The sequence below is a fragment of the Arachis ipaensis genome, chromosome B9 (assembly GCF_059453495.1).
Source record: "Arachis ipaensis isolate K30076 ecotype BB chromosome B9, ASM5945349v1, whole genome shotgun sequence".
NCBI classification, from domain to species: Eukaryota; Viridiplantae; Streptophyta; class Magnoliopsida; order Fabales; family Fabaceae; genus Arachis; species Arachis ipaensis.
In genome coordinates, this window is record NC_142444.1 from 132,346,941 (window position 1) to 132,419,029 (window position 72,089).

General features: G+C 34.3%; 2 protein-coding genes across 3 annotated transcripts; both read left to right on the top strand.

The window, feature by feature from the left end:
- Positions 1 to 43,128: 43,128 nt before the first annotated feature.
- Positions 43,129 to 54,415, top strand: LOC107617513 (TNF receptor-associated factor homolog 1b). Of its 2 annotated transcripts, none has more exons than XM_016319283.3 (13): positions 43,129 to 43,313; positions 44,069 to 44,249; positions 44,699 to 44,810; positions 46,307 to 46,395; positions 46,568 to 46,636; positions 46,719 to 46,851; positions 47,815 to 47,973; positions 48,577 to 48,925; positions 49,360 to 49,472; positions 50,573 to 50,723; positions 50,989 to 51,461; positions 51,547 to 51,748; positions 52,785 to 54,415. In XM_016319283.3, exons 2-13 carry the CDS (start codon positions 44,072 to 44,074, stop codon positions 54,171 to 54,173), a joined length of 3,417 nt encoding a protein of 1,138 aa, XP_016174769.1. In that variant the 5' UTR covers positions 43,129 to 43,313; positions 44,069 to 44,071; the 3' UTR covers positions 54,174 to 54,415. The 2 variants fall into 2 exon arrangements, with proteins under 2 accessions (XP_016174769.1, XP_016174768.1); XM_016319282.3 differs by having other exon boundaries at positions 43,138 to 43,313; positions 44,026 to 44,249.
- A 4,352-nt stretch (positions 54,416 to 58,767) lies between these two features.
- On the top strand, positions 58,768 to 59,571 carry LOC148546367 (protein FAR1-RELATED SEQUENCE 5-like). The gene is made up of 3 exons (XM_088499193.1): positions 58,768 to 59,141; positions 59,223 to 59,239; positions 59,357 to 59,571. The coding sequence occupies exons 1-3, from the start codon at positions 58,768 to 58,770 to the stop codon at positions 59,569 to 59,571; spliced, it is 606 nt and encodes a 201-aa protein (XP_088355319.1).
- The last annotated feature ends 12,518 nt before the right edge of the window (positions 59,572 to 72,089 follow it).

Consider the following 72,089-nt stretch of genomic DNA (forward strand, 5'->3'; position numbering starts at 1 on the left):
GTGGCAACCCCATATCATCCACAGACAAATGGGCAAGCTGAGGTCTCAAATAGAAAACTGAAGAGAATCCTGGAAAGGACAGTGAATGCCTCTAGAAAAGATTGTGCAAGAAAGCTTGATGATGCTCTCTGGGCATACAGAACAGCTTTCAAGACCCCTATGGGAACGTCACCATATCAATTGGTGTATGGGAAGGCGTGTCACCTGCCAGTGGAGCTTGAACACAAGGCTTACTGGGCAACCAAACTCCTAAACCTTGATGCAAAGGCAGGCGGAGAGAGAAGGCTGCTCCAGCTAAATGAGTTGGATGAATTCCGACTAGCTGCATTTAAAAATACAAAAATTTATAAAGAAAGGGCCAAGAAGTGGCATGACAAAAAGATATCTTCCAGAGTCTTTAAACCTGGACAGAAAGTTCTACTCTTCAATTATAAACTAAAGCTCTTCCCAGGAAAGGTTAAGTCACGTTAGACAGGACCTTTCCTGATCACTAATGTATCACCCTATGGTCATATAGAACTCCAGAATAATTACTCTGATAAAAGATTTACTGTTAATGGCCAGAGAGTGAAACATTATTTGGGTGGTGAAGTTGAGTAAGAGAAATCCACCCTATTGTTGACATAAGCACAGTAAAGTCCAGCTAAACGACAGTAAAGAAGCGCTTGTTGGGAGGCAACCCAACCATAATTAAAGCTATTTCTGTTTTTCATTAAGTCTATTTCAATTATATCAGTTTAATTTTCATAATTGTTTCTTTAGGTTTGTGATCATGTGCAGTAGTTAAAACAGAAGCAGAGACAGTCAGAGCGAAAATCTGAGCACCCTGGGGAAAGCCCCTTGCTGGTGTTGAACGCCAGACAAGAGAGAAGGATGGGCATTGAACGCCCTCAAGAAGCAGCAAGACTGGCATTGAACGCCAACCAGGGGACACTGGTTGGGCGTTCAATGCCCCCAAGGAGCAACAAGTTTGGCGTTGAACGCCAGCCAGGGAGCACTGGCTAGGCGTTCAACGCCCTGAAATGAGTAGCTAGCTGGCCAGGATAGGGGCATTCTGGGCGTTCAACTCCCAACAAAGGTTACGGAGGTTTTTCACTTCTTCAAAACATATATTTTTCAAATCTTATCTTTTTAACTAGATCTTTTAAACAAAATTCTTTTAACCATCATCTTTCAATTTCAAATTCCTTTCAAATTTAAAATCTTTTCAAATCTTTCTCAATTCTTTTTCAAATATTTTTCAAATTTAAAATCTTTTCATATCTTTTGCAATTCTTTCTCAAATCCTTCATTAAACTTTCAAATATTTTTCATATCTTTAATAACTTATATCTTATCTTTTCTTTATCTTTTTCATATCTTTAATACTCCAACAATTTTAAAAGTTATCTTTTTCTATCTTTTACCAAAGTGTGAATCATATCTTCCTTATCTTTTATCTAATTAATTTCGAAAACCCACCCTCCCCTCCCTATATATATCATTCGCCCCACACACTTCTTTATCCACATCCCATTCAAATCCTTTTCCTCTTCTTCGTCTTCTTTCTTTTCTTTTTTGCTCAGGGACGAGCAAACCTTTTAAGTTTGGTGTAGAAAGAGCCTTGCTTTCTCACTCTATTCGAACTCCATGGCTCCAAAAAGTGGAAAATTCACTTCAATAAGCAAGAAAGAAGACAACCAAATAGCTGTTTTCAAACCTTTCAGATTCTATACCAAGCAGCATGAAGAGCATTATTACAAAATAATGTGCAAGAGGACAGTGATCCCAAAGGCCAGATTCGAATTAAAAGAAGATGAGTACCCAGAGATCCAAAAGCAGATTTAAAAGAGAGGCTGGGAAGCCCTGGCCGACCCTGTGACCAATGTTGGAATAACAATGGTTCACAAATTCTATGTAAATTTGTGGATGACAAATAAGCAAAAGAAAGACGAACAAGGGTTCCATACTTTTTGCACCATGGTCCAAGGAAAGACTCTCTATTTTCATCTTAACAAGGTGAGAGAGATCTTTAAATTACCTCCACAAAGGGATGATCCAGAATTCTTTAATAGGAGGGTGGTAGCTGATCCCAAGCTTGATCAGATTGTAGAAGACATATGTCTACCTGGAACTCAGTGGATCAATAACACAAAAGGTAAACCAAACCAATTGAGAAGATTGGATCTCAAACCAGTTGCTAGGGGTTGGCTGGATTTTATTGGGCGTTCCATACTTCCCACTAGTAACCGCTCTGAAGTCACCATCAGAAGGGCTGTGATGATTCACTGCATCATGATGGGGAATGAGGTGGAAGTCCACCAATTAATCCCCTTTGAGCTGTACAAGGTTACAAATAGGATGTCAACTCAAGCCAAATTGGCCTATCTAAACCTTATCTTTTACTTGTACAAGGAGGCTGGAGTCCTGATTAACAGAGACTCATGGATCCCAACAAATAGCCTAATCATCAAGCAAGTGATGGAAAGTGCCAGACTACTAGATCATCATCCCAAAAGGAAGACACCTGAGCCTCTTCAAACATAAGAGATCCCTCCAATTAAATATTGGACCCAGCTGGAAGCATCTGTTGCACAAGTGCAAACCACCATGGATCAATTAAGAGAGGAGCAAAAATACCAAACTAGCATGCTTTGCAAACTGGTCAAGGAACAAGAGAAGCAAGGCGTGAGTTAGAAGAGCTAAAGCGTCAGAAACTATCCCCTGAGGAGCCTAACACCAACCATGACTAAGGTGGTTGAGTTCCACCCCCCATTTCTGTGCCAGTGTGCCTATTCTAATTGTTGTTTCTTATGTTAGATTTACATGATCACTAGTAGCATTTAAGTTTTATTTAAGTTTCTGTCTTTTAATTGCATGAGCGTTAATATGATTTAAGTTTCTATTTCCCTTTTCCCAATTAGGTATAAAATATTTCTCTTATCATCTCATTGAACTTGAATAAAATTTCAATTTTTTTTAGAAGTAGTAAAGATGCATAAATTTCGAGTTATATAATAAGAATAGTTCAAGTAGCTTGATGTGGTGGCATTGCTTTTTACTTTCTGAATGCATGAATGAACAGTACATGTTTGATGTTGGAGTTAAGAATGTTAGATCTTGAAATAATGATGAAAAAGAAAAAGTATTATTGGTAATATGAAAAATCCAAAATTTGATTCTTGAAGCAAGAAAAAGCAGCAAAAAAGCAAAAAACAAAAAAAAAGAAAAAAATACATAAGTGAAAAAAAACAGAGAAAGAAAGAAAAAGAAAAATCCAATAGCTCTTTAAACCAAAAGGCAAGAGCAAGGATCCAAGGCTTTGAGCATCAATGGTTAGGAGGGCCTAAAAGAAACAAAATCTTGGCCTAAACAGTTCAAATGAGCTACTTCCTTAACTATATGCTTGTGGTGTGAAGTTGTCAAGTGAAAAGCTTGAGACTGAGCAGTTAAAGTCGTGATCCAAAGCAAAGAGTGTGCTTAAGAACTCTGGACACCACTAGCTGGGGATTCTAGCAAAGCTGAATCACAATCCGAAAGGGTTTACCCAGTTAAGTGTTTGTGGCATTTATGTATCCGGTGGTAATACTGGAAAACAAAGTGCTTAGGATCACGGCCAAGACTCTAAAGAAGCTATGTTCAAGAATAAAAAAGAAATGAACTAGGAGAATCAATAGTATCATCTGGATTCTAAGTTCCTATTGATGCCGATTATTCTGAGCTTCAAAAGAAAGTGAGATGCTAAAACTATTCAGAAGTGAATAGCTACTAGTCCCGCTCATCTAATTGAAACTGAACTTCATTGAAAACTCTGAGATTTATTGTATCCTTCTCTTCTTTTTAATCCTACTTTATTTTTGGTTGCTTGGGACAAGCAACATTTTAAGTTTGGTGTTCTGATGAGCAGATATTTTATATGCTTTTTGGCATCATTTTCATATAGTTTTTATTATGTTTTGTTTAAGTTTTATTATATTTTCATAGTTTTTAGTACAAAATTCATATTTTTAGATTCTACTTTGAGTTGTTGTGTTTTATGATGATTTCAGGTATTTTCTGGCAGAAATTGAGGAGTTTTGGCAAAGTCTGATTCAGAGACAGAGAAAGGACTGCAGATGCTATTAGATTCTGACCTCCATGCACTCGAAGAAGCAATTCTGGAGCTACAGAATTTAAAATGGCGCGCTCTCAACAACTATGGAAAGCTAAGATCTAGGGCTTTTCAGAAATATATAATAGTTTATACTTTGCTTTAGAAATGAAGGCCCAAAACTAGCGTTCAACGCCAACCACCAACCCCATTCCTGGTGTCCAACGCCCAAAGGGAGCAGCTGGCATCCAACGCCCATTCAGGAGTCCTTTGTGGTATAGGCTAGAACCAGGACACAGCATTCTTTGATCCAGAAGATCCGACCTTGTCTGCGACGCTTTGAGTAGGATCACCAAGGGAATGGACTGCTGGAGGTTCACCCCCGTTCATATTGGATGACCGCTGACCCGGCGTTAATCATTTACAGCCTGCCATGGAATGAATCACCAGAAGATGGAGTAGATGGTAAGAAAAATTGATCCAGAAGGAAGAAGCATCTCCAAAGCCTCAATCGTTCTATCATCACTGATTTCACATCTATCTAGTAACGTTTTATTCATATATCTGTTTTATGCATTTTTCACAACAACTATCATCTTTTCTAATCGCCTGACTAAGATCTACAAGGTAACCATTGCTTGTTCAAACCAACAATCTCCGTGGAATCGACCCTCACTCACCTGAGGTATTACTTGGACGACCTGGTGCACTTGCCGGTCTATCTGTGCGAATATTACGGAGTCAATTTTGTGCACCAAAGACCAAACAGACTGCACGAGGATTTGGCACATGCGGCTTGGACATATGTCGGAAAAGGGTCTATCATTTCTTAGCAGAAAAGGTTTGCTAAAAAATATGAAGAAACCACAAATTGAGTTTTGTGAAAACTGTGTATATGGAAAGGCAGACATGGTGAAGTTTTCTACAAGCAAACACAAAAGCAGAGGGTTGTTAGACTATGAGCATACTGATGTTTGGGGTCCGGCTAAGTTACTTCCAAAGGTGGTTCCAGGTACTTTGTTACGTTTGTTTATGATTATTCAAGGTATGCTTGGGTTTAGTTCCTCAAGCATAAGAATGAGGTATTCGACACTTTTAAGCGGTGGAGAGCAATGGTTGAAAACAGAACGAGAAGCTAAAAACTCTGTGATCTGATAATGATACAGAGTATACAGATGGAGCTTTCAAGGAGTTTCTGTGACCAGGAAAGCATTGTGAGACATTGGACAGTTAAAGACACACCACAACAGAATGGAGTCACAGAAAGACTAAATCGTACACTACTTGAGAAGGTAAGGTGTATGCGCTCTATTCTGGGTTAGACAGAGAATGGTGGCTGGAGTCAGTTGCTACTGTGTGCTACATAGTGAATTGATCGCTACATTCTTCTTTAAATAGAGACACATCTTATAAGGTGTGGTCAATGGAACATGTAGATTACGAGAAACTCAAAGTCTTTGGATGCACGGCTTATTATCATATCAAAGACAATAAACTTGATGAAAGAGCTAAGAAGGCAATCTTTTTGGGGTATCCAAGAGGGGTTCAAGGCTATCGTCTTTGGAGCGTAAGTGATTCTAAGTTTGTAACCAGCAAGGATGTGACCTGTAATGAAAGATCCATGGTAGCTTTGTCTAAAGTTATGATGCTAGATGATAGTGATGTTGGAAAAACTATAAACACTCAAGTGGTGGAGATAGAGTCTAGAAACCAACCAATAGACTCTAGTCATGTTCAGGTGGAGCATCTTAATGATACTCACGAAGATGAGAAGGATGATGAACTTGATCATGAGGAGATTCAGCGGGAAAACACACATGTATTACAATAGCAACAGCAGGATTCTTTGGCATCCACTAGGCCAAAGAGGAATTACAACCTCTTACAGAAGCTTGGGTCAGACAAGCCTTTGAGCCATTATGGACAGTTAAATTTTGTAGAATATGCACTCCCAGTAGAGGATGATGAGCCAGTCACCTTCAAACAATCTATCAAGGACAAGGATAGTGAGAGTTAATTGGTTGCTATAGAAGAAGAGATGCAGTCTCTTCATAAAAATAAGGCATGGGAGGTAGTCCTATTTCCCATGGGAAATACTACTATTGGTTGTAAGTGGGTGTATAAAAGAAAAGAAGTTCCTACTAAATTGGATGGTACAAGATTCAAGGCTAGATTAGTGGCCAAGGGATTCGCACAGGAAGAAGGAGTTGATTATAATGAGATATTTTCTCCTATGATGAAACACACTTCCATTCGGATACTTTTAAGTCTTGTAGCTCATGGTGATCTTGAGTTAAAACAACTAGATGTGAAGACAGCGTTCTTACACGGTGATTTAGAGGAAAAAATTTACATGTATCAACCTGAGGGTTTCAAGGTTGAGGATAAAGAAAGTCAGGTTTGTCGCTTGAGAAAATCGCTTTATGGATTGAAACAATCTCCTCAACAGTGGTACAAGCGATTTGATTTCTTTATTTTAAAACAATGTTTCTTTAGAAGTAACTATGATTGTTGTGTATACATTTGTAAGTTTTTTGGAGGTGATTATATCTATCTTTTATTGTATGAGGATGACATGCTCATTGCTTCCAAGAGCAAGGTAGAGATAGATAGGTTAAAGTTTCAACATGGTGAAGAGTTTGAAATAAAAGATTTAGGTGATGCGAGGAAATTTTAGGCATGAAGATTAGAAGAGAAAGATCAAGTCAAAAAATTGAAAGATCAAGTCAAAAATTGTTCCTAAGCCAAAAAGGCTACATTGAACGGTTTATAGAAAGGTTTGGGATGAAAAATGCTAAGCCGGTGGTGACTCCATTGGCTCCACATTTTAGGCTCTCAGGTAAACAATCTCCTACAACAGCAGAAGATAAGGCTTACATGGACAATGTACCTTACGCAAGTGCTGTAGGTGTAACGACCCAATTTTCAATATGTCTAGATCATACCGGAAACTGAGCGCTACCAATTTGTCTTCCTAATTATTATCTATTATTTATCATATAAGCCTGATTCGTTGTTAAAAGTGTAGTTAATTTGTGAGGTGTATTCTTTTTTTTGAAAACATTTGGATTAATAGACGGAATCGCTCATAATCAATTCACAAGTAATAACAGATAAAACAGTTATAAACAACCACACATAAATACATCACGAGTAGCTAGCAACATTCAGTTATCCAGCCTTTATTAGAGTATAGACCTTTAGTTAGAACACCCCTAGATATAGCTAGATAATAACTATATACATATACATACATACAACATCCCAGGTTCTGACCTGTTCAAGAGGTCTCTAAGCTGGCACCTAGGCTAGCCTAGATTCTATACTCACCTAGTCCCTCTAAACTACTAAAGCGAGGGAAAGTACATTCTAAGTCTTCACAACTCAAGTCAAGTGGAACGTCATCAAAAGATAGAACATCATCTGCTACTCCTCTGCACGATCAGACTTTTCCACAGGACGTCTCTTTGGTACCTCATGAAGTAGCCACACAATAGGAATCTCGTACACAGGATTTAGGTTAAAGTGCGCATACGAACGAGGTGCAGACGTTGGCTGGTCTCACAGTATATACATATAAATAGAGAACGATATTCACCCTAGACTCAGAAGACTATCTAGAGCAGAATCCTCTTCTTGCGAACGGTCATCAGCGAACTATGGTAAGGTACTCTTACTTCCATCTGAAGGGGGAAGGGAGAGAGAAGGGTAAGAACTGGGGAGTTCTTAGTAGGGCCGAGGTTATTAGTTATGTTCATTTATTTGGGGTCGATTAGTAGACGAATAACATAATATAGCGAAGTAGTAAACAGAAGATAAAGATAGAAAGAGAAAGTAGAGACAATAGAAAGCAGAACACAAACAAAAGAATACAAGAAAATAAAACACAGAAATAGCATACAAGCAGACAAACATAAAGAAGTAGATCACACACAGAAAGGAATGCAACAGAGAATGATGCGCAGACAAAAATGATGCATGTCTAGCCCTAGCGCAGGCCATGAGCTCATGTGTCGGTTGGCTGCCCGCAATCCCGACATTTATCCAGTCACGAGTAATCCCGATTTCCCGGATACGATTTTTCGTTCCTAAATAAATGCGCATATGATAATAGCTGCTCATTTGAGACAGCCTCTGCTTAGTGCAGGAAAATATATATATACTCTGCTCTGCTCTGGGGAAGCGGAAAATGGCTGTAGGTAACTTAGTTTCCCTACAGAGGTTCTGGGTTGCATTAAGCAACTAATATATATTGAATATAGCTCTGGGTTGCATCAAGCAACTAATATATATATAAATATAGCTCTGGGTTGCATCAAGCAACTAATATATATATAAATATCTCTTTATTATATTATTCTTCTCTTTATATCTCTTTACTCTGTTCTGGTTTCTCTTTTCTCTGTATCTCTTTACTCTATTTTAATTACTCTGTTCTCTGTATCTCTTTTCTCTTCTCTGATTACTCTTTTCATCTGTATCTATATTACTCTTTTTCTCCTTATCTCTTTACTTTACTCTGGTTACTCTGTTCTGTGTTTCTCTACTCTGCTTAACGTATGTATTTAAAGCTTATGTAAATTTTGGTATGAATAGTTAGTTTGTCCCAAGTATAGGTTCATTAAGTCTATACTGAAATAGTTTAACATTTCATATTATACCTAACCCTAGTCGCAACTCAAGTACTAACTAAGTTGCCTTTGTTCGTTCACTAGTCTCTGTCTGTTTTTCTGTTGTTAAAATTTTACAGACTTTTTCTTTGGTTTTTATCTTTTCTTTAACTTTTTATCTTTTATTTATTTTTGCCTCACTAACATGTTATTACCACTCCCTAAGTGTTTTATGAAGGTAATTATGAGATTCTGCACTTAAAGTTGTCTTTCTAAAGCTTTTACAGAAAACTGCCTTTTCCGTATTATTTTATTATTTTTATTAAAATATTATTTTTATTAAAATATTATTTTTAATTAAATATTATTATTTAATATTTTATTATTATTTATTATTTTATTATTAAATTTTTGAAAATTACCTTGCCTTTACCTTTTAACCTTTAAAATTAACTTTTTACCCCAGTAACTTTTAATATTTCTACTTTAACCACCCTAACTTTCAAAAATTACAAAATAACCCCCCAAACACCAAAATATTTACTTCCTTGCCCTTTTATGGATCAAAAAGGTGTTCTTCATTATTCTTCACCACACTCAAAGTGTTCTTCATGTTCTTCGTATATTCTTCAAATTCTTTCTCTGTTTTTACCCATTTTTCAGTCTTTTCAGCAACCGATTTTTACCAAAATTCAAAATAAATTCCCAGCCACTAAAACCCCATCTTTTCTACATGATTTTAACACAAATTGAACCCCAATTTAGGGCCTAGGGTTTTGTTTTCCAGCAGCCACAAGAACACACATTCATAGCTTGAATTTCATCAAATTTCATCAAAATTTCACCAAATTTTCACCAAGAATCAATCATATATGCAACCAATTTTTAGCACAGCCAAATCATACAACATTCACACAACTCAAACACAAATATTCAAGATTAATTTCGTGACACCCTACCTTGATTTGCTCCTCCAAATCCGGTTACTCTTTGAAGTGTTCTTAAAGCACTTTTTCCTCTTAAAACACATCAAGAACAACTTTAAAACTCTAAACCATCAACTGAACGAACTTCAGCAGCATCTTAGGAAGGTTATCCTCACCTTAAACATGCAGGAAATCAAAGATCTTTGGCCCACAAGTCAAGCTAAGCAAGAGATCTAAGGAAGAACATCAAGAAAACACTTGTTTAAGCATGTTTCCTTGAAAACCGAATTGAAAGGGGAAAGGAACAGCCATCTCACCTTATTTCCATCCTTGATAAGTTACATGGTTATGTATAGGAAGAAGGGAGGATCATTTTGGTGAAATCGGAGTTTTGATTTGAGTTTTAGTTCAGAAGAAATCAAGCTTTGAAGATTAAGTGTTCATGAAAGTTTCTCTCTTTTCTCTCTTGTTATTTTCGGCCAAAATGATGAAATGAGACAGCCTTGGAGGTTTTGGGGGTGTAAGGTGAGTTGTGATTGGTTGGCTTGGAGGTGGATTAAAATAATATTAAAATATCTCTGGTGTACAACTACTAAAACTAGGTGTATCGGAACACTCGTAAAAACATCTCTAAAAATTATTTTCTGAGCTACTAGCATAAATGACACTAGTAACATATTTATTATGAGAATAGAACATGTATAATGAGGCCTTAGCATTGCTAAATTCATCAGAGAGTGCTGGTACTAAGCTGCACTAGTAAACTGTAAACCCGGTTAAACCGATTTTCTGTTTTTAACAAAAACAGACCAGATAACCTTATAATATCATTCAAGAATTTTCTAATACTAATATAATGATAATATTATACTATTATCTCTCTCCTCTCATGAATCGAGTCCGGTTCGTCAAACAGAGACTATTTACGAAAATCAGAATCAAAACTGCCAACCGATACGGTTCAAAAACTAGGTTCTTCGCGATTGCATTATCGAGCTTGCCTCAGAGGAGGTTCTAGCTTAAGGATGACATAATGATAATGAGGATTGAGATGCTTGATGATATATCAGAGGTTTTCCCTTTACTGATCTTCCGGAGAAATCCGTACTTTCAGAAAAGATCTCATGTACTCAAAAATTAGGGTTGTTACAGTAGGGGGCCTAATGTACGCTATGGTATACACATGCCCAGACATTTCACAAGTAGTCAATGTTGTTAGCAGGCTTATGGCAAACCTGGTGAAGACACACTGGAAAGCAATCAAGTGGATATTAAGGTACTTGAAGGGTACCATTGGCACAGGTTTATGCTTTGGTGGTAAATCATCATGTCAAATTAGCGATTTTGTTGATTTTGATTATGCTGGTGATCTAGACAGACGACGGTCTATAACTTGTTATGTATATAAAATATATAGTACTCCGGTTAGTTGGCGATCGATGTTACAAGCTACAGTGGCACTATTTACTACAGAGGTTTAGTACATGGCAGTAGCAGAAGGGGTGAAGGAGACATTGTGGTTAAGGGATCTTCTAGATGATTTGGGTTTTAAGCAAGATTGTGTGAATCTTAGTTGTGATAGTCAAAGTGCAATTTATTTAGCTAAAAATTAGGTTCATCATGCTCGTACCAAGCATATTGATGTTAGGTATCACTATGTGCGTGATGTTATAGAGAAAGATGACATTTCTATGGTGAAGGTACACACAAACAAAAGCCTAGCAGACATGTTAAATAAAGTAGTGTCGAAAAACAAATTCCAGCATTGCTTGTATTTGCTCAACATTATTCCCTGTTAGGCATTACATGGCGATTAAAGGAACTACGTTTGATTTGATCCTGGTAAAGGGTACATAGGCCGTCATTGTCAAGATGATGCAACCGGATACGACTACTACAATTTGTTGGTTCAAAATTTGAGTCAGTTTATCGAATTGTAACCGAGGTGGAGAATTATAGAAATAATAGGTGTTCAGTAAGGTTAGGAGAACCATGAGAAATTTAAGGAAAAAAATAGTGGAGCTTTATTTTTCATGTCACATAAACTATTTTTTAATTAGGAAATAATGTTAACTGTTCTTTCTTTAATTGTTTCAAGCATTATAAATTGCATTGCATATTTTGTATCAGATGAAAAATGTAGTATTCACATTATATTAGAGATTTAATATAATCAATATTTCATATCGGTTTTGTCTTTACAAAATATATAGCAAGTGCATTATTGGGGGTAGTGATTAATTTCATATTACTTTGTATCTATTAAAAGTTCAAATTTTGCTACAGACTCAACAATAACAAAGAACAGAAACTAATAGTTAGTCATTATATTTAATGGCGAAAATCAATAATAGTACAAGTTGAGCTATAATGAAAAAGATGCTCACGTTAACTCATCTAAACTCTTTTAAAACCTAGTCACCATGTAACATCATTGATGCGAACTTTTACCTGGATTCTTCTTAAAAGAATTCTTAATTTGAATTCAAAATATTATACCTATTGTTATCAAAGAAGTCAAAATACAGGATAAAAAAACTACAAAATTCATATAAAATCCATTTTGAGCTACAAAATCAGAATGCAAAAAAATAATATATAGGAGTACCTACTCCTATTACCATTTTTTGTTATTAGAATATAAATATTTTAAATACGTATTCACATTTATATTTTTAATTCATGAATAACATGTCTACTAATAAATAAACGTGAATACATATGTAAATAACACTTTTTGCAAGAAATGTTATTATAGAAAATTAAAAAATCTTTATATTTACCACCAGTAATTTCACCAGAATTTTTTGATGCTTTTAGAAGTTACCTCAGAGGTAACTGGTGCACGAAATTGTGATCATCAACAATGGCGCCAAAGGACTTGGAGCTCTTAAACGTGAATCACACTTTGTCACAATTCCGCACAACTAACCAGCAAGTGCACTAGGTCGTCCAAGTAATAAACCTTACGTGAGTAAGGGTCGATCCCACGGAGACTGTCGGCTTGAAGCAAGCTATGGTCACCTTGTAAATCTCAGTCAGGCGAATTCAGATGGTGATGGAGAATTGATAATTAAAAGATAAATAAAACATAAAATAAGATAAAGATAGAGATACTTATGTAATTCATTAGTAGGAATTTCAGATAAGCGTATGAAGATGCTTTGTTCCTCCTGAACCTCTGCTTTCCTATTGCCTTCTTCCAATCATTCATATTCCTTTCCATTGCAAGCTTTATGTTGGGCATCACCGTTATCAATGGCTACTTCCCGTCCTCTCAGTGAAAACATTCCAAATGCGCTGTCACCGCACGGCTAATCATCTGTCGGTTCTCGATCATGCTGGAATAGGATCCATTGATCCTTTTGCGTCTGTCACACGCCCAACAATCGCGAGTTTGAAGCTCGTCACAGTCATCCCTTCCCAGATCCTACTCAGAATACCACAGACAAGGTTTAGACGTTCTGGATCTCAGAAATGGCCGCCAATAATTCTAGCCTATACCACGAAGGTTCCAATCTTAGATTAGAAACCCAAGAGATACACATTCAAGCTTGTTTGCATGTAGAACGAAAGTTGTTGTCAGTCACGCGTTCATAGGTGAGAATGGTGATGAGTGTCACATAATCATCACATTCATCATGTTCTTGGGTGCGAATGAATATCTTGGAGAAGAAATAGACTTGACTTGAATAGAAAAACAATAGTACTTGTATTAATTCATGAAGAACAGCAGAGCTCCACACCTTAATCTATGGTGTGTAGAAACTCCACCGTTGAGAATACATAAGAACAAAAGGTCTAGGCATGGCCGAATGGCCAGCCTCCCAAAGAGGGTTCAATCATCAAAACATGATTCAAAGATGAAAATACTATAGCAAAAGGTCCTATTTATAGAAAACTAGTAGCCTAGAGTTTACAGAAATCAGTAATTAATGCAGAAATCTTCTTCTGGGCCCACTTGGTGTGTGCTTGGGCTGAGCATTGAAGCTTCCATGTGTAGAGACTTTTCTTGGAGTTAAACGCCAGCTTTTGTGCCAGTTTGGGCGTTTAACTCCAGCTTTTGTGTCAGTTCTGGCGTTAAACGCCAGAATTCTTGAGCTGACTTGGAACGCCTGTTTGGGCCATCAAATCTCAGGCAAAGTATGGACTATTATATATTGCTGGAAAGCCCAGGATGTCTACTTTCCAACGCAATTGAGAGCGCGCCAATTGGGCTTCTGTAGCTCCAGAAAATCCACTTCGAATGCAGGGAGGTCAGAATCCAATAGCATCTGCAGTCCTTTTTCAGCCTCTGAATCAGATTTTTGTTCAGGTCCCTCAATTTCAACCAGAAAATACCTGAAATCACAGAAAAACACACAAACTCATAGTAAAGTCCAGAAGAGTGATTTTTATTTAAAAAATAATAAAAATATAATAAAAACTAACTAAAATATACTAAAAACATACTAAAAATAATGCCAAAAAGCGTAAAAATTATCCACTCATCAGTAACTTAAGTGGTAACAAAGAACAGAAACCAATAGTCAGTCATTATATTTAATGGCGAAGATCAACAGATATAATAGTATAAATTGAGTCATAATGAAAAAAATACTCACGTTAACTTATCTAATGGTTCCTTTGAAATTCCAATCACCTTGTACCCTATAGTATTCTCATGGTTGTGAACATTTACCTTCCTTTTCAAAAAATTTTAATCTGAATTCAAAATATTATACCTATTGTTATTAAAGAAGTCAAAATACAGAACAAAAAACTACAAAATAGTATAGAATCTATTTTGAGTTACAAAATCGGAAAAAAAAAAACATGTAGGAGTACATACTCTTATTAACCGTTTTTGTTATTAGAATAAAAATATTTTGAATATGTATTCACATTTATATTTTTAATTCATGAATAACATATCTACTAAAAAAATAAACGTGAGTGCGAACTCATCACCTATGTAAATAACACTTTTTGCAAGAAATATTATTATAGAAAATTAAAAAAATATTTATGTTTGTTACCAGTAATTTTACCAGAGTTCTTTTGATACTTTTAAAAGTTACCTTAGAAGTAACCTAAGAGGTAACAAATAACAGAAACCAATTGTCTGTCATTAAATTTAATGGAAAAGATCAACCGATATAATGGTACAAGTTGAGTCATAATGAAAAAAATGTTCACATTAATTCATCCAATATGGCTCATTTGAAACTCCAATGACCTTATAACCTCTAGTATTCTCATTGATGCAAATATTTACTTTGATTCTTCTTAAAGAATTCTTAATCTGATTTCAAAATATTATACCTATTGTTATCAAAGAAGTCAAAATATAGAACAAAACTACAAAATCAGTATAGAACTCATTTGAGCTATAAAATCGGAATACAAAAAAATATTTTGAATACGTATTCATATTTATTTTTTTTTAATTTATGAATAATATATCTACTAAAAAATAAACGTGAGTCCGTACTCACATATGTAAATAACACTTTTTGCAAGAAATATTATTATAAAAAATTAAAAAATATTTATGTTCGTCACCAATAGTTTCACTAGAATTCTTTTGATGTTTTAGAAGTTATCTCAGGAATTATAACAATTTGAAAAAATATATTATGTAAAAAAATAGTTAAATATAATCAAATTTTATGCATGTTAATTCAATGTTCGTTGATACATTACATTAATTTCAAAGTTTAACATAGGCAAATAGACTAAGAAAGAATAAAGAGTTTTGGAAAAGCAAAAGATGGAAAAGAACTTTTTGTGAATAACATATTTACTAAAAAAATAAATGTGAGTACATACTCACATGTAAACAACACTTTTGTATGTATTTAAAAATTAATTATTAAAATTCATTTCAATAAAAGTGTTCGCGAACAGCTTCTTAAGTTCATCGCCCTCATACACACATACACACACACACACACAACAAGTCTAACCAAGTTGTTATAATAATTTTTTAAATCACGCGCTTCTTTCTCCTTTTCCTTCTCTTTCTCTGTTTCCTTCTCCTTCTCCTCCTCTTCTTTTTCTTTTCGACCATATACAGAAAATTCATCTATGCATAAACCACTAAAATATGCCACGGATTTACCTACCCTTATATGTACATAAACCACTATAGCCAACAGTAGTTTATGTATGTTGCACCTCCTTTAGAAACTGCTACAGCCTACAGTGGTTTCTGCCCAGTTCCATTTCAACGTAAACCACGACGATCAGTAGCGGATGACGTTCAGTTTTAAATTCGCTGGTGCCTGTAGCAGTTTATATAATTATAGAAAAGTTGTAAACAAGTATGAAGTTTCAGAAAGTTGTAATCTGGTAAATTTGGTTTTCAATCATTTTATTTAAGTAACTTGCCCTTATTTTAAATCATTTTATTAATAACAAATTAAACAAATATAAGAATTATAAATATTCAAAAAAGTATGAAGCACATAATTTGTTAAAAACACTATATATTAATAATTAGGTAGATGGAGTATGAAAATACGAGCTTAGTTTTAATTTAAATGGAGAAGAGAGGGGCGATTGTGTCATGAGATGGATTATGTTCACATTTCTGATTTAGATTTTTGGATCTTGAACCTTTGGTCATCTGGACAGTGGAACTTTAAAAATATCTATTCTCCTCTGAATCAGTCTCTGTTGAGCAACATTAACTCTTACAACTCAGGTGTTCTAGCTGGTTCAGAGGTCAGTTGGAATGGTGCGACTTTAAAGGTTTATGACGCTCGTAGTGGTTATTTGTGGCTCAGTAAGAAGATGCTTAGTTGGGAGGATAGGGAAAATTGGCTTTGATTTTAGTGTCAACATATTCCCGAAAAGCACAAATTATTGGCCTGGCTATGTCTTCGGAAGGCTCTTCTTACTACTGCATTTCATTTTAGGAGGGGCATTTCACACACAGATAGCTGTCCACGATATTTCTCAGGTCAGGAATCGGTTTTACATTGCATTCGGGATTGTCCAAAAGCCCAACTGGTTTGGCAAGCTTTGGAAAACTCCGGTCAACCACTGAATTTGATGAGTTAGTTCTTACATAATAACAAACAGCACCCCTTTAGATTCTTTTCTAGTCTCTGGTGGATTTGGCGTTAAAGGAATAACGAGATCTTTTATCCCCACAAGCCTTAAACCACGAACAAGGTGACTAGTATGGCTTTGTCCTTAGAAAAGGAGCTCCGGAATATTTGAGTTGCAACGAGTGTCTATCTCCTCCACCATTAATGGCTCTTGGATTCCCCACTCGGTGGGTACCTTTAAGATTAATTGTGATGCTAGCTATCCTGGCAATGGTGCTCAGGTTGGTTTTGCCTGTGTTAGCAGAGATTAGAAAGAAAGATGGCAACGAGGCTGTTTGGAAACAATTGAGAGTCATAGTATTCTGCAAGGAGAGTTGTTTGCTATTTGGAGAGGCTTTCTTTTAGTCTGGGACTCGGGGCAAAGAGATATTATATGTGAGACAGACTGTGTGGAGGCCTTTATTATTGTCAATAATTTACAGGATTGCTCTGGTTTTGTTGATCATTTAGTGTTGAAAATCCAAGATATCATGTCTTGGAAATGGCGTGCTAATCTCCGGTTGATCTTGAGAGATGCAAATATAGTAGCAGACATCATGGCAAAGACTGCAATGAGGACTCTTTCTTTCCAAGTGGAGCTTCTGTTGCCTTGAAAGGAGTTTGAGAGTAATATTCAGCGGGACTGCCTTTTTTAAGCAATTTCTTGTTTGTTTTTTCTTTCTTGGTTGTTTTTTTTTTCAGTCACTAAAAAAAATTAAATGTATTATTCTTGTAATGTATTCCCTATATGGCTAGACCAAAGAGTGATTAGTGATATTCTTAATATTTGTATCCACTGTAACTACTTCATATTTCGTTCACGTAATAATACCATAATTTTGAAAAATAATTTAAAATGTGAAAAAGTGAAAATAATTTTAAATTTTATAAATCATTATATCTTTTCATGACAAATTAACATATCATTGTCTTACATTAGTAACCACTAAATACAAATGTATCGTAAGAGTAATAACAAATATAATTTTCACATCCAATATTGGGGGGTTAACCATTAAAACTGATTCACTTAACATATACTATGTAAAACCAGATTCAGTCAATATAGGTGGTTATGCTACTATACTTTTTCTATAGAAGTCATCTTAAGTCCATAATGCAAATAAATAAAACATATAAAACAAATGAGTAAACTAAAAATAGATAAAGAAAACTTTTACTATTGTCTGAAAAACTTCCTACAATTAAACTAAAAAAAATTGAAATTCATTTCCATCTTTCATCCAAGGATAGACAATAGTAGCTAATGATACTTGCCTTTCTAATTATCGATGGTCACATCAAAATCCTACAAGAACCAAAAAATTAAAATTAGACAACCATGTAATTAATAAGAAGAAATATGTTAAATACTCACCATTTGATCGATTCACTCCTCACTGTTTTGACTAGACCAACCATCATCATCTTCGAGACCTCCTCTATCTCCAATTTCCATTTGATTATGGTTATCTCCACAGCGACAATTTCGGCGGTTATGTTCTATACCGTTACATTTGCTACACCGAATCCTTCACTTTTTATTTTTGTCTCTAGCTTCTTTTGAAGTAGCATCCGTCCGTATTTTAAATTTCTCACCCGCACTATTAGAACTTCCCTCTCTATTCTTTTCATATTTGGCAAATAATTCAGCCTTTTTGTTTCTAACCCACTCCATAACATCCTTAAAATTACCTAAATCTCTGTAAGTAGCAAATGGCAAGCACTGCAACTCATCATCATAGCAGCAATCCTACTCTCATAACTTCCATCTCGAACTAATGATCATCGTTGCTCCAGCCTTACATGTGCCTCTTTTGCTTTCATGGTCCACCGCTTCAATAGCAGTGACTTAGGTAATTCTATAATTTGAAGATATATCAACAGACGAAAGATATGAACACATGGAATGCCAAATGACTCCATTCGTTGACATGAATACCTAAACTCATTGCTGCCAGGCCAATAATATACAACCCATTTTTGTGTTAACTCATAATATTTTCACACATCATAGTTCATACTACATGAAGTCTCTCACCAATCAACTATTATCACAGTTGATGCTTTCAACAATAACGATCGAAACAAGTAGAACACCTCTCTTGTATCACTACAAAAAAATCACTTTTAGCGGTCATTTATTTTGCTCTTACCGACAATAAAAATAGCCGCTAATACATTTACTGACAATTAGACATTAGCCATCTTATGCTTCGTCGCTAAAAGGTTTTAGTGGCCATTATAACATTTGCCAGTAAAGACCGTTTAATGGCAGCAAAATGTATATAACTTTTAGTGGCCATTTTCTTGGCAATTTATATGGCCACTAAAAATAATTCTAAGATTGCAACATTATTCACTTTTAGTTGCCATTACTATTGCCGTTAAAATCCATTTTATTGGCAATTTATATGGCCACTAAAAAAATTCTAAAATTATAATATTATTCACTTTTAGCTGGTATTACTATTGCCGTTAAAATTTTAAAGACTTTTTTTTTAATTATACTCACTTTATTAGAACTAACAACCTATATTTTTTCTATAATAATAATAATAATAATAATAATAATAATAATAATAATTTGCATTTGAATTTTGACTAGGAAAATTTGAAATAAGCTTTCTATTAAAATGCTCTTTTTGACAAACTAAAATGTTAAAAGCGGTATTTGTCAATACATAATAGTGGTTTGTTTGTCATTTCATTAACTTTGAATACGTTTTGTAGAAAATAAAAAAAAAAAGCCAAAATGTGCTCAATTTTTCTAGGCCAATGCTGCAGCAAGGCTACCAACTATGAGTCCCACAGCAATTGCAGTGATGCCAATTCCTATAACACCATCAGCATAACAGATTGAAATTTAAGTTCAGTTAATGTTCCAATGCATGGTGAGAAAAGCTTGAGTAAGAAACAGGGATGAGGATATTGGCGTAAACTTAAATAAATCTACACAGCCTTGGATAAAACAGAGTTCAAGCCAACTCTCACAACTTTATAAAAACTCAAGTGAAAAAGGAAACCTATGGCTTTGTCTTAATGCTTAAGCCAAAACTCACAATTTCACTCACTTTTATAAAATCTAAGTCTATAACATCCAGCACCATAAAAGCCGCCTACCATTCCTCTCATGCTCATTGTTGTAATTCACAATTCACAATTTCACATACTCACATTCACTATCAACACATTGCCCAGAACCATATTCCCAATTCCAATAAAGCCACCTAAAAACGAATGACAACTATCCCTATACTGTAATTTATACCCTCAATACATGCCACTTCAAATTCAATTCAAACACCACTCCCCTGCATAGGCATGTTCAGAATTTATACATATACATGTAGTAAAAGAATTTGATGGATGGAGAAGTCTTGTATAATGATTTATAAACATACAATAATATTATGTACGGTATTAGTTAATTAGTGCTGGATTCAAACAATAATAGATAAAGATATAATCTTTCAAGAAAATAACTATTAGCATCGAACTTGATTTCAAGTGCTGGATGGTGCTAACTCATGGCCACTATTAGCATCAGGAACCTAATAAATGCAGTAATGTCAAATAAAAAAAATAGTTCACAAGAAAAAATTTCAAATTTAAAAAATTATCTGCATAAAAGAATTTTCATTGAAAGGCATCATAGGTTTCCACCCCGACATCCCATAATTCCTTTAACTCTTCTATCAAAGGTTGCAAGAAAACATCAATATTATTTCCAGGCGTTGTTGGTCCAGGAATGAGTAACGACAAAATAAAAAACTCTTGCTTCATGCACAGTCATGGTGAAAGATTATATGGCATTAAAATCACTGGCCATGTGCTGTGTTTACTTTGCATTTTACTATATGGATTAAATCCATCAGCAGCTAATCCTAAACGAACATTGCGAGGATCTTTAGAAAATTCTTCATGAGAATTGTCAAAACTTTTCCACGCTTCAGAATCTGCAGGATGTCGCAAAGTCCCATCTTTATTGTGTTCATCATGATGCCATCTCATCAATTTAGAAGTTCTTGAAGACATAAACAGTCTCTGCAACCTTGGCTTAAGGGGAAAATAACTTAGAACCTTAGCAGGAATTTTTTTTCTTATTGTTTTTCCACCTAGAAGCTCCACAAACTGAGCAGTCGTTGATGTTCTTATTAGCCAATTCATTCCTAAAAAGCATACAATCGTTGGGACAAGCATGGATAATTTCATACTTCAAGCGCAATCCCTTAACCATCTTTTTAGTATTATAATAAGAACTAGATAACTTTTCACCATCGGGTAATACTTCCTTTAATAATTCTAGCAACTCATTAAAAGACTCATTGCTCCATTTGAATAATTACTTTAGATGGTAAAGTTGCAATAGAAAAGAAAGCTTGCTGAATTTCTTGTATCCAGGATATAATTCTTCATCTGCATCTTTTAGTAACTTGTCAAACATTTCCACTTCTGGATAAGATTCATTTCTTGACGCTTGTTTGGCTCCTCATCACCACTTTCTGAAGGGTCATTATCTATGATTTGGGTAAAACCATTATAAACATCCTCTATCATTTCTACCATATCATCACCCTTAAAAGTTTCTTCTATACAAATAGTTTCTCCAATAGGAATGGGTGAGTTTAATAATTCCCCATGACAAAACCAAGCGTCATATGATGGCATAATACCATTAACTACAAGGTGATCATAAGCCATTGCCCGATCCACTAAATAGTGTAACACACATTTCTTACAGGAACAAGCAATTGATTCTCCATTATTATGATGAAAGGTATGGTTTAAAAACTTTTCTAATTCCTCTAGATACTCTTCACTAATTCTATCACATTGCATCCGTCTTCTATTTCTATAATTGTCCATGATCCTTCTATAGATATTTTATATCCTAATTAAAATGAATAAATTAAAAATATATAAGCATCAAACATCAAAGAGCAGGAAATAAGGTAACTAGTCTCTAACATAGGCAAATAGAAAAGCTAGTTAATTATTACTGACCTTAAAATTGGCAAAAATCTGAATTGTGACTGCTCAACTTTGGCATAAGCTGTAAGTACAATTTTTGGTTTTTCTTTTTAATTAAGCTGGGGATTTTTTCTCATTTCTTTCTTTTTCTTTTACTCTTCAATCTACAAATAATTAAATCAAGCAAGTTAAGACATGATTAAATAAGAAAATGGGTTCAAGACTCAGCACAAACACTCCAAATAATCTATAGAAATCAGCATAGAAGTAGAAAATAACATAGGTAAATAGAAATCATCATTTTACAAATAAGTATGTGTTGAACGAATACTGAGCAACAATGTATAGAAAGAATGTTGGCTTCCTAGAAAATATTCTCAAAACAATGCCGAAATGAGGATAGCTTACCAAAAGTTATTAAAGTTGAAGTATAAAAGTAAACAATTTATCATAAATTTTACTAAAAGGTATACTTTAAATATAAATATATAACTTCAAAGGGGTCAATCTGAACCCAACCCCCTCAATAATTTCATATAAAAAAAACCATACAAATAAAGAGGAGAGAGAAGTCAGACCAAAATCAATTAAGCATCATTCGTTAGTTTAATAGATTATTAGGGGGAAAAAGTTAAAATCACCTAATAAATTGATATATATGGTCCAAGTAATAAAATTTTCAAAATTGATACTTATTACCTTTTTTAGTTACAAAAATTTACCCTTACTTTTGGACAAGAAGGATTAGAACATTCTTATTATAATTATTTTTTAGTTATATTTCTATATATTGTATCTAACCATATGCTATACATTATATATATCATTGATAAACTCCATTTTTAGGGTTTATCTTGTGTTGAATTTAGAGGGTTTTGTCAACTTTTCTCCCATTTAGTCACTAAAATAGCATGATTTTGTAAATTCTCCTTTAATTATGCTTAAGAGTGAAAACATGTTTTTTATGTCTTAAAATAGCTAAATTTAATTCACCTTGATTCCATTAGATGCCTTGATATGTTTGTTAAATGATTTCAGGTTTAGTAGGAGGCAAAGATTGGATTGAGGGAATGAAGAAAAAGAGCATGTAGAAATGGAGAACTCATGAAGAAATGAAGGAATCGCAAAGTTGTCAATCCTGACCTCTTCGCACTTAATTGATCATCACTTGAGCTATAGAGATCCAAATGAGATGGTTCTAGTTGCGTTAGAAAGTTAACATCCGGGGCTTCAAAATGATATAAAATTTGTCATAGTTGCCTGCGTTTAGAGATGCGTACACGTGATGTACGCGTACGCGTGGGAAGCTGCACGTGACTTACTAAAGGCAACTCGTGGCCAGCAATTTCTGAAGTATTTTGGGCCCAATCTAACTCATTTCTGATGCTATTTAACCCAAGGATTGAAGAGGGATGAACCAAGTAGTTAGTTAATTAGTTTTAGTTTAGTTTTCAAGAGGCTTTAGTTAGTTTCTAGAGAGAGAAGCTCTCACTTCTCTGTAGATTAGGGTTCTTAGTTTTAGATCTAGATCTACTTCTTCTTCTCTTCTAGTTTTCCTTTTCCATCTTTAATTGTTCTCTTGTAGTTGTAGAATTCTTCTTCTCTTGTAGTTCTCTTGTAGTTCTTTGTATTGTTAGTTGTAGTTTATGAACTTTTTGTAGATCTACATTTCTTCTTCAATGCAATTGGTAAGTTCTTTGTTGTTTCATAATTGTTTTGCCTCTCTATTGTTAATCTCTTGCTCTTGTAGTTGTAGATTCCTTTAATTCTTGCAATTAATAATGTTTGCCTTTATTGCCTTCTATGTGTTTGTTAAAATATTTCTTCTAGTTATGAGGTAGATTTTGTTCCTCTTGGCTTTGGTTGAATAATTGGTGACTCTTGAGTTATCTAATTTCTTTGTTGATTGATAATTGGAAGTTGCTAATTGACTTGAATGTCACTAAAGCTAGTCTTTCATCTAGATTTGGCTAGGACTTGTGATATCAAGTTAATTCCTCCACTTGACTTTTTTTCATAGTTAGAGGTTAACTAAGTGGGATCAATACACAATTCTCATCTCAATTGATGATGATAACTAGGATAGGACTTCTAGTTCTCATACCTTGCCAAGAGTTCTCTTAGTTGTTAGTCTATTTCTTTTGCCATTTACAATTCTTGTTTCTTATCTCAAAAACCCCAAAAATACTTCATAGCCAATAACAAGAATACTTTATTGCACTTCCGAGGGAGAACGACCCGAGGTTTGAATACTTTTGTTATTTTCATTGGGGTTTGTTTTAGTGACAACCAAATTTTTGATTGAAGGAATTGTTTGTTGGTTTAGAACTATGCTTGCAACGAAATTTTATTTGTGAAATTCTAAACCACACACACAATTTTTCTCTCATCAATCATCATGTTGATTAATACAATTTCTCATTAAGTGTATCTCCGACTTAACACTATAATTTATCTAAAAGACATAATAAATACTGGTGTAATATTATTCATTTGTATTTGGAAATACACCTAAACTCTTTTTTTCCTAAAAATCTTTAATATATTGGTTTATTCTATTTGTGATATAATGTTAGTGTATAAAAGTTTACTCTAATATTTGATTTAATTCTTCTATATTTGTATATGCTAGTCGGTAACTAGTAATTCAAATGTTATATATATATATTAAAAAAATTACGGTAGCTAATGGAGTAGTGAAGAGAGTAGAGATTTCAGTATATATTGTTGACAACTGTTACAACCTTCCTAATACAATAAGAACTTCACATTAGAAGAGAGCAAAAATTTCAGTATATAGTAGATCATCAAGATTACAATATAAAACACTTTCAACAAAATATAAACTTAGTAAAACCAATAATACCAATTCTTGTAAGCTACTAGTATTAAAGTACACAATCAATATTCAATCCTTATCACTCGTTTTAACTGACTAATTAGACATTCCAATTATAAAAGTTTGGCTCCAGCCATCTCAACCTTATTGGATGGCAAAAGCATAGTCTTTATTCTGTCTCTTTCTTTCTCGTTAAGTTCCTAAATTCCAATAATCATTCTTGATCTCTCACTCAATTACCACTTTTCTCTTCTTTTTCTCTCTCTTTTTTGATCTTGAAGGTATTTTCTACCCCTAACACCGTAGCTATTAAGAGAACCTAATAACAATTGCTTACTAAAGGATTTAAAGCTTGGTTCTTAGCTTGGAGAGAAGTTCACTTACAACTGCACCCAATCTTTATTAATTACTCACTCACTCTTTGTTGGGCATTCAATTTGGCATATACAAACTAAGAGTAGCATCACATCCCTTAAACATGCCTGCCCAACAAATATGGGGATCAATCAATAAATTGTTTCTTCCCTGAATGAATTTTAGTCACACTATATCAAAAATTACCTGTTCCTGTAAAGCCTCTCTCAGATGAGATACAAGGCTAGCTCTAGATGATTCTATAGCTGTTAGTTGCTCAATGCAGTCCCTAAGTATGGCATTATGTCCCTGGAGTTCATCCACTACTGCAGATTCATAGAATTGCCCTACACATTAAAGATTAAATAAGTAAGGGATATTCAAATAAGATGAAATCAACAAGACTCCCATTAAACACATTACCTAATAGTCTACTTACATTACAACTAATACACAAGCTGTTTGGATGAATTGGTGATTTGACAAAGTTAAATCAACTAATAATCTACTTACATTACAATTCTATTTATCTTATAGAAAAATCAATTATTTTTATTTATAATTGTTTAAGTACCATAACTTGGCACTTTGCCAAAGAATAGTAAAGTGGCATAATTCATACTAAAAGAAAGCTGAAGAGTCAAAGGCAAAGCATTCCCATAAGGCATTTATCGATTTATTGTCTTGAGGCAAGATGTATCAATACCTCACTGAAAAAGATTGTGGACATTCTCCTTATAAATTGATTATTCGTGCAAAGCACTCGTAGTAAAAATTAAATGTTACATTTTAAAAAATAAAAATAACCTCCCTTACCTACTAGCTCTAAAGAGTACCAAAGACAGACATCTTGCTAATTTCTTAACAATCTAACTATTCACCTCTTTTAGCATCACACATAGCATGTTAGATAGTTGAGTTTTTGGTCTTTTAAAGTTATCAAAATTGAGCAGAATAGCAGAAAGGATACCTCACCTTGAGATCCTAACCCAAAAGACAAAACCAGGGATCTTAGAGAAGGGTAGCACCATAAATAGAAATTGGTGTTTATCCCTTCTAGTGGCTCACCTACTACCTTCAACCTCTCCAAACATAATTAGACTACATAAACTAAGCACTACATCCACATAGTATAAGTTCCAAACTAACAATATTCATACTTAAAAAATAATGAATCAAGAATAATGACTTAACCAAACACTTGGCAACACTAAAAAAGTAACAATACATCAAAGAAATGACAAAGTTGAATGAACACACATTAAAACCAAGAAAAATCCGCTAGATTTCTAACCTAAAACACTCAAACCAAGCTCGTAAGCTAAAAACACACATCCAAAGGCACATTAATCAGGCATCATCTGAATTGCAGATTCCTTAAATTGAAAATAAAAATAAACCAAATGACAGTTCAATTGACGACACATAGCTTCAGTTGCACACACAAGAATTAGCATTAATAGCAAAAAACTAAATTCGAAACTTAAGAACTGGAACCGCAAGATCTAAAATAGTGAAAATAATGTAAGAGAATGAAATGAAGCAGTTGTAAGAGAGAGCACAGTAGATCGAAGCTGCGAACGAGTCAACTCAACGATACCTGAAGGAGTAGATCGGAGCTGCAAGAAGGATCTGAGTCAAAGAGCGAGTTTGTAAGCCCTAAATTGAAAACCAGAGAGAAAGATAAAAAGTGATGGGTATGAGCCTTTGCTTGATCTGAACTGCGGTAGCGAGGGCGGCAGCGACAGCGACGGCTACGACGAGCTTCGGCGGTAAGCTTAGGCTCTCTTCTCTAAGACCTCTTTCTTTGGATCTCTTCATGCACAGTAAATCCCCTTTCTATGGATTGTAATTTCTCTGAATCTCTTATTTCTTTAATTTAGATAAAAAATATCTTAATAAAAATAATACTAGCCATAATTCTATGGCCACTAAAACTTTTTTATTAAAAAGGTAGTGATAGTAATAATAATTGTCATTACAATATAATTTTAATAAGAATGATATTGGCCGTAATTTTATGGCCACTAAAAATTTTTTACTAAAAAATATTTTTTTTGTATTTATTAATGGCAATAATAACAATTGCCATTGTAATATATAGTAATAATGGTAAATATATAATTGCCGCAAAAAGATAACTTGAATTAAGAAATTAGTGGCTATTATATTATTGCCACTAAAAGTTTGTCGTTAAAACATATTTTTCTTGTAGTGTATAAATAGTTGCACCTAATCGCTCCAATGCTTGCACTTGTGTTTGAATTATCGAAAACCCGTATGAGATGTAATAGTCAGTCTCAGCCTCATTATTCCGCAACAAATGCATCCACTGACAGAAGTGATGGAGAAATTCCTTAATGCTATAGCAAGATTTTACAAACCTAATAACTTGTGAATGTAGTGCCTCACACCTTGATGTAGTTCTCAACCTGGCAAAGAACTTGCCTCTCATATGAGTTGTGGCCACATATCTTTAATCCCATAAGTGTTATCGACCTACTCCATGTCATTAACCCCAAAACTATTAACCATTGACGCCCACCACTCCTCAAACTCAACAATCTCATAATCGCCAAGCATACATTTCCAAAATTATTGGGTAAACCTGGGGTTGGAGACATTGGCTGTGGCATTTCTTAGCAAATGCCATCCGCACAACCTATGGTGCACATCTAAAAAGACCCTTTCAATTGCAAGTTTCATAGCCTTAGCACCGTCAATTATCACAACATCTGGTCGTTTACCATTCATTGCTTCCACGAATCTCTGTAATAGCCATATGTAAGTTCCTTCTCCTTCATATGCCATAATTGCACTACCAAAAACTATTGTTGGAAAGTGATGGTTGACTCCTGAGAAAACTACCATCAGAAACTTGTACTTGTTTTTCTTGTAAGTTGCATCAGAAGCCATAACATCACCAAATTCTTCAAAGTCAACACAACTCTTCCCGTCCATTCAGATTAGGTGTCGAAACACACCATTGTTATCCACCTTGTAGCTCCAGTAAAACTTTGGATCTAATTTCTTCCGCTTCTTTAGATACTTCAATGTTTTGGTCACATCATCTTTTTTATTTGGTTGTACATGTTTTTTCTTCGAAATCTAACATTCTTAAAACCAACAGATTGCTCTGCAAAATGCATATATATTTGGGTTGTGGAAATTTCAGCATCTTTTACGTCGTTCATTCTTCGAATCTTCATCAGTCATTCTCCTTTGCGATCTCAACATCTAGCTCAAAGTTGGGGGCATTAACTCATGATTATGTTCATTTTGAAATAATGTTTTATACCACCAGTCCCTACCAACATCTATGTGGACTCGCATTTGTGCTACACACCCACACCTAGTCTCTGGCTTTAGAGCTCTCTTCCTATTTGTTTCATCGACCCCTCTAAAAATACGAAATCCTTGTCTCGAACACAGAAATATTTGCCAGAGTATGCCTTGTCAATCTCACTTCACCCGACCTTGAACTTCTGAAAATCCATTGACCCTCCCAAATGCATTGTAAAAGGCCTAGGTAACATCAAAGTCTGAAAATACATACTTATTAGCCATATTCACGCTCAAACTTACGAAATTAACCCGACCGATACTTCATGTACTATTCAATAACAGGTTTTCAACATCATTGCCATCACTATCAACTAACAATTCCTCCATTTCCTGAAAGACATTAAACAATAATAGACCTCAACATTCTAAACATAATTTCAAACATTAATAAATCTCAACATCCTAAATGTTGGAACAATCCAGCTAAAAAGATGTACCTCGGCTGAAACATTTTCTATTTGATTATGCGATGACTCTCCAATCATATCAACCATTTTATCAAATGCTATATTTATGCATACTATTATAAAAAAATATTTATATTTACGAAATGATAAAAGATTTGACATATTCACAACTATGAAAATAAGTATCATATGACAAAAATAGGCATAAGACATCAATAAATGAAATCCAACATTCTCTTCTTCAAATACAAAAATAATAAAAGATAAAACAATTACAAATAAATCACAATGATATATCACAAATAATAAATTTTTACCAACACAACAGTCACACTTCCAAAGTACAACAACCAAGTCACACAAATAGCATAATAACAAAGCATAAAAACAACATTCAAGAGTCTATATTACTATAAAACACATTCCCATGTTGCTTTCCTTTCTTCCTAGCACTCTACTAGAGATTTGAATGCTACTCCACTTTCATACTATTATTAGCTTCTTGCAATGACTGGAATAATAAAATTATTATTCTAGTAAATATTTCGAAAAAAAGAAGCTTTGTATTATTCAATATTATTGTATTTTTCAAGTTTAAAATACTATTATAATGAAATGACTTGAAAAAAGAAGAAAGAAATAAAAAAGTAACATAACACAAGTTCTTAAACTTTAAACCAAAATATGACTCCGAAATAATAACAATATAACTACATCAAAAAGAAAAAACTAACTCTATTTTTATTTTTCAAATTTTGAATGTAGAGTAGATAACCAACAATAAATTTAGCAATGTCACATAACTAAAGACGTGGTGGAACAAAAGTTTTACTTAATGAGAAAAATCTTAAATGTCACAAGAATCCAACATAAAGAGTAAAATACATTTTTTATATAACTTAAATGTTAGAGACATCTAAGGGAAAGAATAAAAAAGGTTATGAAAATGAAAAATTTGTAACAAAAATGCTAGAAAAATCCAAGTTTAATACAAGAGGTATTAGTTTATTAAAGAGATAAAGAACAAGGTTCTGAAAATCGAACCGGTCATCGAACCGCTCTAGCTACTGGTTCACTGGTTCATAGGTTCAATCGGTTCGACCGTAGTTAGACCGAAAAAACCGTTTTATAATAAAATAATAAATAAAATATAAATAAACACATGAAAATATAATTATAGTCTAATGTAAACTTTAAAATATCATTTAAATTAAAAGTACTACATAAACCAGAATATTATAATCTCATTCAAATACAAATTCAAAAGTCAAAAAACAAAACAACCAATCAAACATAACATAGCAACATCAAAATAATCCAAATTTATCATCAATCATCAAAATCCTCCATAACTTGCTGCAGATTTGCGTCATTGATATCATCACCTTCATTTCCACTACTTGGACCAGAAAAAGCAAGTGGTGCAGCATAAAATGTACTACTACTACCACCACCACCACCTTGATCTAAATCAGCATCAATCTCATCTAACAAAATATAACACATTATCAATAAATTAAAGATCAAAATATAATGCTTTGTCATTTTGTTAATAATTAAATAAACATTGAAGAACCAACTAGAAATATTATATTGAATCCATCTATACAATGATTCCCATAAGGAATGGGGAATGATAAGGAATTTCATTAAGGAAAGAACTGGAAATGGAGAAAATACCTTCCTCCTTTCAGATGTCAATTGTGGGAGAGTCAACCTTATAACTTCACCATCATTATTTGGAGTCATACCAACATCAGAGCTAACTATGGCTTTCTCAATAGCCTTCAAGCTGAATGACAATACAAAGGACCAGGAGTTCATTAAGAAATACTCTACACACAACATATACATGTGATTGAAGAATGCCTCAAATGAGATTGTATGCACTAATAAGCACTTCTCGCTCAAAACTAATATAATAAAATCTACAGAGTGTACATGAAGTAACAAAGACACATAGACCATAACAAAAATCCCTTTACTGTTACAATAACATGGATAAGATCAAATTAATGTTTTTGATCTAATTCAACAATAATCAATCATTATCCTTTATCATGGATAACTGCACAACATACCTTGATTTGTCATATGGCTGTACCATAAGAGAACTGGCATCAGGGGTGCTAATTTGAGCAATGCTCTTTAAGCTAACTGGACTTCCATAGTATTCCACCTAGAAACATGTTATAAAATTGCTCATCTACAGAAAGAAACTATTGATGAATACATTGATATCTAGTTCATCGTATAAATAATGCATTATGGTATAAGCAATGTGGTGGGTTGGATCAAAAGTACAAGTTGCCAATTTGGTGTGGCAGTTTCCTCAATGTAGGTTCCGTAGAATTGTTAGCAATACTAAATAACAATGTGACAAGCAGATGAAGTACAAATGAAAAGTAGTCCACCAATCCAAGTCAAATGTTGGAGAAAAAATGAGAAATGAGATTGATCAATCAGAGTTCACAGTTTCAGAGTTCAATAGTTCATCATGTCACAAAATCAAAGAGCTACTCAATGAACAGAGTTCACAGTATCAGAGTTCATCACAGTATCAGAGACTCAGAGTTCATCATGCAATAGTTATTCAGCCTTTCAATCAAACAATCATAAGTTCATAACCAATTAAAAGTTTAAAACAACAATTACAGTTAAAAAAAAACTTTTAAAGAGAGCAGAGATTGTAGTATCGTTGTGAAAAATCCAACTCAACCGGGGTTAGTCAAGGGGGAAGATGGGGAAGATGAATGTACTTACCTGCTCAATCAATTAAGGAACGAACTAGATCCTTCAAGACAGAGCACAGAGCGGGACAAAGAGCACGACGGTGGGGCTAACGCGGTGGACAGAGGCGGCGTGGGGGGACAGTGGCTGCGCGATGGAGGAACAAGGCGAGACCCGTTGCAGCGACGACGGTGGCTTCGAAGTTCGAACAGCGACGACGATGACCGGCAAGCAAGGCGGTGGCTCGACGGAGCAGGTGTGGGAGTGAGGGAGGAGCTCGAGTTGGAGAGGAAGGAGAAGGAGGGTCGCGTGAGTGAGAGAGTGGCAGAGTGCTTCGTTTGGATTTTGGGGAGAGGTTCACGTAGTTAGGGTTTCCCGTTTCCCACAATCATCGAAACGGCGCCGTTTGGTGAACTTTCTTGAAAACTGGCCGGGTTCCGGTTCGGTTTGACCTACCGGTTCTCGGCCGGTTCGACGGTTCAATAGCGATTTTTGAATTTAGCGGTTATGGCTTCTAACCGAACTGTCTTACTCATCGGTTAACAGTTCAACCGGTTCGACCGACCGATTCGAACCGGTTTTCAGAACCTTGATAAAGAAAGAAGAGCTCCTAGAATTACAATTCTACAAAATTGCTAATTATATATTATAGAAGAGCTCCTAGCATTACAAGGGGTATTAGTTTATTATATCACTATATGAGTTTTCTTTCAATAGATTAGAAATTTGCGAATGCACATACCAAGAAAGTTGGGACTTGTCTTGCCACAAATTTGTAACAACTCAATAAACAGTAAATCGGATAAGCCCTCAATCTTAGTTGTTCCTTTATATCTATAAAAAATTGTATAAAAATGTTATAGAAATTATAAAAAAGAATTAGACTTGACAATCTAACGTTAGCCTTATACAAATTTTGAGCAAGCAAGATACTAGTTTGAACACTCCCATATCACAAGAAAATCAACCATTCAAAGTTTCATAATCATTAATTGATCAAGAAAGAAGAGCTCCTGTTAACACAATGCTATAAAATTTCTGATTATAAATTATAGATTATAGAAAAAACCCTAGAATTACAATCGTAGAATTGCGAAAGGTATTGGTTTATGGCATTACTAGAATTTTATTTTAATACATTATATATTTGTAATAGTACATACCAAGAAATTTGTGCCACTGCCACAAAGTTGCAACAACTCAAACAACAAATATGAAAAGTCATCAATCTTCAATTGTCCGGCTATTCCTTCGTGCCTATAGAAAAATTATATAAAAATTTTTATAGAAATTATAAAACTAAATCAAACTTGACAATTTAATGTTAACTTCATAAAAAAATGAAAAATATGAGCAACCAAAAGACCAGTTTGAACAAGACATATTCACACTCTCATACCAAAAGAAAATCATAATTTAAAATTTTATAACCAATAAATGATAAAGAAAGAGGAGCTTCTAGCATCACAATTCTACAAAATTACTTATTCTACACTATAGAAGAGCTCCTAGCATCACAATGGGTATTAGTTTATTGTATCACTATATGGGTTCTCTTTCAATGGATTAGAAATTTGGGAATGCACATACCAAGAAAGTTGGGACATGTTTTGCCACAAATTTGTAACAACTCAACAAATAGTAAATTGGAGAAGCCCTCAATCTTAGTTGTTCCTTTTATGTCTATAGAAAAATTGTATAAAAATGTTATAAAAATTATAGAAATTGAATTAGACTTGACAATCTAACATTAACCCTATACAATTTTTGAGCAAGCAAAATACTAGTTTTAACACTCCTATATCACAAGAAATTAACCATTCAAAGTTTCATAATCATTAATTGATAAAGAAAGAAGAGCTCCTATGAACACAATGTTACAAAATTTCTGATTAAAAATTATAGATTATAGAAGAAACCCTAGCATTGCAATCATAGAATTGCGAGAGGTATTGATTTATGGTATTATTAGGATTCTATTTTAATACATTATATATTTGCAATAGTACGTACCAAGAAATTTGTGTCACGCTCTGCCACAAAGTTGTTACAACTCAAACAACAAATCTGAAAAGCCCTCAATCTTCAATTGCCCGGTTATTCCTTTATGCTTGTAGAAAAATTATATAATTTTTTTAACGAAAATTATATAACTAAATCAAACTTGACAATCTAATGTTAACTTCATAAAACAATTCTGAGTAACCAAGAAACCAGTTTGAACAAGACATATTCACACTCTCATACCAAAAGAAAATCACAATTTAAAATTCCATAATCAATAAACAATAAAGAAAGAAGAGCTCCTAGCATCACACTATTACAAAATTGTTGATTACAAATTATAGATAATAGATTATAAATTACAAAATATAGATTATAAAAGAACTCCTACCATTATAATTCTAACCTTACAAGAGGTATTAGTTTATTCTATCACTACTTGAGTTCTCTTTTAATAGATTACAAATTTGTGATTGGAAATACTAACAAAGTTAAACACACTATGCACAAAGTTGCAACAACTTAACAAAGCACAATCGAAAGCAAAATCCAAAAGATAACAATAAAAAAGATAATAATTATTATACAAATAAAATTAAAAACATAGACATGTCAAACAACAATGGAAGAAAAAAAACCAACAGTACGACTTGAGAATGATATAGGTAGCCGCATCAAACTCAACAACGAGACAGAGAAAAATAAAAGACTAACGTCACAGCAACAAACAAGAAGAGGCGACACTAATAGAAAGAGAGTAGCATAAATGGATAAAAACCTAAGAATAACCTATGTAACCATTTTTTTCTTTTTGTTGGGTTTTTGATTGTCCCATGCCCAAAAATATACCCTTTTTCTATTAGTCCCGAAACATATGGAATTTGCCAATTTCGTAAAGAAAGAAGAAAACTGAATATTTATCTTTTTCATAATAGTCGTGTAATCAATAATAAATGGGAGACAACTGGAGAGGATTTGGAGCATGAGCCTTCCACCGAAAATTATAGTGGAGCTAAGGAGAGACTCCGACACATCAAACTAGGTTTCTTAGCAACCGTTCCAATTTGGGGATGGTGGAGAAAGGTACCTAGGGAATCAAGGTGTCTTTGTGTCTCCGGCATAGGTCTAATGGAGTCGGTTGGCCATGGACGTCGTCATGTAAGAACCATGATGGCTTCATGGAGACAGGGTTTTTCTCCAGAATCGGTTTTACATTTGGAGTTAACCGGCCAATAATGGTGACGGACAGGTGTCTCCCTCTTTCATGGCAACGATTTCTCGGACTTGGAAGGTCATTCATGGCAGAGGCGAAAGGGGGTGGGTTCAAGAGCGTCTAAATCTGTCGCCGGCTAGAACAATAGTGGAAGCACCGCCAGCAAACAGTGAAGATGTTTGAAGACATCACATCGGCAATAACAGAGTAATGGAGGAGTTCTATCAAGTTTTCCTGAGTACTTTTATGGTGTAAAGGTCGTACTATGTTGAATGAGGAGATTAGTTTTTTTTCTTTTTGTTTGGTCTATGCCAATTTGTTTGTTCAGCCCATGACAAAAAAAGAAGAAAATAATAACAATGGTAAATAAATTTAATTTACCTGATAACTTTTGATAGTAGGTTAACTTTTAATTTAAAGAGTGCTGCACTCTCTAGTTTGTCTGTAATGCACTAGCTTTCGTTATTAAATATTAAATTAGGATGATTATACAAAGAGAGAGCGCTCTGTCACAGTAAATTTTAGAAAGTTAGATTTAACGACGTTTGTCACGGCCTTGGACATACTCCAACGCTACCGTGCCGGCACTCGGACTTACTCAACCTCTTGAGCTAAGATTAAGTCAGCCTAACCCTCAATATTTAGCAAGAAAGCTAAGATCACAAGAGAAAGGAAGCTTTGGTGGAAAGAAAACTTTATTATTCAAGTGTTTGTTACAAATGATTCACATATAGGTTATTCTCTCGCAAGATCTTAAACATGGTTCGTAAGTGTTCTACATGTTTCTCCAAAGTATTGCTATAGACAACAATATCATCCAGGTAGACCACTACAAATCGATCAAGATAAGAACAAAAGATCTCGTTTATCAAGGTACAAAAAGTCGCAGGAGCATTCGTTAAGCCAAAAGGCATCACCAACCACTCATACGATCCATACCTCGTGACACATGTAGTCTTAGACTCATCACCATTGGCAATCCTCACTTGGTGATATCCTGACCTCAAATCCAGCTTTGAGAACCACTTTGCTCTACCAAGTTGATCAAACAAATCAGCTATCAAAGGAATAGGGTATTTGTTCTTGATGGTTACCTTGTTAAGTGCTCGATAGTCGATGCATAGTCTCAACAAACCATCATGCTTCTTTTAGAATAAGATTGGTGTACCATAAGGTGCCTTCGATGGACGGATGAACCCAGCATCTAGCAAATCCTTCAGTTGCTTCTTCAACTCCTCAAGTTCTGGCGGTGCCATCCTATAAGGTGTTAAGGCAGGCAGCTTTGCTCCTGACTCCAATTCAATCTTGTGGTCCACCTTCCTCCTAGGTGGTAGCTATTTTGGCAACTCGGAAGACATCACATCTTTATTTTCTTCAAGAACTTTCTTGATTTCAGGAGGAACGTCTTCTCTTTCAGATGTTGACTCCTCTTTTAATAGAGCCAAATATGTAATCTCTCATTTCTTAAACCCTTTTCTTGAGTTGCATAGCAGAGAGTATCGGTGATCCTCCAGCTTTAGAGACTGTAGGGACCATGCATGGAGACCCTTATTCCATGACGCATACTATGTCGTAGTATGGCATAGGTATTATATTTGTCTTCCTTTGTAAATCAATCCCGATGACTATTTTGAAATCGTCCATGGGTGCTACTGAGAAATCCACAAGACCCTTCCAAGAATCAAGAGTCATCTCAACCCCTTTTGCTACTCCCTTAAGAGGTTCACCCTCGGTATTCACGGGTTTGAACCAGCCATTCCTTTCGGTAATCTTCAACCCAAGCCTCATTGCTTCATCAGGCGTGATGAAGTTGTATGTAGCACCAGTGTCGATCATAGCCATGACAGGTTTTTCATTGATAAAGGCTTTGACATACATCAAGCCTTTCTTTTCTGCGGTGCTTGCCTCTTTGCCCTTTACAGCATTCATGAGTTAGATAGATCCAACACACTCATTTACTTGAGTTTGGACCTCTCGTTCCTTAGCGATAGATGCCAGAGTCCCTAGCTTGGGACAGTCCTTCATTTGGTGTGGTCCCTTGCACATGAAGCATCCTCCTTTGGGAACAAAAGCCTTCTTCTTTTCCTTGTACTCTTTCTTTGAAGAGTATTTGATTGCGGAATTTATACCCACAAACAAACCGGCAAGTGTACCGGATCGTACCAAGTAATACCTCAGGTGAGTGAGGGTCAATCCCACGAGGATTGAATGACTAAGCAACAATGGTTGATTAATAAGCTTAGTTAGACAAGCAGAAAATAGTGTTTTGGTGTTCAAAAGACATTAAACAATATAAAGAATATTAAATGAGCAAGTAAATAAGTTGGGAATAAAATATGGAGAAGGCAGTTAAGGCTTTAGAGTTATCTATTTTCCGGATTGATTTTTCTTATTAATTTATTTTAATCATGCAAGATTTAATTCATGGCAAACTATATGTGACTAGACCCTAATTCCTTAGACCTTCCTAGTCTCCTCTAAAATTCATCAACTGCCAATTCCTTGGTCAATTAATTCCAATTAGAGGGTGAAACTTAATTCTAGTTTATATGCCACATAAATCCTAATCACCCAAATATAAGAGGATTATATGTCACGTATCCCGTTAAATCCAGATAATTAAAATTTAGGAGAATTTGTTTTCAAGCTATTGTTCAAGTAAAGAGCTTTTCCAAGTTATATAAAAACTCAATTAGAAAGAGGGTCATACTTCCGTTCCACCCAAATTCATAAGATAAAGAACGAAAACAATTCTTGAAATATAAATCAATACATAAATTAAAATAAAGAAAACAATAGAATCAATCTATACAAATAGACAGAGCTCCTAACCTTAACAGTGGAAGTTTAGTTGCTCATGGTTCAGAGAGAAAAATAAGGATTCTGATAAAATATATTTTGGTAGTTTGGAATGGAATAATGTTGTGTTGGAACTCCCCTGTTGGAATCCCCTTTTATATCTAATCCTAATTAATTTAAAATCTATCTTCTAAAACTAAAATAATATCTTTTCCTATTTTTAATAAAAAATAAAGTTTAAATCAGAATTAATTAAAGCAATTAGCATGTCTTCAATTGATGGATGGGGACCACTTGCTTCGTAGGGTCCACGCCTAACTTGGAGTGGGCATAACCATTCTTGTGTGAATCTCCCTTAAGTCTCTGCTATCCCCTGGCTCTAGTCTGTGTTTCTGGACCGAAATGGGTCAAAACTTGGCCTGAAATCGCCCTCAGCATTTTCTGCATTTTTTGCATGCCGCGCATGTCACGCGTACGCGTCAGTCACGCGTACGCGTCGATGGTCTTTTTCGCGTGTCACGCGTACGCGTCAGGTACGCACACGCGTCGCTGAGCAACTTCGCTTTTCACGCGCACGCGTCAGTCACGCATACGCGTCGCTCCTTGCTGGTCAGCTCCTTGGTTTCTTCTCTTTCTCTGCAAAAACTCCATCAAATTCATCCGAATGCTACCTAAAATAAACAAAATTGCACAAGACTCAAAGTAGCATCCATAATGGCTGAAAGATAATAAATTCTTGATAAAACTTAACAAATTAAATGCAAATTCACTAGGAAAAGATAGGAAAGATGCTCACACATCAGTATTTCCCTTCCTTCTTGGTTGAGAAACTCTTCCCCTTGTCTCCCCCACCTTTAATAGAACTAGGTTTAGAGGAAGACTTAGTTTTAGAGTCTCCTCTATGATACTCAGTGAGTGATTCGGCCACCACGATGGCCTCATCGACATCCTTAACATTACTTCTTTGTAGTTCTTGCTTTGCCCAAGGTTGGAGTCCATCAATGAAGAAGAACAATGCATCCTCTGATGCAAAGTTGGGGATTTGAAGTGTGAGAGTAGTGAACTCCTTTACATAGTCGCTAATTATACTCTTGTGCTTCAACTCCCTCAATTTCTTTCTTGCTTCATAGACCACATTCTCAGGAAAGAATTGTCTTTTCAACTCTCTTTTAAAATCTTCTCATGTGGCTATATTGCAAGTACCCTTTTCCATATCTACGCACTTTCTCCTCCACCACAAAGTAGCATTATCAGAAAGGTAGAGAGCTGCAGTGCGTACCTTTATTGCTTCTTCGACCACCCCTTGGCCTTCAAAGTACATCTTCATTTGCCATAGGAAGTTCTCCACCTCTCGAGCGTCCCTCATGCCCTTGAACTCCTTTGGCTTTAGGAGATCAATCTTTGTCGTCTCCCTTATAATGGTTGGTCGAGATTTTGCCTCCTCGAACCAAACTCGAACTTCCTCAAATAGCTTCAAGGAATTCTCAAGTTTCTTTTCGATTTGGAGCATGCTTTCTTTAAAAGTATCTAGTTCTCCTAACACGTGAGCCTCGAGGGTCTCCTTGTCATGTTTTATCCTTTGGAAGAGCTCATCCATAGAGGATAGAATATTCTCCAACATAGAAACTCTCTCTTCTAAGAAGTTAGAGTCCTTACCTCTAGGCTCACTTGAAGAACGGGCCTTCTTGCCTCCCCATTGAGAAGAAATAGCGTCCCTTCCCCTTTAAGACTCAACATGCTCCATGGTTACACTAGAAGCCATACCCACAAACCACTTGTGCTCCCTCTCGAACCTTGCTCTGATATTAAATTGTCACGACCTTGGACACACTCCAACGCTACTGTGCCGACACTCGGACTTACTCAACCTCTTGAGCTAAGACCAAGTCAGCCTAACCCTCAGTATTTAGCAAGAAAGCTAAGAACACAAGAGAACACAAGAGAAAGGAAGCTTTGGTGGAAAGAACACTTTATTACTCAAATATTATTACAAATGACTCACAACGATTCACACACTAACTCTCACCCCCCTATTTATAGCCATCTACCTCCTCAATGGATGGTTAGGATTAAATATAATCATCTAGAACCTTCAATACAAATATCTATCATATCACAACTTTATAAACACTTCTAGATTATTCCATATTACTATTCATACTTCTATATACATCAATACTCTTCTAGAATATTCCATGATCTTCCAGAGTCTTCTAGAACCCTCTAGGATATTCCAGAACCTTCTAGGACATTCTAGAACGTTCCGAAACCATCTAGAACATTCTCAAACACTTCAGAAAACTATACAAATGTCGTTAAATCTAACTTTCTCTTGTGTTCTCTTGTGTTCTTAGCTTTCTTGCTAAATACTGAGGGTTAGGTTGACTTGGTCTTAGCTCAAGAGGTTGAGTAAGTCAATAATTAATCTTGTGATGGATATGATTATGTAGAATTACGGATTTGATTATGAACTTGATTATGTTTGATTATGATTATGATGAATTTGATAATGATAATGAGTTTGGTTGATAATGATTGTTGATTGGCAAGGGCGTGGGTTACGTCCCACTTGCATGGCAAGGTCGTGGATTTTGTTCCGCTTGCGTAGTTATCTTGAGATGTGAGTTTTGATTGTAAAGTGACAGGATACTCTCCCACTGAGACAAGTGGCAAGGCACTTTTCCTCTGAAACCAGCTTGTGATAAGCTTGGAATGTTTCTTTTAGGGATGTGGTGGGTTGTTTTGCCTATATTCTCTCTGATTGCAAGGTGACAGGGCACTCTCCCTCTGAGATATAAGACAAGGCACTCTCCCTCCGAGATAAAATCATACCTCCAGTAGAAAATGTGACAGAACACTCTCCCTCTGAGACTGGCTTATGATAAGCCCGTATATTTTTCCTCTTGGGAATGCGTAACAGAGAGACAATGTCCGGGTTAGTTACCGGATGTGTCAGGTCTGGCACTTTAACCAACACTTGAACTAACGACTAGTAGAATAGGCATGCATCATACTGCATTTGTTTGAAATTGCTTGGGTATACATAATTATTTGGTTTACCTAATTGATATCCTGTTAACGGCTACTTATACTACTTGTCATAATTGTTCTCTATGTGTGATTGTTTGATTGTCTGTCTGATTACTTGTGAATGCCACTTGTTGGTTCGAATTATGGTGGAGTGTGGTGGCTTGTAAGAAATTGACGATTATGATTGTTTGAATGTGGAATTAATTTTGGGCCGGAGATCGTGATTAATTAATTTAGTTATATCTCTTGATGTGTTGTGGTGTATTTTGGGCCGGAGGCCATGATAGGTTGAATGTGAATGAATTTTGGACCGGAGGCCATGGTTGGGTAAGTTATATCCTTTGGTGATGTTGGTGAAATTGATATGTTGAGATTGAAAGTCTTGTAAATGATGTATGTATGTGTGATTGGGATGATTAATTGTTAGTTTTGGGGAAAAGATTGATGCTTGGCGAATTAATGATTAAAGAACTAGATGGAGTTAGGAATAAGACAAATGTTTAGAGAATAAGATTAATAAGATAAGCAATGATCACTGCTGAAAAACACACACACACACACATCTTTTTATAACAATTCTGAAACTCTACTAAGACGTGTGGTTATGTTCTTACCCCTTACAGTCCTATCTTTTTCAGGAAACGAACGACTATGAAAATTTTACTGAGGCTTTGGTTGTACTTGATTTGTTTTAATATCTTAGATATTTTTCCTCACCTTTGTTATCAATATTTACATTTTTGTAAAGAGGGATAAGAGTTGTGAATGTAATTACATATATATGTAATATTTGTATGTTTCTTGTATAAGTTATTCTTGTGAATGTAAAGTGTGTGATAATTTGAATGTATGTATGTCCATATAAAAGAAAAATATTTCCGATTTTTCAAAGAAAAGTCGATAATTTTTTTAGGTAAAGGCTCCTACTTACTATTATATATATGAGTTATACCCCTTCCCTTGCCCCTATCGAGAAATAGAACTAACTAATATTAAATCTTAAGCAAAAAAGGCAGTGGGAACTAGAATGAACAGTGCAGTAGCAATAAATATATATATATATATATAGAAGTCGTTGTAATATCATCGTTATCAGCGTGGTGCAGCCAAAAGCGTGACATTCTAGTAGTGAGGGTGTTACATTAAGTGAGGTGAGTGATTTACTTTACTTGTTAAATGAAGAAATTGAAGAATCCAACCTACGGTAACTCTTAATGTTAGCTTCTTTAGTTTCATCCCTTTGATCTAAGTTGTCAAGGATAATTCTTTGAAGGTCTAGTTGAAAAAGCTCTTTTGGCAACCTAAGTTGCTAAAAATAGATTTCTTAAAGATCTAGTAGAAAAATTCTATATTTCTTCTTATTTTTGCTGTGTTTTTTATTCCTATTTATTTATCTTATCAGAGAGGCACTGAACATGAGCGCATTATGGAGGTGATGGATCTGAAGTTGGAGGCGATCTAATTCTCCATCCCTCAACTTCTCTCTGATTATAATAGGAGCCACTCAGCCGTACACAAGTCATCTATAGAATCAAATTCTGGAGTCGACAATTTCTCTCGTCCTTGACAACAAGGAAGGGTGAGTTTCGATTTACCAAAATTTGATAGTTTCTGATACATTGAGTTGAATCTTTTCTGTCGATCAATATTTTAATTTCTTCAGAGTGCCAAAAGAAGACCAAATCGGTATTGCTGCCATCCATATGACTAGCATGGTCATTCCTTGGTTTCAGATGTCTCAACATTCAACACCATTTGTTCGTTTCGCTCATAGCCTCAACTCAAAGTGTTCCATAGAGATCAAATTTGGGAACCTCACTTTTCGAATCTCCACACGAATTGATCTTTAAGCTTCAACAACAACGTCCAGTGAATGATTATTATGTTGACTTTGTTATTCTTGTTAATCGGTCTCATATTAATCTATCAGATACTTTAGGGAGCAGCAATAACCGATATAATAAGTAACAGATTACGCAATGATAGTGCAGGAGATCCAACTTCCTCCATCAGTCCTATTCTCTCTCACTTTACTATAAAGGATTTTTTAATTTCTATTTTGGTTATTTTGATCATTTTGATTTTAAAATTTTAAATAAGGTTTTGATAATTATAAAGTAAACTTTTTTTATTTTGGTTTTTCTAATATATTTTCTATGGTGCCAGGAAATTTTAAAACTCATAATTATAGTCTTCACCATTAATTACTTCATTAAAGAATAAATTCACAAATTGAATGTTAACTTATCATAAAAATTATATATTTATTTAAAGAATTTAATTTTAATATACAATTTAAAATATTTTATTCAGTCGTTAAATATATTTTTTTTTGAATAACTATTTATGTGATTCATGTAAAAAATTAGTTATTTTTATTGACGTGACGCTACTAGTAATAGAATGTAGGTGTAAATACTAAAATTCCATTACAATTAAATTCTTATTTAAATAAAAAATAGTGTATTTTCCCTACGCAAATAAAATTGAAACCTAAGAAAAATTACAAAAGCCAAAATCATGCGAGAAACTGAAAGTGGCGGCTGTGTAGTTGTTGTTGTTGTTGTTTTTTTTTTTAAAATGCAATGAAAAATAAAAAATGGAAAAACTACTAAATAGGGACGAAAAAGGAAACCCGTGTTCTTCTAATGCAAAAGCCTATAAGGAAAGTATGGAAACAATTGTGATTGAAAGAAAGAATAAAATATTTATTTTTCTTTTTATTATCTGAAAAAAAATATAATTTTTAATTAATTTATTTAATTTTGGGGTTTGTTTTGGGTTATGCTTTTGCTCTCTTTCTTCTCTCTCTGTTGCTGCTGAACCTATTTCTCTTCTCTCTCTCTCTTCGCCTCTCTTTCTCTCTCTCTCTCTCTCTCTAAAATCTCAGGGCTCTGATTGCGCCCTTTTGACAAACCTCCGCTCTTCGATTCCCAGGTTTGTCTTCCACTCTTCACATCGATCCACTCATTCTCTTTCTGTTTCACTCTTCAATTTCCCTATTCTGATCATATTATCCCCCCTTTTTTTTTTCATTCTTTTTGTTTTTTTATTTATTCGTGTGAATTATTGCCTGAGATATTCGCTTTCTTTGCAAATGTTTGTTTTGGCTGTGAATTTTCGGTTTTTGATTTTTATGCTATTTTGCCTCATAGAGGTAGTTCCACCATCGCGTATTGTTCAGTTGCTTGATTTTTATTTTAATTAGGATTGTTTTAACTATTAGTTTGATTGAGTATTTTTTGTTTTTGAAATTTTTTATTTTAGGGTTTTATTTGATGTTTGGGTTTTTGGCTGAGTTTGCCTTTGTGTTTGTGTTTGGTTTCAATAATTTTGAGCTGAAATTGGGAAGGTTGGTGTTGCATTAGTTTAATTGATATGAGTTCTGAAGAAGAGAGTGTTATTGTTTTTCTGGTTCTTAACTGGGAGAATTTAAAATTGGATGCTTAATTTGTTCTTTGTTGTCTTAAATTTTCCTTGGCAAAGCATCTTTGCCTTTTTTTTTGTTGGTTATGATTTGATTTTAAATGATTTTTGTCATGCCGTTAGGAATGGATATACTTACTACCAACTGTGCATCATTGTGTCTGATAAAATAATGTGGGGTTTTAGGGGTTGATTTGGGTTTGTTTATTTGATTATTTTACAGTGGTTGTTGTAAGCGGAGATTTAGTGGACTATTTCCTGATCAGGGAATGGCTGGGGTTGTCAGTGAGGAGTCTGGAGTGGGAAAATCTGCGGAGGGAATCTCAAGTGGGCAACGGTGTCAATCTGGGGATGCATTGGCAGAGTGGCGATCATCTGAGCAGGTTGAGAATGGAATCACGTCTACCTCACCTCCTTATTGGGACACTGATGACGAAGATGATGGTGGTAAATTTCTTTCCTCGGTTTTTCCCCGCACACACACATGGCTGAGTGAGCTTTAGGGGGATGGTAATTATGTTATAAAGAATACTTCAATTAGATGTCATGTTATGTGACAAAATCTCATTCCTTTTTCTTTTGGTTAATTGGTTGACTTTAGTGGTTTGGTTAATTATTCAGTTTGTATGAAAATGTTTGGTAACAATTTGGGTCTTGCACTAATAATGAGACATCATGTTATGTGTTGTCACTTAGATACACTGTTAGCAGTTCTGCTTGTCTCTTAGTAAGTTTTGTAGTGAGATTATTATACCATCAAATTTCTCAGACCTTTAAATCGGCTGTTAAACTTTCCAAGTGCATGGATGTGATTATACTTTGATTATCGTTGTTAAAGTTTCTAAGTGAATGGATGTTATTATATTTTGATTATTGTTTTGGTTTTCATTGTACAGGACCAAAACCTTCTGAACTGTATGGAAAATATACATGGAAGATAGAGAAGTTTTCTCAGATTACCAAAAGGGAACTTCGCAGTAATGCCTTTGAGGTTGGCGGCTACAAATGGTATGTTCCTTTAGATAGACTTATAGGACTTGATCACTTTTTTTTTGTTATTTTGTGCTTTAGACATTACTGTTTGCATTGTTTTGATCAAAACCTTCAAACCTATTTGTATGTTAGATCTTGTTGGTAACAATTATAATCTTGAGCAAAGGATGAAATCCATATTGTAAAATTCAAAGGATGGGATTGGGCATGACAAATGAGTGCCACCCTGTTTTGGGCAAATACTTTTAGAGTTGCTCCACAAGTTACAAACAAGTTCTGTGGCTGGTTATCTCTTTTGGTAAAGCCTCGGTATAGGAATTTAAGAATGACTAAAGCCAAATTTTAATTCAAAGGATGGATGAGATCCTTGAAGGAAAACCGGAAAATGTTGCTGCAAAATACCCGAAAATATGAAGATTTATTGGATGAAACTTGGTTAGATGTTGCTTCCATTTATTAAAACCTTTTACCTAGTACCTCAGAACACCATTGCGACATCACCAGAAAGTAATGGATAAGAGAGTGCAGTGCCAGACAGCTGCTTCTGCAGAGGTCCAATAGCAATTCTGGTACCAGAAATAGCCCAAAAATGCATCAATATTCAATGATGGCAACAGTCAAACTCTAAGGCTTATAAGATGGGTCCTCTACATGCACCTTCTCTTGTTGGACAGACAGTGGCAGGTCTTCAAATGTGCAGAAGCTTGGTGAGGTGTTTAATGCCACGTGGGAGACCATGTGAAGATGCGTCTGTAGGAAACGAAATGTGCAGGAGGTGATGGTTTTGTTGGTGAGGTCGATCGCCTGAATTAGGACTGGAATGGTGGCCGATGGCAAAGAAGTGTTGGAGACTGGTGGAATGACACGTGACACAGGTTCAAGGCTGCTGGAGTGATGCATGGTAACAGCTGGCTAGAAAGAATGCTGGAAAAGTTGGCGGAAAGGACACCAGGGTTAATAGTGCATTTTTAAAACAGTAGCTGTGTGAGGAAAGTTTTAAAATGAAGACTAGAAGCAAGATTGAAGAAACAGGTATAAAGCAAAGATGGGATAGATTCTTAAAAATATAAGTTTCAAATGATTGGAACCTGGCCATAGAAAGATGCCATGGGTCACAATTGTTGGTACCGCTTTGATACCATGTTAAGATTATGAATTTTAGGTAAGAGTGTAGGTAAAAAGAGAATAAAGAGTGAATTAATGGAAGTTTGCAGGTGGTGTGAAGTGTGATGTGTAAAATTACAAAGCATCAATCCCCCATTTATAACAACACAAACTCTAATCCTAATTAACCAAGGGAATAATCATGAAAGTTTGCGATATTCTAGATATATCACAGGATACTCTCTATTTCTAACAGATGCGTTAATAGAATTCAAGTCTTTGATGTACTTTTGGTACATACTAACTAATAAATTTGTTTTGTTTGCAAAGATGGTCCATATGACTTGCTAATTGCTTAATACGTAGTGTCGATTTTGTTGACTTACTCATCCTTTGGCGTGTGGCAGGTATATTTTAATCTATCCACAAGGTTGTGATGTTTGCAATCATCTTTCGCTGTTTCTGTGTGTGGCTAATCATGATAAACTTCTTCCAGGTTCAATTCACAAAACATATAATACATATAATTTTGTCAAAACAGAAAAAAAAATCTCAATTTGTTTTTATTTTTATTTTTTTTGAAGATTGTATCATTTTGTAGTTTCACTTTCTGTGTAACTGGTTCCAGATTGTTTCGCTTATATTCCCTTTTCTTTGGGGTGATACAGGATGGAGCCATTTCGCGCAATTCACAATTGCCGTGGTCAACAAAGACCCAAAGAAATCAAAATATTCTGGTTTGCTGGCTAATAGTTGCTTTATTACTACTGGAGTTTACAATTTTTCTATCAGCATTATTGAGACACTTATACCTTCCAGATACGTTGCATCGATTTTGGAAGAAGGAGCATGACTGGGGATGGAAAAAATTTATGGAGCTTTCCAAGGTGTATGATGGATTTGTTGACACTTCTGACAATCTGATAATAAAAGCTCAAGTTCAAGTCATTAGGTATTCTATACGTAGTTTATGTTATTGGAATCTTTCAGGTTCAAGTTCAAGTTCACCTCCATCTTTTGTGCAGCTTTGTTACTGTGCTACTGATTAGTGTTTGTCCACAGTTTTCAACTTTGTTTTCTAAAAATATATAGAAAGAAGAAATTTTTATATAGGTTATAGTTGTAATAGTTAGAGTGATTGCTCAATATCCCTTTTAGTAAATTGAGAACCAGCAAGAAACAACACTGGTTTTGTGATGCAAAATCTCTTAAGCGAAGTAGGGCCTACAGTAGTTCTTGTCGTTATGTAATATTTGTGGCAAGGCTATATAAAGCCTTGGATTTATATGTGGCAACCTGTATTTCCATTATGATGATTGATGCACAGAAATTTTAGACTTCTACTCTCCATAGGCCTTTTCAATGTTATTTTTCTGTCACTTTTTGGGCCTAAAATTTGTGTTAAATGTTATCTTGTCGTGTTTAAGATATTTTCTGTTAAAATATTGAGTTGCTATAGCTGTGTGGATTACCTTTGTTAGCTTTAATAAAAATATGATTGCTAAACAATTGAAAGATGGGAAAGAAGAAATCAGATCTAACTTAGAGAAATAAATAAATCATGGATGCTGCATAATTATTATGAAAGATGACAATGAGCACACATGTAGTAGCAGTTTGAAACCAATTATAAACATGTGTTATTGGTTTGTTGATGCAGGAGAGCGGTATATATTGTTGGATGAAAGGCCTTTTTAATATATTTACTCCTAAAGTCCAAATGACAAATTATTCCCTTCTAAATCTCATACAAAAAATGATAGGATTTCAAATTATATATAAAAAAAGAAATTTCATGACGTCTGGGCCTCTGGACAATGAGAAATGTAAACCTTGTTTATTTAGTTTTTATTTTGAGCTGGAGCTTTTGGTTCAGATGTGTGATCTTATTTAACTTTTTGTTTCTGATGCATAGGGAGAAATCAGACAGACCTTTTCGTTGCCTTGATTGTCAGTATAGGAGAGAACTTGTTAGGGTATATTTGACAAATGTAGAACAAATTTGCCGGCGCTTTGTGGAAGAGAGAAGAAGCAAGCTTGGGAAGTTGATAGAGGATAAAGCTAGGTGGTCGAGGTACTTTATGCTTTGCTACAAAAGTGTCATTCTTGTATGTGTATAATCTGTTCTGTAACTTGTCACACTATGTATGCCATTGTCCTTATGTTTTGTTCTTTCTCCATATTGTCACCTTGACTTAATAAAAGTCAGGGTTATTAAATTATTTATTTTTCACAGTTTCTGATCAATAATAATATTTCAAAACTTGAACTGAAGAACCATTATTTGAGTTGGTTTAATTCCCCTTCAATCTCTAAATTCAAAATATCATTGGCATGTTGGGAGGGAAAGCATTCAATCCTTGAAAGTGAAAAATGTTTAATGTATTGGGAACGGATAGGAAGGTAGAGATGAGAGATGAATACTGTAGAATCAAACCTATTCAGTGACCATTTTTTATGTAGGTAGCCACCTTCATGGAATCTGAAATATATACCATCTCATCATTGTATGATCTATTTAACTGTCTTTGTGCCTCCCCCTAGTAATTTTTTATTTTGGGAATCTAAACTATTTCCCTATTTAATATTGTGCATTCATTCGTTGACACTTCGCTAGACCTTTAAGTTGCAGTGTTTCATTTGATTAGCTGATCATACGGTAATTTGTTACATTCAGTTTCTTTGCTTTCTGGCGGGAAATTGACCAAAATTCTAGGCGCCGCATGTCGAGAGAGAAGACAGATGTAATTTTGAAGGTAGTTGTAAAACACTTCTTTATAGAGAAAGAAGTCACGTCTACGTTGGTTATGGACTCTTTGTACAGTGGGCTGAGGGCTCTTGAAGGCCAGACTAAGTGCAAGAAGGCTAGGGTAAAATCGCTGGATGGTGAAGAAATGCCAGCACCAATTATTCGTGTTGAGAAGGATATGTTTGTATTGGTGGATGATGTTTTACTGCTACTAGAAAGGGCTGCTATAGAACCACTCCCTCCTAAAGAGGAGAAGGGTCCTCAGAATCGTACAAAGGTAAGATGTTGGAATCATGTTCATGAAAATAACTATGGAATTATCTGTTGATAGCATTAATGTAGTCAATCCATGATTGAAGGGCAGAGCAGCTGGCCCAAAAGTGCTAGTTATAGCATATCAAGGAGCTGCCTCTATATTGACAATAGTGGTTATAATGCAATGGATTTATACTACTCAAATGCTAAAAACTAAGTTGAATTTATGTTGGGATCCCCCTTATTTTTCTACCAAATTTCTGTAGTTCACTTACGGGTATTGATATATCTCCTTTAATAATTAATGTAATGTTTAAGAAGTAAGTTTAGCATCGATAGAGCATTTAACAGCTCTAGAGGTTATGAGCACGAAGAAGGATATGGATGTGATATAGTTGGGCTTCATGGTTTTAGAATCCATTTCATTTCTTAGAGAACTTCTTGCCTAATTTGTAGGATGGAAACTCGGGAGAGGACTTCAATAAAGATTCTATAGAGCGTGATGAAAGGCGTCTCACAGAATTGGGTCGTAGAACTTTGGAGATATTTGTCCTTGCCCATATATTCAGGTATTGTGTGCTTTTAAATACCCATAGCCTTCTCTCTCTCTCTCTCTCTCTCTCTCTCTCTCTCTCAGCTATTTCTTGTGTTGGTAGTTTATAAAGGGTAGCTTGGTGCACAAATATTAGAGAAGGGTAATGTAGGCATTCCAACTTGATAAATGCATTAGTGGTTGGTTTCTGATAGGGAACAGCAAGGCAAAGAGTTGAAAGTGTATTCAAGAGAAAAAAGGAAAGGTAAAATAGGTTGCGTTTGGTTTTGAGAATAGGACAAGACAAGACACTGAGAACATGACACAAAAGATAGAGATACAGAAACTAGTGTTTTTTTTTAATTTGTTTGATGATAAACTGAATATAAGATAAAACAAACAACAAAAAGTTCGATTTACCTTCATTTTTTCCTTCACACAAAATTTAGAATAAAAAATAGAATGATAAAAGATGTAATTATGAAAATTTGATAGAAATCACAAAAGAAAAAATAAAAAAATAAGTTGTGTCACTGTCCAGTGTCTCTGTGTCCTTTCCGTCAAGAAAGACGCAAAATACACTAATTCAGTGTCCCAGGACACTATCTCTATCTATGTCTCACTTGCCAAATACGATTTTGTCTCTGTATTCATGCCTTAATGTCCCCTCCTTGTAAACAAACACAGCCATAGGGAATGGCTCCTCAAGCCATGTGGGCTAGAGCGTAACTAACTTTGGTGAGCTGAAGGCCATAGGGGGCCCTTTTGTGTGGAGAGATTTCTGTTAGAGGAGATATAGGTGTCACGAGTGAGGTCAGAAAAGGGTTAGGTTTGGATTATTCTAGTTTTGGAGTGGGAGAGCTACTGAGTGCTCTGAATTTGGCTCTTGAGCATTTTGGCTTATTCTGAGAATTTCCATTTATCAATATCATACCCTTCTTTCTCTACTTTTCCTATCTCTGTATTATTATATTCTATCAGTGTCACAGCTTGACTCCGTGACCTTGAAGTCACATGGAGACAACTCAACTGTTGCTCCAAAGCTCTCTTTCTTGTGTTGGTACTTGGTAGTTTATATGTATGTATTTATCATCCGTTGATTAAGATATGCTGACTCCTACCTATCGAACGTTGCAGCAATAAAATTGAGGTTGCATACCAGGAGGCTGTTGCACTTAAGAGACAGGAAGAGCTCATCCGGGAAGAAGAGGCTGCATGGCAAGCTGAAAGTGATCAGAAAGTAAAACGTGGTGTCGGTGAGAAGGAAAAGAAGTCAAAGAGAAAACAGGTGCGGGTCTCAAGGAGACATTGTCAAGGGATCTTCATTTCAATGAGTCTTGACCTTCTATTTTCCTTCTCCATGCAGCTAACTTTGGGTTTGAAATAGTTCATAATAATAAAAGCATCCCAAGATATCTATTGCAAAACTGGCAGATAACTTGCCCAAAATAACTAACCCAACCTTAAAGGATGTTAAGTGCATTTGGTTTATATGAGGAAATAGTTGACTTTGCTTTTATGGCTGACAACTAGACCACTTTTTTTCATGACAGGCGAAACAAAAACGGAACAATCGCAAAGGAAAGGATAAAGGGAAGGAGGAGAGGACTGCTTTGGCTCTTAATGGCAAGAACCAAGATGACAATGATGTTGATGAGAAAAAGGATTCTATTATGGATGAGCCTCAAAGTCTGTCTGAAAAGGCTGATGCCATGGAAGATGTTTCTGATGTGTCTGACTCCGTGGATGCCGTTGTTGAGGTACTTCAACCTGATTCAGAAGACAGAGATGCTAGTCCTGTTAATTGGGATACTGATGCATCTGAAGCTCATCCTCCAACTGAGGCTAGTAGCAACGGCATAGGTGTTTCATCGATGCAAAATGGACTGTCTGAGAAAAGGAGCAGTTCAGTGATAGATGATAGTTCTTCAACATGCTCAACTGATTCATTGCCATCAGTGGTCATGAATGACCATTACAAGGGGAGCCCTTTCTCAAATTATAAAGCCCATAAGTCACCTAGCAGGTAAATGTATACATTAAACTTTTAGTCTGGATTGATATCAAGTATGGTTGGTGTCTTAACCTAATTTGGCACCTTTTATCTGTAGAGCTAAGAACCATGGTAAAGCATCTTGTGATATTGGTAGCTGGACAAATGAAACAGATGGTCAACCATCTGGTTCTGCCACAGATGCTGTGGGTATTCACAATGAGTCTGGAAGCAGTAAGGTTCGGGAATCTGAGTCCAAGGGTACTGTCATCTCCTTGCGGGACCGGTTAAAGTGGGCTGAGCAACATGTTGTAAGAAAGGTGGTCCAATTTCCATCCCCGAATCCTTGTAAAATTATTAAGTGTTTCTTGCTCTCTGGTTGGTTACATATTAGAATAATTTTTACTTGATTCTTCTGCTGAGATAGATCAAAAATAGTTTGCGCTTTGATTATATTTTGGAGAAGTCCGGTAGTATTCAAGATAACTGAAAACCTAGGAACTGTTTGGTCTTATTTTCATTTTCAATGTTTTTTTTGTGAAAAAAAAAAAGAAAACAATAAAATATTGAATACTGTTTTCTGTTTTCATTCAAACTTCACAAAATTTGAATTAGAAAATATTGAAAACAAAAGAAGAAATGAAAACACAAACCAAAGTACCCAAACAAGCCCTTGGTGAAGTTTCTATATACCTACTATGTTTATTGTTTGCATCTTGTTTCCATCAGCTGCCATGTGAGTGAAAACTTTATATTTCCTGTCTTCCCTTGGGGATAATAGATGTGAAATAAGAACGGAATGCTGTTATACATTCTTCTGAAGAAGGAAAAAGTAAAATTCTGACACCTTGTGTTCCTTACGGTACTAATCCATGCAGATATCTTTATCCTATATGAAGATATTTTTATCCTCATTATTTTTTCCCTTGGAGTTGTTTCTTGGTGCTCTTTGCTTCCTATTCATTTGTTTGTTATTTTTATTTCTAGGATTCTTAAAGCTTAACAAGTTTAAGCTTGAGGGAACGTTGTAATGTTAAGTTTATTATTAGTCTTAGGTAAATGCTCATGATTTGTTTTACACTTTACAAATTTACCTATGAATCAAAATGATCTGGATTTTGAAGGTGGTGGATATCATGTTTGTACATGGGAGTAAAATTTTGGTTAATTTTTAATGTTTCCCTGTAAAGATCATCTTTTCCCTTTTCTTTTCCCCCTAATTTTTTTTGGGGATAAGCCAAAATATCATAGCATATCCAAAAATTTTGTATTTGCTCATTTGATGTTCAATACTTCGTATCTCCATTATAACATTTTTTTTTCTTGATGTATGGTATTTGCTTTTCTAATTGATAGGAGGAGGATGTTGCTTCACTGCAACAGAAACAGAATATCAAAGACCAAGTTGAGACAGAGAGACCTGTTGACAATGAAAGTCTACGGAAAGAGAATATACCAGCAGTGCCATCCTCACCATTAAGTCCCCTTAGAAACATATCCTCAACTGTTCAGATGAAGTCAGAAGAACACAAGACCAGCGCTACTGTAGATCCTGTTCATATCAGGAAAACATCTTCACCTTTCTCATCTGCATCACAAGCAACAACTGTGTCCAAAACCGAGACCCTAAAATCTTCAACTGCAAGTGTGAGATTAACTGAAAGATCTGTAGCACAACTTTCCGTGATGTCAAGACCTTCTAGTTCTCCTTTAGTTCCTGGTCCCAGGCCTGCAGCTCCTGTTGTCTCAATGGCTCAAACAGCTCCTCCACTTTCACGTTCAGTGAGTGCATCTAGTCGGTTAGGTCCTGATCCATCACCTGCTACTCACAGTTATGTTCCTCAATCCTACAGAAATGCTATAATAGGGAACCCAGTGACTTCAACAGCTGCCAATCTGACCCATTCCAGTTCCTCCAGTTCCACAGTGAAACAATCTTCTGGGTTTTCTCAACCGTCCTCCATGGTATCATCACCGATATTTTTACCCCAGGGCTCTGATAGAATGGGCACTAATGCTGGCCAGACAGGTTTGCCCTTTGGCATGGTTAAACGCGATGTATTACATAATGGTCCCCAGTGGATGGAAAATTCTCAAAGCGAAACAAGCAGAAGCATGCACTATGACCAACCTTCCGGGCTTAATGACATTCAAAACCACCATGACTTGTACAGGCCAGTGCACAGTAGATCTATGGGTGACATCTTGACCGAGTTCCCTGCCTGCACATCTGGCCGTCAGAACCAAGGATTGTTAGTGGATGAGTTCCCGCATCTTGATATCATAAATGACCTGCTTGATGATGAAACTGGTGTTGGAAAGTCGGCAAAGGCAAGTTCAACATTCCAGTCTCTTAATAGTGGGCCACACTTGCTTAATCGACAGTTCAGTTATCCTGGGGACTTGGGTGCAGATGATGATTTTGGATCCTCAACCAGTTCTTGCAGGTTCGAGCGTTCGCTGAGTTTCCATCATCATGATCACGGATTTCAAGGAGGTTATAGGTCGTCTAATGGGCATTTCGATTCAATGAGAGATTATGTTCCACAAATGAGTACTTCTTACGTCAATGGGCAGGTTGACGGGGTGATGCCTAACCAGTGGCAGGTGGGCGGATCTGATCTGCTATATCTAGGTATGAGGAACTCGGATAATGATGGTTACTCGTACTATCCAGATTACTCAAATGTGGCATCTGGTATCAATGGTTATTCCATATTCCGGCCGTCAAATGGTCCTACTTAGAGAGGGAAAAGAGGATGGAGAGTGTCCAGAAATGAGTGGTCACCATCCAAATGGAATAATGTATTTGGGGGGATTTGTTGGTTCTCTTTTTAGATTGGAGTGAGGTTGTGATCACTTCATAAGCAAAAACATCTTGTAAAGAGTGTTTCGGTTATTTGTTTCCAGCTTTTGTTTATGAAATTCATACGTGTCTTGGTTATCTGGGATTTATCATTTATGGATGAATCATTATGAGGTTTTTACCTTCGGAGTTCGGAGTACTTTGGTCATAGTAAACCTAAACAGCGGGAACCATGCATCTCCACGTTTTAGATGCATGCTTTCATAGTAATTAACTCAGGTTTTGCTAACTGGTGCCACAATAGAATTCCGTAAAATCAGATTACTAGTTAAAAGACTAATAATGGTAATTGTGAGAGATAATTTCGAAACACAAAAAAAGTCATGCTCAATAAGTTGTATTGTTTGGCAGGGTAATGACTTATTGAAGAGTTGTCTTTTATTAAAAGGTTGTGACTTATTGAAGAACTGTATTTTCTCAAAGGAATGTTTCTTTTTATGAATATACTAAATACATGAACTCAGTATCTATAAATAGAACATCAAACTAGCAAAACAGAATATAACAATTTATCCTCAAATTTCAAATCTTGAAGGAAGAAACTATGCTAAAGAAGATTATGGTACAACAAGAATAAGAAATAAGTGATCAGGAGTTGCTAGGACTTAGGAGTATAGGTTTTTTTTGTGTGTGTGTTTTTGGGTTTTAAAATATTAGAATCATTTAGATGACTTCGTCAAAAGGTTGAATGGGTGAAATATTTTTGAGTGCTCTAGGAAATGCACGTGATTGGTTTTTTGTAGTTGTAGGCATCTTTTTTGGTTGATTCTTGTCTTTGTCTCGCCTCGTTTAGGCTCGAGTGTATGAACTATCAAAAAATAATTATTTCTATCTTAACACACTCTGTATACATAAGAAAGAATAAAAAATATCATTTTGTCAAACATCATTAGTGTTAAATTTGACTGTATGAGTACAAAAAAGGTCAAATATTTTTTATTATATTTTACAGAAAATTTATCAGTAATTCATTTTATACATCATAATTGGATTGATGAGGGTAGATTAATCAATAATCCATTTTACACATCATAATTGAATTGGTGAGAGTAAATTAAACTTAAAAAAGTATCTGTGACACACACCTTAAAAAGTTTACACAAACGCTTTAAAAAATTAGGTTGTTATATTCTCTATTTTTTTTTCTGGTTACAAATAGTTACATGGTTCTCATCTCGTTAACAAATCCCAAGTTTTCAATCCAAGATGCTCACAATAATCTTGATCAATTTTACATTTTCAATTTAGGTAAACAGTTTAATTAAACTCCTTTTGAAAAAATAATTTAAACAATAAATGATTATATTAAAAGTAACTTATAAATGAGTTATTTTGTGTTTAGATTTTTAATGCTAAAAGTACTTATTTTAAAAAAAATATGATAAAAAAAATTATTATGAGAAGTCATTTTTTTAAACTTTTTTATAAATTTTTAAATAACTTTTTAAAAAACTATAATTTAATTTTAAAAATTATACTAGACATTAATATTACTATTTTTTATAAATAAAAAATTTAAAAAAATTACTTTTAAAAGTCCCAAACAAACTATGAAAAGGACATTGATATGACATATGTTGTTGATAACACCGTCATCCCACCTTACAAATTGTATTAGATAGTGCTTAGTGCACTATGATCTTCTGTCTAAATTAGCCTCCGAGTCTTCTTGGATTTTATTCAAATTTCAAAGTCACTGTCTTTGCTTATTTATGACTATCGGCATTCAAAGCGCACTTAAATGACTCAGAACCTTGTCATCAATTCTATTTCCGACCATTTAAGCACCTAGACTTGACATTTTATTTTCTTGCGTGATCTAAGGTTCAGCTAGCTACGGTTTTTTAGAACATGTTTGTAATTTTGAAATAGAAAAGTATGAGGAGCCAATAGAATATTTGTACAATATATACAATGGAGGTTTATGGAGTATTAGAGATATAACAATTAGTACTACTTTTTTCCATTATCTGAAACTTTTAGGATGAGTAGTATCATGACATGGTATTAGAGCGCTAGATCCAAAGTTCATTGTCTCCCTAGCAGAATCTTTTTGAAATCTACAAATATTTTATTTTGTATTTGATATAAAAAATATTTATTCATATTTTGTTCTTTTAAAAAGTTAGAGGTATTTATTTTAAAAGATATTATAAAAATTTAAATAAGTTTGTATTTTTCAAAGTTAAAAAATTAATATAATTTTATAATTAATAGATATTTATATGTATTCTTATTTTTATTATATTTATGCATTAAAAAATTATTTTAAATGTTAAAAATAGTTTTATTAAATATTATTTTTTTAGTTTATACTTATTAAAAGTAATTTATTTTTATTTACCAAATATAACTATTATAACTTTCAAAAAATTATTTTTAACAAGTTAAATTTAATTAAACTAATTTTAAAATTTAATTTTTTTGTCAGTCCACACCAAAGTTCTTCAATTTATTATTTTCAAAAAAAATAAAAAACTAATATATTCATTTTAAAAATATCAATCTATTTTATTCTTATATAATAACTATTGCAATAGATTATTAACCAATTAGCTGCATTTTGAGGGTTTTGAAGTAAATAAATCAAAAACTCAAATCACCTGGATTCCCTAAATTGAAATTAATATACATATGTTTTCTTTTTATATTATTATATATTATATAAATTGTCATAGTGTTATTTAGATTTATACATCATTAACCGTGGGAGGGTTTCACAATTATTTATATGTTTCTATGGAAGAGTGTGAACATTTATGTATAAAGCTAAATAATATCCTAATACGATGTATATAATAATATTAAAAATATACATAACTTGTGTAATTAATTTCGATTTAGAGAATTCTAATAATTCAGATTCTTTTAAAAAAATTTATCTACGTAAAAAAGCCATATTTATATAGTAGAAACTTAAACGGAATAATATTCTCGATTTATTTTATTAGGTTATATATGAGAGCTCTAAGTCTATAACGGTCAATTGAGTGCATTAAACATCACTTGGAAGAAACATTTTCCATATACAGGAGAACTGCAACGGTCAATTGAGTGCATATCCATCGCCAGGAACGGATTGGAGCTTTGGGGAAATGAATCCTTTCAATTTTTTTTAATAATTGAGAGAATAAATATAAAAGAGAGAACAATAAAAGGTTAAAGATCATATTTTACACTTTCAATTTTTTTTAATAATTGAGAGAATCTATTTCTAGAAGTTTGGTTGGTTTAAGATTTAGGAAATAAAAATTTTATGTAATTTAGAGATTTTATGTGTAGTTATTTTTAGTAATACGATCAATTTAAGTTTTAATTGTTTCACATATTAATATTTTTATTTAATTAATTTAATATTATACATTCAGACTTTGTAATTTTTAAATTAGTTTTTATTTATTCATTTTTATATCTATTTTAAATTTTTTATTTTTAATAATATTAAAATATCAATATATTTAACATTCATATAATTATATAAAAAAATTAATAATAATTTAATGAGATATATAATAACTTGTTAGCTAAAACACATTATAAAGATACTATATTTTATAATTTTATAGAGTGCTATTAATATTATAATAAAACTTTACATTCAAGTCATTTAACCAACCAAGTTTACTCAAGTTGCTCTAACTTAATTCAGCTCCACGCACCATTATTTGTAACTAACTTTTAACTTAACGCATGATTATATATAATTGCCTTTTCTATGTGGATTTTTTTTTTCAAATTTTCTCAGTGTTTTCTGCGTTCTCTTTCTTTTCTGCGTTTTCTTCATTTACGATCATTGCTCTTTGATTTGATTTGAAAATTTGGATCAATTTTTTTTTAATCAAGCAGTGAAATCAAATTTGAACAGCTATTTCGTTTTCGAAGACAATGAATGATGCAAGTTCAGATTGTCAGTTGAACCATGGTGAATTGGATTATTATTTGAAACAAATTAAGTGGATGAGGTTTGGTTCGATCCTAGTTAATTTTGTTCATTAGTAGTTAATGCTCATGTAGTTGAATAATGTAGGAGTTTTGAATTGTTGTTCGCTAAATATGTTTTGTTCCTAGTTTCGATGTATTTAAAAAGACATTTTAGTTTAGTCTGGAACTGTTTTCGATGTTTTTCAGTTTCTCTGTGATGTTAATGAGTAGTTTGTGCCAAAAGTTAGGATGACATTTAATACACTTGAAGAAATTAAAAAATTCTACAAAGATTATTCTAAACTTGCAGGTTTTTCTACAAAAATTCGGAACACAAATAAAAAGAAAAATAAAATTAAAAACCAATTGATTACATGTAGCAGAGATGGTAAATGAAAATCGAACATATCTCCCACTTAGAAGACAAATTCCTTAGCTGGATTAAATTGTCCTGCAAGAATTTATATTCATATATTGAAGGACGTTGGTATTTGGATTATTTCAAAGGTTGTTTTGTATCATTCACATCTGTGTTATCCAAATCAAGTAGAGATGCTTACACAACACAGGCAGTTAAGCATGTTTGTACGCCGTACAATTGAGAATAACAACGAAGCTGGAATTAGACCAAGAAAAACATATCAATTATTTGTGGCACCAACAAGGGGTCATCGTGAATTAAGTTTTATTGAAAAAGATGTAAGAAATTACATTACGAGAAAAGTCCGTAATACTCCGAACTATGCCAAAGAATTTGGAAAATACTTATTAAGAATAAAAGAGAAGAATCAGAATTTCTTTTTCGAGCTTGAACTTGAGGTTGATCACTCAATCAAAATTGCTTTTTGCGCTGATGCAAGAAGCAGGGCTTCCTATGAGTATATTGGAGATGTTATTTCGTTCGATACCATTTATAATACAAACATGTAATTTGCTGTTCTGGTTTATGTGTTTTGTGAAACAACTTTTGGTACATATGATCTTTTGTTTCTGTGTTGTTGATTCAGGTATAATTTGGTTTTTGGTTCTTTTATTAGTGTCAATCACCATGGTCATTCTACACTTCTGGGATATGCTTTGATAAAAAACGAGGATATTCAATGATTCAAATGGTTGTTTAAATGTTGGCTTCGTTGCATAGGAGAAAAGGCTCCAAAGGCATTCTTACCGATCAATGTGCATCGATGCAAAGGGCTATTGAGAGTTGTATATCCACAACCATTCACAGGAGATGTATTTGGCATATTTATGAAGAAGATTCCTCAGAAATTAAACGGCTACAAGAGACACAAAGAAATTGAACAAGAGACGAGTCATGTTCTTTGGAACTCTTTTACAAAAGATGCATTTGATTGAAATTGGAATGATTTCCTTATGAAGTATAATGTTGAAGACAATAAGTGGCTTTTAGGTAAGGGTGTCTTTATTAGAATTAACTAATGCTGTTATTTTTAGTGTTTGGATTTTTATATGTTTTGCTTGTTTAATAGAGGTGCCAACCTGTTAATTTTTTGGTGCATTTTATTTCTGATTCACGTATTTTATTATTTTTTAGAGCTTTTTGAAGATCGTCATTTATGGATCCCAGTTTATCTTGATCACCACTTCTGGGTCAGGATGAGAAGCACACAAAGGAGCGAGAGCATGCATGTATTTTTTAACAAATTTATTACGTGCAACAGCTCACTGATCCAATTTGTCAAACAATATGATAATTGCCTAGGAAATAGAGAGCAAAGAGAGAGAAAATCTGATGCTGCAGATTTTCGTAGTGTTATACTGTGTGCAACAAAATCGTCAATAGAAGCTCAATTTCAGCATGTGTATACTCACGAGAAGTTCAAGCACAATTTAGAGGAAAGGTGAATTGCATCACAAGATTAATATATTCTGCTCTAGGTTTTATAGCATATAAAGTTGTAAAACAGGTTTCAAACTCCACATTCAATAAGTTTGAGGTTACAAACGATGCGGTATCACAGGAAGTAAAATGCCAGTGCTTATTATTCGAGTCAAGAGAGATATTGTGCCGTCATTCTCTGAGCAGGCTTTGAGCGAGTAGATAAAGTGGGATCAAGATATATATATTAGAGCGATGGAGTAAGCATGTAAAGAGGAGGCACATACATATCAAGAGCAGCCATGACAAGCCTTTATTGGAGCCAAGAAGCAAGAGATTTAATGATTTGATTTTTCAGTTACACAATATTTGTGAATTTGCATAGAATCTGAGGAGTTGACAGCGATAAAGAAAAATATTTGTTATCACACGAAGCTGCTTTCTTGGATGATATTAATGACCTTTAAAGTCCGCCTCGCATGAGAACATGAGGACGTCCCAAAAATAGATTGGGATCAAATATCGAAAAACAAATTCCAAATACATCAAAGAAAAAGAAAAAGAAAGTCCTAACAGAGGTAAAATTGATGTGTTTTAATTAGGTAAAATTGTCTTTGTGCATGTTAATAGTTGTGCTAATATATGATTTATTTTTGCAAATGAACCTTTTAGATGGTGGATCAATGATGCAGTCAAACTCCAGCTTTCATCAAGGTCAAATTATGAATTATCAATTCAGATATTCAAGGGAATAAGATAGTTTTCTCGGTATTTTTTGGAATTATTTTCAGTATTTTGTTGATCAATTTCGGTGCATTTTGTGTAATTTTTTAATGAAAATGAGGTTAACTTTTAATATTTTTCTGTCTGGTTCTATTTACCATGTTACGGTGAGTTTTGAAATTAATTTTTGTTTGTTCTTGATATTTTAATCTAATAGTAAGTATTATCTTCAGAATTGTGTTGTGTTATGCTAATCAATAGTAAGTATTAGTTTTTAAATTACTTTCCGCAATCACTTTATGGTTAATAGTTTGAGGTGTAATTCTGTACAAATTTTGGTGCAGGTAATTTTTTTTCAGTATATTGAAAATAATAAGTGTGAACATAGATTCATTCAGATTAATATAACTGCAATACAGCACAGACAAAATATTTAAAATTTATCAAAAACTTTGAAATGAATATTTACCAAAGCATTATTTGTTTTAACAAAACTATACACACAATTCAAAATAACATTGAAGAGAAATTGTTAATAGCTTACATTACATTACAAAATCTATTGACTTTCTTTATTCCTTGATGTAAACCTACATTAAGGACTTGATAATGCAGCAGATGGCTTGAAAAGTCTGATGGCTTCAGATTCTTCAATGACTTTATCTCTTAATTGATTTATTTCGTCAAAGAGAATGAGTGAAGCATATTTGAGTCAGAAACGATCAACTTGTTCCTATAGTTTAAAGAAATTTATTTATTAAATTCTGTTAATTTAGTAATAGAAAATTATCTATTTTTGATGATATTTACCTATTTCTAATTCTTCCATGCATATTTTTCTTTTTTGATCTTTTTGGATCAATTATCTCCAACCATTTCATCACATATATTGTACAATTCCAGCTAAAAACAAAAATGAAATAACACATTAAAATTATATAGCAACAGAAAACATAGTAAAATTTATTAAATAGAAAGATTGATGCCTTGTTTGCTACCCACTGATGTTAAAATATGGTGCTACGACGCCCTCATTGTTGTCTATTAAAGGTTTTGCTCCGACAAACACCATCATTTGTGATATTATCAAGCCCTAAAAACCAAAGAAAGCCAAATATAAGAAGCTCTATATTTAACATCCAATTGTACCGAAATGAATAAATGATAAGGTCACACAAACAAGTACTAGAGCACCTTATTTCAAACTAAAGTGCATTGAATTTAAATAATAATAACAACACATAGAAACAAGAGAATTTATACAGAAAACAAAAATATGTATCACATAAACAACTTACAACAAATTTATTAATTTTTGTTCTAGCCTCAAAAGGAGATTTTTCTATGATATGGGTCAAGGACATGAAATTTTTTGTTTCGAATATCCGTAATCCATAGCCACTAATGGTCCGCATAATAAACTGGGACAAACATCTAAAATTTGGCCAGAGAGAATAATATTTTAGTCTAAGTGGTACCTAATGAAAGAATTATTTAAGCAGCTTTAGAAATGAAAAATTACAAATAGATAGGATGCAAGCTTTTTCTTGTCTAGAAATGGTAGGTACTCCTTATATTTATCAATGTGGAAGGGATTGTTAGTTTTTAGATGAATGTGGACCTCCTTATGTTTTGCCAATATGATATTCTGCAAAATTTGAATAACACCGAAAGAACCAGTTTTAGCACACGGTATATTTTTAAAATGAACCGAAAGTTCAATGGTAGTAGAGCTTATCACAATATCAGGTGGGACACTGGTGCGCGTGTACGCAAACCCCCACACTATTTCGTACAACAGCAACAGTACCAGCAAGTGCACTGGGTCGTCCAAGTAATACCTGAGTAAGTCAGGGTCGATCCCACGGGAATTGTGGCTTGAAGCAAGCTTATAGTTGTCTTGCAAGTCTTAGTCAGGCGGAATCAGAAGGTTTTATGTTGAATGTGCAAAGCATGTGTTTTCAGAGATAGGAATAGATGATAGGATTAGATTGAGAGTCGGAGTTGCTTTGTCTTTCTGAAGTAACTCTGGTACTATTATCTTCTTTGCTTGTGAATGGTCTTCTTCTATGGCAGCCTGTAAGTGATCAAAGCCACGCCAATGGTCCTTGATCTCCTCTGCTACAGGTTGAACACGTCCATGGCCAGTGGTCGTGATATTCAATCTGATGAAGGGTGAAGCGCATAGCAGTCCATTCTCTTTGTGATCCTACTCAAAATGCCATAGACAAGGTCGAATCTTCCGGATCAAAGAACGCTGCTTCTTAGATCTAGCCTATATCACGGAGACCTTAATCTCCCCAGAGATCGGCTGAACTGGTGTCTCGAGAAGTCCCCAACAAAATCGTGGATTAACCATCTGAGAGATGTATAATCATAGCTATTGGCTCATGCTTTTCTTCCAGGTACTCACACGAACCCAAGTAGACGCGGGTGTTTATCAGGCACGTTCGTCTTAATGTGATGAACAGAGCCAACTTGTCAGATCAACTTGTTCATCACGATGAAGATCGGAATATACATCTTAGAGATAGATCAAACATGGATCAAAGAAGAATAAATAGTACTTTTATTAATTCATAGGACTCAGTAGGGCTCCTCCCCTCAACCTAGTAGGTTTAGAAACTCATACTGAAAATAAAAACAATGGAAAATGTGTGTTCTTTCTTGGTTTACATGAATAAGATCCCTTTAAATACTAAACAGATGACTAGTAAGGGTAAAACAGTCTATTTAGTGCTAAAATCCACTTCTGAGGCTCACTTGGTGAGTGTTTGGGCTGAGATTTAATGAGATCCACGTGCTATGAGGTCTCTAGGACGTGGAATGCCAGCTAGGGGGTCCTCTTTGGGCCTTTGGATGTTGGGATCTGCTCTTTGGGTGCTGGACGCCTGGAAGGGTGCAAGAAGCTGGTGTTGGACGCTAGTTTTTGGCCTTCTAATCCGAAGCAAAGTATAGACTATTATATATTGATGGAAAGCTCTGGAAGTCAAATTTCTATATCCGTTGAGAACGATCTATTTAGACCTTTTTATCTCTAAAAAAGTTCTTCCGAATGCAGGCAGGTCAGATCTGGACAGCATCTGCAGTGCTTTCTCTGTCTCTGAATCAGACTTCTGCTCCAGCTCCTCAATTTCAGCCAGAAAATACCTGAAATTTCCCAAAAATACAAAAACTTATAGTAGAATCTAAAAATGTGATTTTAACACTAAAACCTATAAAAACTTAATGAAAAATAAACAAAAACTACTAAAAACTATATGAAAGCGATCCCAAAAAGCGTATAAAATATCTGCTCATTAGACACAATATATGAGTTCTTCATATCTTTTAGATTTCTTCCTATTCATAATTAGACGCAATGTAGAGACCACTTATGAAAACAAAAAATCCAAACTTATTACATATATGGCACCATAACTCATAAGAAAATCATTAATGTTAATTTAGGATTGCCAAATTTTCTATATATGATTCGGCTTTTAAAGATGATAAGTGCATTCTAGTTTCCTCCAGTTGAGCTTCATGGTCCAGTTTGAATATGATTTCTCACTCATTAGTGACATCATCTCTGTAAGTTTTGGTATATGTGGCCCAGTGATAGTATTTCTTCTTAAGTTTCTCTGATATTTTCTTCTGCTTTACCGGAGTTTTGAACTTCTCAAGAAAGCTCAGACTAGGCTGCACATTTTCTCATGAGGAATTTTCCTCCCTAGCATATTTCAGTGTTGCTGCAACCCCAGTATCTATCACCTCAACTAATTTTTTAAATTCTTCTACCAACATTGGGCTATCTTGAGATTTTTCTATTTTAGCTAGTGGTTCACCCTCTTGGATAATTATAGCTTCATCACTTGATTGACTAATACCAAGGTTAAAGGATGGTGCACCAAAGTCATTATCCAATGCAGCATTAGCAACCATCAACAAGCTAACTTTCAGATCTCAAGCCGTGAGAGGACTACAGGATACACCGAAATAGTTTAAGTATTCACCTAAATTATTATAACAGAAATGTATTAATTAGAACTTACACATTAGGAGGAACTTTGTGCTAAATTTTCTTTGGTAGAGCTTTCTCAGGAGCTTCTTGATGTGGTTCTGGAGAACTGCAGAATGAGATATAAGATTTTTCAAAAAAGCACCAAAAAATATTTATGCAACAATAAGGAATTTAACTAGAACTTACGCTTTAATAGGTTCTTGTGGCAGAGATTCTTGCATTGGAGACTGCGCAGCACATTCTTGTTCAGTATGTGGAGGGCTGGAGATAGGGGTTTCTGTTAAAGGAGCAATTGCTTATAGTGGCACTCTAATGATGGCAAGCAATGAAAAAATTAATACACAGTAAACATTAACAAATTTTGGTGCAAACTATTAACTCAATGATTATAAAAGCAAACTAAATTGGAAAAACTCACATGTTTAGTGGTTCAAATTCTGATTGAGTTTGTTTTCGCACCACAAGCATTTGATTATTGGGATCAGTCCCAAGATTAATAGTTTCACTACTCATACTAAATAAAATTCAGTATCATTTATGTCAATAAAATTAAATGAAATAAAATTAAGTCAATAATATAGTTGAATACTTTACTCACTTGTCAAATTTTGATGAATCTTTCATCCTTTGCTGCAGTTGTAATTGTTTTTTTTTTTTGTTGGTTGTTTAACTAGGACATCTTCTAATAGGGTTGGGAGTGTGTTTTCCTGTAAGTTGAACCTGAAATATATCAAAATTATGTCAAAAAGCGCCATAATAATTGAACAATAACAAACTTTTGCTGTATGTGAACTTACATAGGTCGAAGTTGCAAACTCTTCTTTTTTTTTTTTTGCTTTTTTATGGCATTTTTTTTCTTACAAAAAATCTTAGAGGTTTTTTTTTCTAAAAAAAAGATATGAAATTAAAGAGATATTATCATAGTACAAGAAATAAAGAAATGGTAAGAGAAAAAGAAATTACATAGGATCATTTGGTGTATTTTTAGATCTTTGAAATCTTCACTGTCTATTAAACACAGGATCATTTTTACTCAATAGATTTACAGGTGGCATTCTAAAGACAAAATAAACATTATTCAGTAAAACTAGAGTAATTACATCAGCTTTTAGAAAATTTTAGAAAAGAAACAATATAATATATCGAATCTTATATTTGTGAAGAATCATAGTGAGCTTCTGTTGAGTCGTACCCACTTTCTGGTTGTTCTGGCCGAATAAGCTTTCTTTTTATTCACAGGTGTGGCCTTTTTGGAGTATCTTTGGTTTTGGCCTTCATCTTGAAAAAGAAAAGAATCATCAGGCAAATAAACATAATAAATATTGAAAAAAAAACCAAAAAATAACACATATATTCTGTAGGCTTATCATTTTTTTTTCTTTGCCCTTCTTTTTGTTTTTTCTTGGATTTCTTTGCTTCTGACAAACATACAAAAAATTCTGTTTATAAATAAAATTTTTATTAAAAAACAGAACTTAGTTTTAGAATAATAGTTTTTAAATTTTACTCATCATCATGTTCAGTCTTTGATTTGGAAGATGAACCCATAATAACGTGCTTTTTCTTTTTGGATTCCATCCTAAAAAAGTACAAACACATGAGATAAATAAACAGAATAATATTTAGAAAAGACAGTAAAAAGTAACACTTATATCTTTGCCAATCTTTGGGGTTATTTTATTTTCTTCGGTGTCTCCTCAGATTCATATTCAGAATCAGACTCAAACTCAGAATCACTTTCACTTTTCGAATATGAGTCCAATATAACAGTCTTCTTCTTTTGTTGCTTCTTTTTTTCTTTGCTTTTTCCTTTTTTTCGTTTTTTATTAGTCCTTCAGCTCTGCTCTTCTTATCAGACCCTAAAGTAGAAAGATATTTAATTAGCATATTATATTTCAAATAAATACACCGAAATTAAAGGGAATAATTTTTGTTGAATTACCATTTCATTCTTCGCTTCACTTTCTATTCTTTTAACCAGCTTCTTCCTTGTCTAACGTTGCACTCACGGTGGTCTAGAAATTTCATCTGCCGGCCTATTCTTGTATGTGAATTCATGAAAATATACGATCATCAATGCAAAGAGGCAGCCATCAGTTACAAATTTGTTTTCTAATTTATAACCTTTTATGTCTTTGATGATGAAGTTGAGCACGTGAGTGGTCCAATTCCATTCTTGTATTGTGTCCACATGAAGAATGGGTGGCATGTGAACTGGAGAAATTTCGCTTATTGTTGTTGGCAATAAGAAGCACTTTTGGATGAAGATGATGAATGTCATCTTGAATTTTAGCTAATTTTCTAGTCCGTCAATACTCATGTCAATAAAAGACTTTGTCAATTGTGACAAAGTACAACCTTTGAAGTTTTCAATAACTTCCTTTTGCTCTTCATTAATTTCTTTATTTACAATTTTATTTGGATAGCATTTCCCTACAACAGCAGAAAAAATATTTCAATAACACAGAAATAATATGAAAAAAATACCAAAATTTGATTTACAAAATAGATTTTTACCAGATGCATTCAAGCCAAGAACATCTCCTATTTTGTCAAGGGTGATGTGGATTACACCATACCACGTGTCCAGTGTGCTTTTATACAAATCAAATGAATATGCCAATTCTTTCAGGAGCCTATGCGGCACATTTAAGGTTGGGATATGCCTCATATCAGCAAATCCCAATTCTTCGACAATAACTTTTTTGTCATCGCTCATCTTACTTAACATATCAGAAATAGATCTTATGGAGCACCTCAAATCATGAGTTTTCTGTAAATAAATAAAAATTATGTTACATAATTATATTTAGGGAAAGTAGTAAATTGGTCCCCTACATTTGGACGTAATCCTATTTTGGTCCTTAAAGTTTAAAGTGTCCTATTTGAATCCAAAAAAGTTTCATTTAGCTTCAATGTAGTCCCACCATGAGGTCAAAGTTAAATAAAAAATGGAATGTCATACATGACAGCAATACAAGAACAAGGTCGATAATCTGGAGAACAAGTATAAGCTCCAAAGGCACAAATCAACTGTGGATGCATCAATACATTTATTTATCATTCTTCTTACAATTTAAATGAAATATTTTCTATAGAACTAAAGAGAATGATAAATAAATGTATTGATGCATCCACAGTTGAATTTGTGCTTCTAGAGCTTGTACTTGTTCTCCAGATTATCAATCTTGTTCTTGTACTACTGTCATGTAGGACATTCTGTTAATTATTTAACTTTGTCCTCATGGTGGAACTACATTGAAGCTAAATAAAATTTTTTTGGATTCAAATAGGACATTTTAAACCTTAAGGACCAAAACAGGATTACACTTAAACGTAGGGGACCAATTTAGTACTTTACCCTTATATTTATAAAATAGAAATGGATTGTTTTAACATATATATGCTTACTTAATATTTTGGTCCTTTTTTCTTTGTGGTGCTCCTCTTAGCAACTCTCTTGATTGTCATTTTTTTTGTAAAGAAAAAAAATTAGGTTATAGGTAATAACAACACCATGTGTCCCTCAATTCAAATGAAATTCACCAAAAGTCACACCAAATGCACCGAAATTATTTCTTGATTATATCACAAAATCTCAATTAAAAAAGACATCCAAATCAATCAATCATGAACAAAATGACACCAAAATCACTACAATAACATTCTATGGGCTAATTACAATAAATCCATGAGCAAATCTCTCAAACTCAGTAAAAACATGCAAATCTCTCAAAAGTAGACAATAACTACATGCAAAACACTGAAACATATACAAAATGACACCAGAAATACTACAATAATATTTTGGTGCCTAGTTATAATAAAAAAGAGGAAAACAACACCAAGTGCACCTCAATTCACATGAAGTTCACCGAAAGTCACACCAAATGTACCGAAAGTATTTCTTGATTACATCACACAATCTCAATTCAAAAAGACATCCAAATCAATCAAACATTGACAAAATAACACCAGAAATATTGCATTCTATGGGCTAGTTACAACAAACCCATGAACAAATTCTTCAAACTCGGTTTCAAAACATGCAAATCCTTTAAAAATGGACAAAAACACATGTAAATCACTAAAACATGCACAAAATGACATAAGAAGCACTACAACAACATCTTGTTGCCTAGTTACAACAAAAAGAGGACAACAACACCAATTGCACTTCAATTCAAACACAATGCACCAAAGGTTGTTACTGACTACTACACACAATCTCAGTTCAAAATATGCAAACACTCAAATATGCAGAAAAACACATTAAAATACATCAAACACATGCAAATATAGGTTAAACTATACAAGAAATACTATGTTATATTTTTACACTAACCTAACACAGTTATCACTAAATGAATAGTATAATAAGAATAGTAATATGTACTTTAATGCAAGAACAACAAAATGAATCTACTAAATAAACAGAAATATGATTAGTAGTATTTCGCGATCGAAAATGTGAAAGAAAAAGGTGAAAAAAATGGACGATTAGTGAATAGTACATTCAATAATCTTTCGTATTTTATTTCAGTGTTTCTTGGTGAAGATTTCGAACGTAGCTATGTGATTTCCTTGAGTTTTTGTGAAGATTTTGAGAGATTTTGAGCATCGTTTGAAGTTTGATCATTTCAGGTTTGATCGAGGGAGAAAAAGTGTTATTCATATTAACCTTCACGCTACTGAACAGTTGCACGGGCGCGTGTTTACACGTTCTTTAATCTGAAGTTAATTTTTGTTGGACTTGGATGGCAAAAAAGCTTTTATGTATAGCACAACTGTTAATATTATTGTGCTTTTTTTTTTATGTAATTATCATGTCAAAATAAAATTATTAAAATAAATATTTTATGATTTTTTTATGCATTGATAAACAAATTTTTTGTTTAAATTCAATAGTTATATATCATATATAAGTTACTTTTATTTAGTGAATAAAATAACAAAAAAAAAGATAATTAAAAATTTATCTAAAATTTCATCACTTCGTATTAAAATTTCTAAATCCATTACTGTCCATCATCGGTCGAAAGACACTACAAGAAAGTCGTTAAGTACCGTCAGATTTATAGGTGGATTTTTTTAATAAATCCGACGGTATAAACCTCGCCGAAAAATACTTACCGGCGGATTTTAGAGTCTGACGCTAATTTTCGTTGGATTTAACGACTGAATATATAACACAATCTGTTGGATATTATTGTTAGATTAATCCGACGGTAACGTTGGTGCCATATTATAAGTATCCATGTCATTTTACTGTTGGATTAATCCGACGAAAATACCAACAAAAAGTTTTATGGATATTTTTTTTAAAAAATACCATCCATAAATTTTGACGGTATTGCCCACGGAATTTTTGTTTTAAAAAAATAGTCATTTTCTGTCCATTTTTATCATAGCCTGATAATAGGCATAATGGAAACAATGTTAAAATGAGATATCAAGCATAAAACATAAAATTACAGAATGATGGTAATTGATATATCTGAAACAATGTTAATTATATTACATTCTTCTCAAAGTTTGGTAAAGAAATATACATATCATAGAACTATATTTATATTAACCCTATTTAGATTCATCATCTTCTTCCTTTGGTTCACCATCTATGTCTTCCGAGGTAGTTTCCTGATCATTGAACTCATCTTCCTCTTGTTCGTCCACATCGACCTCGTCTTCTTCTTGAAGATTGTCATCCTGTTGTTATAGTGCGTCGTGATGTAATCCAAGGTCAATGATATCTTCATCCGTGGATGTCGAGCCAAGGGTAATAGGCTCACCGGTATCAACCACCATTTTCGAAGGAGTTAGATCATCAATCTAGTAAGGTTCCTGACCCTCTGTCCTATCATCAGACTCAATCCGGCCTCTTGGGTTAGTCTTAACCACAACCACCTAACTAGACTTGCATAAATCCAGATAAGACAAAAAGTACACTTGTCGTGCATTTTGAGGTAGAATAAAGCGATCATAGTGCCTATATTTCCTGGTTACATTAACTTCAGTGATATCATAATCTTTGTGCTTTCATGTTCCTTATTGCGAACTTGGATCATACCATTCACATTTAAACACACACATACATTGTATGCAGTGCGACAGAAATACTCTAATTCAATTATGTTGTGCAACACACCAAACCAATCAGAGTGAGCCCACCTGAATCCTAACGAACCCAAACTCCGGTGTTATCTATTTTCTTTCCAATCGACCACTGTAAGGTATGGAATCGATATCCATTAACAGTGTACATCAGGTAGCTAGTGCCCTTATTCATTGGGTTTTAACTAAGTACAACTAGTTCTGAATCTGTTGTGTCAGTTAGCTTCACGCTGACGTATTCTCTGAACCAACGTGAAAAGTTGTTCAATGAGGTATCAAGATTTTCCTCTTGGAATAACCTGTATAATAGAATAGGATAAAGAAGTTTTGATTAGATTAAAAAGTTAGAATGTTACTAATTGCAATATTTACGAGGACTTAATAAACTCACGAGTTACGATGAAATCTGGTCACAGTTAAGTAGCACATGCAGATGCACGACATCGATTTCCTTCTGCTCTGACCAGTAGTCACTGCCCGCATCCATTGCAGCTCCTTCCGGAGCAAAGATTGGGTATGTTGCCGATGATGATTCTCCCCTCTCATCGTTTCTTGTAACCCTTTTTCCACGTGACTCAACATGAGGCTGAAAATAGAATGAGAAAAATGCGGATGTTTCCTTAGTTAGGAATGCTTCGCAGATAATGCCCTCAATCCGAGTCATATTCTTCACGGTGCGCTTGAATGAACCAATCATCCTCTCAAATAAGTACATCCACTGAAATTGGACTGGCCCACATAGTAGTGCTTCGAATAGTACGTAGACTGCTAAGTGTTCCATAACATCAAAAAAGGATGGAGGAAATATTTTCTCTAGCTTACGAAGTATTATGGGAATATTTTTGTTCATGATTGTGACATCAATAATACTAAGTTTGGTTGCAAATAACTCCCTAAATAACTCACTTATTTCTGTGAGGGGTTTTCAAATGTTGGTGGGAAGTTCTCTGAACGTGACTGGAAGCAAAGACTCCATGAAAATGTGACAATCATGACTCTTCAACCTAGCAAGCCTATCCTGTGATACCTTTGCACACCTGCTCAAGTTAGAGGCAAAACCATCAGAAAATCTCAATCCCCTAACCCACCTACAAACATTTTGTCTCTGCTCCTTTGTTAGAGCGAACACCGCCTTTGGTTTAGCCCACCTCCCGTTATTAAGTCTCCTTAAGTCCAAATTTGGCTGCCTGCATA

Excerpts from the sequence above, each read along its gene's own strand:
- LOC107617513 (XM_016319283.3), top strand. The coding sequence starts at position 44,072 with ATGGCTGGGGTTGTCAGTGAGGAGTCTGGAGTGGGAAAATCTGCGGAG. Across the intron at positions 44,250-44,698 it reads TGATGACGAAGATGATGGTG|GACCAAAACCTTCTGAACTG; the intron begins GTAAATTTCTTT and ends TTCATTGTACAG. Across the intron at positions 46,396-46,567 it reads TCATGATAAACTTCTTCCAG|GATGGAGCCATTTCGCGCAA; the intron begins GTTCAATTCACA and ends GGGGTGATACAG.
- LOC148546367 (XM_088499193.1), top strand. The coding sequence starts at position 58,768 with ATGCTTACACAACACAGGCAGTTAAGCATGTTTGTACGCCGTACAATT.